The following is a 71,497-nucleotide window of genomic DNA, read 5'->3' on the forward strand; positions in this document are numbered from 1 at the left end:
TACACAAATGTTCAGAGCAGCATTATTCATAATAGAAGAGAGAAACAACCCAAATGTCCATGAACGGATGAATGGAATAAACCAAATATGGGATGGAATACACAGTGGAGTACTATTCAGCCATAAAGAGGAATGAAGCACTGATAACTTTTTTTTTAAAGATTTTCTTTATTTACTTGACAGAGAGAGCGAGTGAGCACAAGCAGGGGGAGCGGTAGAGGGAGAGGGAGAAGCAGGCTCCCCGCTGAGCAGGGAGCCAGATGCGGGGCTCAATCCCAGGACCCTGAGATCATGACCTGAGCGGAAGGCAGACACTTAATCGATTGAGCCACCCAGGCGCCCGGAAGCACTGATACATGTTACAACATGGATGGACCTTGAAAACATTATGCCAAGTGAAAGAAGCCAGATATAGGGGTGCCTGGGTGGCTCAGTCGTTAAACGTCTGCCTTCGGTTCAGGTCAGGATCTCAGAGTCCTGGGATCGAGCCCCGCATCGGGCTCCCTGCTCTGCGGGAAGCCTGCTTCTCCCTCTCCCACTCCCCCCGCTTGTGTTCCCTCTCTCGCTGTGTCTCTCTCTGTCAAATAAATAAATAAAATCTTTAAAAAAAAAAAAAAAGAAACAAAGAAAGAAGCCAGATAAAAAAACAGCATATTACATGGTCCCAAATATATGAAATCTCCAGAACAGGCCAATCTGTAGAGACAGGAAGTAAATGTAATGGTTGCCTAGGGCTGGGGGAGGGGAGAATTGGGAGTGACCACTAATGGGTATGGAGTTTCTTTTTGGGTGATGAAAATGTTCGTTAATTAGATAACTGGCAATGATTGTACAACACTGTAATGTACTAAAAACTACTGAATTGCACACTTCAAAATGGTAAATTTTATGTTATATGAATTTTATCTCAAAAAAAAAAAAAAAAAAAAGACTGCCTCAGAGGGATCAGCATCTTGAATCTCTCTAGCTAATCAGTAGAGAGAATCTGATTGGTCCAGGTAGGACCAGGTGCCCAGGCTGGGACACAGGGTCACAGGACCAAGGAGAGCTGAGGGGGATTCACCCTTTCGGGTGGGGACACAGTGTTCAGCAGAGAGGGGTATGGCCTGGGCAGTTGTCCTGAAAAATGTCTACTTTAAGTATATAAAAAAAAAAACAGCATTAAAGAGATTTTTAGGGAAAAAAACCACCCATAATTTGCTCATGTTAATTACGACAGTCTTTATTTCTGCAAATCCTTCCAGTATTTGTCCACAGGCCAACATATTTTTCTGAGTTGTAATCACTGTGTTTGTGCTGTTTATTTCCTGTTTTTTTTTCTCTTCCCATCATATCACAAACATTTCCTTCATTTCTAAAGCACCTTCATAATTATCCTTTTTAATGGCTGCATAACATTCAATTGAGTTGATGTACCATAATGTCTTAATCACTTTGCCATTTCTGGATATTTACATGGTTTCTAATTTTTTTCTATTATGTATATATCAATTACACTGCAGGAAATACTTCCGTGCATACTGATTTTTTTCTTTACTGGAGTTGCCCAAATTACTTAAAAAGACCAAATAGGATAAATTTCCCCAGGAAATGGCAAACTAACCGAAGAGCCTAGGAAGAAAAGAGACTCATCAAGTCACTGGTGCTAGCTGAGAATGCAGCCACGGTTCGGAGACCCCGTTTCCCCCCAGGGAAGCCTCTGTTCTCTCACCCCTGCTGTGTTTATGCCTCTCTCCCCTCAGATCCCTGAAGTTGTCTGTGCTATGAATATCCTAATGTAGATTTATCTCTTCATTTGGGCTGTATTCGGGTTGGTTGGTTTCTGCTGTTACACTGTACTAGGAACATCTTTAGACATGTCTCTTGGTCCTGGAATACAAGTACAAGGGTGTGTCTAGGTGACGCAGAGCCGTGAAACGATAAACATTCGGGGATGGATCGTTCTTTGGATGTGGGGCCGGGGGGGGGCTGTCCTCTGCTTTGTAGGATGGTTAGCAGCATCTCTCGCCTCTACCCACCAGATGCCCGTAGCGCCCCCCATTGCAACCATCAGATGTTTCCAAACATTGCCGCTGTCCCCTGGGGGACAAAACAGCCTTCCCACTATTGAGAACCACAGCTGTCGACTAGTGTTTCTCACACTCTGCTATGCTTTAGAATCACATGGGGGAGTTTTAAAAATATCCAGGTCCAGACTGCACCAGGTCCAATTAAATCAGAACCCGGGGGCACACTGCTAGCCCTGGTTCTCACATGGCCTGGAATCACCTGGGAGCTTTAAGAAATACTCACACCCAGGCCACACACCCAGAGGCTCCGATTTAATTGGGCTGGAGGAGGGCCCAGGCATTGGGATTTTTAAAAAGCGAAGACTTAAGTGAATCTGACATGCAGTCACATTGGAAACCACTGGGGCCAAGGCCGATGAGTGAAACTGCTGGGCTGCAGGGTCCCACGATGCTAAGTAAGGGCCAACTGTTTCCCACCACGCTTTCACACATGCCTGCCTTCCTCCCCCCATCCGTGCCTCCAACACTGAGCTCGGTGAGGGCAGGATCTGTGTCTCATTTATTCTTACATGCCTGTTGCCTAACCCAGCACCTGGCGCAGAGTAGCTGCTTAATGTAGATTTTGTGTATTTGTTGTTGAACAACTGGAAGTGGGCCATAATTTGGTTGCACTTTAAAAGCACCTTGTCATTGTAACCAACAGGCAAAGAAGCAGAATTACAGTGACTGGGGATGGAGCCTTGCACACGCTCCTCAGAGTCAAGCTAAGAAAGGTGGTCGGCATCAGTACCTTTGCCTATTTGTAGATGCTACATTCTCATGACGGGGGAACGTAGACAGCCATTAGGGCCCTCCTCGCTGTCTGAAAGGGCGCTAGGAAAGAGGAGTCACAGCTTTGATGGGCAAAGAGAAGTGAATAAAGACGGGAGGAAAGGGACCCTGCTACCATTCTGTGGTCGGCAGATTGATGCCCCCCCTAAATACGTCCAAGTCCTAATCCCTGGAACTTGTGGTCACGTTAGGTCACACGGCAAAGGGGAAGTAAGGCTGTAGGTGGGATTAAGGTTGCTGATGAGCTGACCTTGAGATGGGGAGACTGCCCTGAGTTTTCCTGGTGGAAGGGGAGGGAGGCAGGAACGTCAGAGCTGGAGAGAGCTTTGAAGGTGCTATGGAGGAAGACGGAGGAGCGGTCATAGGCCAAGGAATCGTGGGCACCTCCCGAAGCTAGAAAAATGAGAGTCTCCCCAGGAGCCTGCAGAAGGGAGGCAGCCGTGCCTATCAGCACCGGGATTTTAGTCCAGGGAGAACAGGGTTGGACTTCAGAGCTCCAGACCTCTAGACCTCTCAGAGGATGAACCCTTGTTGCCAGGGTCGCCAGGAACTTCCTGGTCATTTGTTACAGCAGCCGCAGGAAATTTACATACCTTCCAAGGTTTGCTTTGTTTGCTTCAAAAGGAAATGCAATGGGAAAAATACATTTTGTATCAAACGCTGGCCTCTATTAATAGTAAGAATCACTAATGCTTGGTATTGAACTTACTAGATGGCAGACGCTGGCCTACACGCTTCGCATAAACTCACTCATTTACTTCGCACAAAGCTCTGAGAGGTGGGCTCTATCTTTACCTGCATTGCTGAGGAGGTAAACTGAGGCACAGAGAGGTTACATAACTTGCCCAAAGTTAGGCAGGCAGTCTGGCTCCAGTGTCCACCGTGACTTACTGCCCTGCTTGTGACTGGTTACTCAAAGGTCAGTTTCTTGGCGTGACGGCTGCCCTTGGGTGTGCGGTGGGACATAACCACAGGGCACCGTGTGGAGAGGCGCAGGCTTGCGTTACTGCAGCACCAATGAGCTTCCGCATCAGGCAGGTGAGGCTCCAAGTGATGGTTCTGCCTTATGAGCTGAGACTCCACGCAAATCACCTAACTCCTCTGAGCTTTAGCTGCCCTGCTGGAAAACCGCTCAACTCTACCTTAAAGGGTGTACGTTGCAGGGACATGAGGAAAAGTATGAGAAAGCACTCAGCAAGTGGATTTCCACTTCTTGCCCCTACCTAGTTCTACCATGCAGGATAGTGGTTAAGTGGCAAAGACAGAGGATGCGGAGCCTTGGGTCCCGTGTTCAAATCCTAAGCCACCACTTGTTTACGGTAGCCCGAGGCAAGGTACTTCACTTCCCTCGCCTCCACTTCCTCATCTGTAAAATGGGTGTGGTGGCGGTCGTACTGTGTGTAATGTACTTGGCACAGCGCTGGAGACTCCAGAACTCAGCGGGCGTTAGTCCTTCTGCTTGCCTGAAGGGACGAGCAGCAGCAGGAGAAGGAGAAGGCCGGGACCCCGAGGGAAGGGCTGAGGGGGACAGGGGCAGGCACGGAGCCTGAGAACCAGGCACTTCCAAGAGCTGGTGCTTCAGCCAAGCCTGCAGGGACAGCCCCCAGCTTACACTATGGTCATGCAAAGCGGGAGACAGAAAGGGAGGAGGGGGAGGGAGAGACAGACAGACAGACAGACAGACAGGCAGACAGAGCAGCCGCCCAGCAGCGTCTCTGCTCTCGTCCTGCTTTAATTCCCTGCAATGCACACGGCAGGTCTGATGATCATGCTGCTATGGGAAAAATATCAGGTTACAAAACACTATAATACCATGCTTCTATTTTTATTTCTTAAAAAGCACTTGAAAAAAAGTTCATCAAAATGTTGATAGTAGTTATTTCTGGGTGATGAATTTTCTTTCTTTCTTTTTTTTAAAACTGTCTTTTAAATATATTTTTCAGTTGCCTGAATTTATTTTGCCTGAAATTAAAAAATATTGCAATGAGCATGCATGACTTTCAATAATAAGGAAAAGCCATATTTTCCCCCATTTCCATTTTGGATGGAAAAGAAGAACCTATATTTATCTAGTTCATAATGTGTGCATCTTTGAGAAAGCTATGTTTCATCCTTCATTAGATGGCGATTTGATGCCATGAACATTTGGAGAGCATCTACTGCATGCCAGGCTCTCGGCCCTGGTGTGACAAGGAGGAATAAAGCAAGCTCCCGCTTTCAGAGAGCTCAGAGTGGCTGGGCCACCAGTTCTGGTGTTTATCAACGTCTCAGGTTTTCTGCCTTAATAACTGTATTAAATATAATTCAATCTCTTCTTGATAATTCAGTGTTCTCACCAAGACCCGAGTTATAGTGAAATACTTTGTTGGAGATAAATTCCTGTGTCATGGCATGGTTAGCATGTTCCTGGGGTTTCTGCAGCACATGGGATCCCTTACCATAGGACTAAGTGGCCTTAGTAATCACAGTGATGATATTCACACCAGAGCCCTGACTACATGCCAGGGAGGTGCTAAGGCTTTCACGCGCTTGATCTCATGAAGAAGGGGCTTAGTTTCTCCATTTTACAGATGAGAAAACGGAGACTCGGACAGGTTATGTAATTTTGCCCGAGGTCACACAGCTGGTCAGGGGACATGCCAAGATTTGGGCCCATTCCAGCTGATTCCAAGGCATAAGACGTTCATCTCCATGCTGAACCACCTTCCCATGTGTGCAGTACGCGCCACGGGCCGCCGCCAACCATCTGTTCCCAAGACGGCGGTAAGGATAACTCATGTCCTCTTGTTGGTCCAGCATCTAGCCGATCCCCACCAAGGGCTGGGGCCCAAGTTTCTTCCCCTTGAGGCTGAGTGGGCCTTCGTGGCTGCCACCGCCACCGGGGTCGTTGCCTGGAAAGAAATGGGTAGCAATCTACACCTCTTTCTTTCCTTTCCTTTTTTCTTTTCTCTTTTTCTTTCTTTCTTTCTTTCTTTCTTTTCTTTCTTCCTTTTTCTTTCTTTCTTTTCTTTCTTTCTTTCTTTCTTTCCTCCCTCCCTCCCTCCCTTCCTCCCTCCCTTCCTCCCTCCCTCCCTTCTCTCTCTCTTTCTTTCCTCCCTCCCTCCCTTCCTTCCTTTTTTTTAAGATTTATTTATTTGAGAGAGAGAGTGCAAGCCGGGGTGGGGGGTGGGATGCAGAGAGAGAGCCTTAAGCAGACGTGGCACTGAGCGCAGAGCCCGACGCGGGGCTCGATCTCAGGACGCGAGATCACGACCTGAGCCGAAACCGTGAGTCAGACGCTTGACTGACTGCACCACCCGGGCGCCCCATCGGAACCACTTTCTAATTAAATTGTGGTGAGGATCCATGCTAAGACACCCTGCAAATATTTGTTGATTAGAGAAACAGAAGGTGCTTGAGACCTGGGATTTACTTTATGAGACTATGAAACTCAGAATTATGAAGCCTCTAATGTCAGAGTAGCAGAGAGGATTTCCACGCGGTGCCGGCTCCCGACCAGCGTCTACCTAGTGAGGCGTGTTGCCGGTGAAGCCGGGAGAGGAAAGTTGTCCCTGCATCTCCTCGCCCCCGCCCACCCCCATCCGGACACAGGCCATGATCTCTCTCTCTCTTTTTTTTTTCATTAAAGATTTTTATTTATTTATTTGAGAGAGAGAGAGAATGAGAGAGAGAACACGAGAGGGGGAAGGGGCAGAGGGAGAAGCTGACTCCCTGCTGAGCAGGGAGCCCGATGTGGGGCTCGATCCCGGGACTCCGAGATCAATGACCTGAGCTGAAAGCAGACGCTTAACCAACTGAGCCACCCAGGTGCCCCCATGATCTCTTTAAAAAGGAAGAGACACAAAGAAAAAGAAAGGAAGAGAAAAGGGAAAAAGAGGCACGGGGCAGTGCCAAGTCCAGGCCTAGGAGCGAGGAGACCCCAGGCTAGGGCCGCTGGTCTCAGGGATGCCCTTCATCTGGATGGGCTCAGGGTCCTCATCCGTATATGCACAATAATACTAGCACCTCCCTTAAGGGGTTGTTGTGGGAATTCAACGAGATGTGAGATATTAGGTGATATATAATGAAATATACAAGTGAGTTTTAGTGCCTTAAAGTACTTTACACTTCACCAAAATTTACTATGAAGAGGCATTTATTTTCTTGTTGTAAGATCGCTTGTCATACAGCTTAGAAAGCAAATATGGTAGTTGAAAACAGGGAGATTGTGAGCTGTGCCTACCTGGGTTTGAATCTCATCTTTACCGATGTAAACATAACTTGGTTGGTAAAGCTGTTGGCAGAATCTACTCAAGCTGAGCATATGCATCCCATATGACCCAGCAGTTTCCTCCTAGGTAAAAACCAAACAGAAGCGCTTACATATGTTCACCAAAAGACATATACTGGAATGTTCGTAGCAGCCCAAGTTTTAAGACCTGGGCACTACCCAAACGTCCATAATACTGGTTTTTCTATTGCTACATAACAAATTGCCACAAAATGAGTGACTTAAGCTGACACGCCTTGTATATCCCACAGTTTCTGGGAGTCAGGAATTTGGGGATGGACCTTGAGAATCTTGCAAAGCTGCAATCCAGGTGTCTGATAGGCAGAGGCCTCATTTCAAAGCTCAACTGGGAAGGGTTCCCTTCCAAGCTCATGTGGTTGTGGGCAGAATTTACATCTTTGACTGTCAAACCCAGGGCCCGAGTTTCTGGCTGGCTGTCAGCTGGAGGCCATCCCTAGTCACTGGAGGCTGCCCTAGGCCACAGGTCCTACGCTTGCCACACGGGCCTCCCCAAATGCCATTGCTTTATGAAAGCCAGCAAGGGGGAGAGTCTCCTTGCAAAGTGGCGGTCACAGTGCTCTGTGATGTAATCATGGAAGTGAATTCCATTACCCTCGCTGTATTCTATCGGCTATAATCTCATCACACACCCTGTCCACTATTGAGGGGATGGGACCACACCGAGGCACAAACACCAGGAGGGGGGCATCATGGGACCACCTTAGAGTCTGTCCACCACATCAACGGTGGGATGCCTAAGTAAGGTGTGGACTATCACACCATGAAATACTCTCCAGTAATGGGAAGGAGCAACCTCAACCCCATCGACAGCATGGGCGAGTCTCCAAACACGGTATGAAATGAAAGGAGCCAGTGGGTAAAGGGTACTGGCCGTGCAATTCCATTATATAAAGGTCAGTAATTGTCAACACCAAGCTCTGCTGTTAGAAGCCAGGATGGTGGTTCCTCGGGGGGTGGGGGCTGAGATATGAGGGGCTTGGGAGGGGGAGGAATGTTCTGTTTCTTCGTCTGGATGCTGGTTACAGGGCTGTGTCCACTTACTGAAAACTCAACACAGTAGGTTCTCTTCTCTGTACATACGTTATGCATCAGAATTTTAAAATAACTGACCCAAGAAGAAGTGGAAAACCTCAGGAGTCATGGATGACAGTGAAATGACAAGAGAGGAACTATCCCCCTTCCCTACTCCCCTGTCCTCTCCTCCCCCAAGGCACCTTGAACTCAGTTCTGCAAGTCTTCGTGGGTCATGTAATCCTTCCCCAGCTTAATGGTAGGTGGGAGTTTGCTGCTGTGTTCAAAATAAAATTTGCACTCCGAACCACGTCCTACGGGACCCTTCGTGTTCTGGCCCATCTTGTTCCATCATTTCGTCTCCTGCTACTCCCCTCTTGCTCTGAGGCCCCAGTCACAGTTGGCATCTCTCAGCCCCTCTGGTGTGCCAGGCTCTTTCCGACCTCTGGGCATTTGCACGGGCTCTCCTCATTCTTCAGCTGGCCGGCTTCCTCCCGTTGCTGCCTCTGTGAGAGCTGGATCCCCACCAACGCTCCCTCCCTCACCCTCCCACCCACCCATCCCCTTCCTTCCTCTGTCCCAGCCTTTGTTTCCATCATAGCACCCCTCACAAAGAGATACTTCTTATTTTTAATTGATTTTTGTTTCTCACCTCCCCACGATGGTGGAAGCTCCCTGGAAGCCGGGACCCCACATGCCTTGCTGTCTGTGCTACGCCAGGGTCTGCGCAGAGCCGGGCCCAGAGCAGGTGCTGGGGGGGGGGGGTGGGCAGCAGCACGTGGCCTTCTCACATCTCCCGGCTCACATGCCCTGAAACTCCGTTTCCAGATTCGGAGGCAGACGTGTAGCTCTGATCCAGTCAGCAAAGGCCAGAGGAGCTGAGCTCTGAGCCGCCTTCAGAAGGCAGTGAGAATGGATGTAGGAAGGGCTCCGGGAACACCCCCAGAACGTCCCACTGCACGCTTCTTCACCCCCCAGGCCTATGCCCGCTCCTTGCCTACCCGTTCAGGTTGGGTTTCTTTGGTGAAACCAACATTGTCTTCTCTTCCCGGGACGCAACAACGGGTGGCTGAAGTCACGTGCATGCGAACTCTTTGCCCCATGGTCTCTGCGGCGTCCGACGGGGACAGCGAGGTGCTGTCACCACGGGATGGGACTGCAGTCGGCTGAATGAAAATTTCGGACAGGCGCAGGGCCAAGAGAAACAGATCTGCTCCTTGAACTGAAATTTAATCCCAGCTGCAGGCTTTTCCAAAATGGAGTGACAAATGGCAGAAGTGAAAAGGAAAACAAGCAATCCCACCACAGTGGGCATTCTCTTTTCTTGATGACACCCCATATGCTTTCAGCTGCCAAAGCACAGGGTTGCCCCAAATGAGGGCATCAGTTTGGTCACAAATGGTGGTGCTTGGCTGCCAGAGGGATTGTTTTCAAATTGTAAACTACTGCATCACTCTCTTGCTCCAAGCTTGTCAACACCCTTGGTCGCTCAAAACAGATTTTTCCGCAGCGGTTCAGAGCTATACCATTTGGGGTTTGCAGCCGGTGTGAGTTATGTCCCAAATAACTTGGTACTTGCTGTGAAAAGTTAAAATACAGCTGTTTGCAGATGACTTAAACATTTTTTAAATTGGAAATTTCTAAGAGATATATGTATTTATCAAACAAAAAGAGCAGGGAACGCTGATCTATGGTGACAAAAGGCGGAACAGTGGTTACATCTGTGGGGGACATTGGATTCACTGGGAAGGGAGCATTCGGGGGTGTTGGAAAAGTTCTGCATTTCTTTTAAGATTTTTAAAAATGTATTTGAGAGAGAGAGCGAGAGAGAGCACACAAGCAGGGGGAGCTGCAGGCAGAGGGAGAAGCAGGCTCCCTGCTGAGCAGGGAGCCCAATGCGGGGCTTGATCCCAGGATCCCCGGATCATGATCTGAACCAAAGGCAGGTAGGTGACCGACTGAGCCGCCTAGTCGCCCCAAGTTCTGCATTTCTATCTGAGTGGATTACACAGACGCGTATCTATGTAAAAGCCATACAATTGTACCCTTAGAATGTGTGCTCTGTAGCTGGATCAAAACCACGGGTTTGAAGTTATTCACGTGTTAATCATCACATCACTCTCACTTGCCTTCCAAGAAACTTCCCGGGCGGAAGGGGGTGCGATGAGAAGAAGGTGGGGAGAAGGTAGAGTTTGTGGGTTTGGAACTGCACAAAAGCAGAGTGCCCCCTGAGGTTGTTCTGACGGTAGAAACACCACTGAGTCCCTCTGTTAAACAACTGCAACCTGGGATCTGGAGAAAGCGGGCGGCCCGGAGCCCTTTATGATGTGGCCCCTCCTTACCCCACGATGTCATCACTCCCCATCACCCCCCAGAACTGTAAAAGAATACATTTCTGTTTTAAACTGCTAACCACTAAGTTTGCGGTAATTTGTTACCGAGGACACGGGAAACTAACAGGAGGATTCTGATTATTGCTTTAATAATATTGTTATCCTGTCCCATGTCTCTTCTTTCCCTTTTTTCTGTCTGCCTTCAATAAGACACCCATATGCAAAAATCAACTCAAAATGGATTAAAGACTGGGGTGAAGAGCTGAAACTGTAATACTCCTAGAAGAAAACACAGAGAGGAAGCTTCTTGACATTGATCTTGGTGACGATTTCATGGATGTTAACACCAAAGGCCCAGGCAGCAAAAGCAAAAACAGACAAGAGGGACTACATCAAACTAAAAAGTTCCTGCCCAGCCCAGCAAACAATCTACAGAGTGGAAAGTCAACTTCTGGGATGGGAGAAAATATTTGCAAACCATATACCCAACAAGTGGTTAATATCCCCAAAATATATGAGAAACTCCTACAACTCAATAGCAAAAAACCAAATAACCTGAATTAAAAATGGTCAAAGGACTTGAATAGATATTTCTCCAAAGAAGACATACAAATGGCCAACAGATACATAAAAAGTTGCTCAACATCCTCATCATCAGGGAGATGCAAATCAAAACCACAATGAGATATCACTCCACACCTGTTAGAAGGGCTACTATCAAAAAGCCAAGAGATAGTTAAGTGTTGATGAGGATGAGGAGAAACTGGAGCCCCTCTGCACTTTTGGTGGGAATGCACACACTGTGAAAAACAGTATGGAGGTTCTTCAAAAAATTAAAAGTAGAATTACCATATGATCCAGCAATCTCACTTCTGGGTATATTTTCCCCCCAAACGAAATTGAGATCTCAAAGAGATACCTGCACTCCCATGTTCACTGCAGTGCTGTTCATAATAGCCAAGGTATGAGAATAAGCCAAATTGAGGCACATAATAGGGAAATGCTGGGTCATTGCAGGAGGAACAAAAGACCAGACTGAGTCTGACACCTGACAGAGTGTTTGCCACAATTGAGTAAACCCTCCGAAAGCTTTGTGGTTTCTCTTGTCCACATGCATGTTGCTCAAGCCCATGCCAGGCATGCGCACAAAGTTCCAGTTAGCCTGCAAATGACCGGGAATGACCCCTCCAGTGGGGGGCATGGAGGACTGCTATTAGATCTTGACCCTAGATGGGGCATCTGCAATAGAAAAATCAGACTGCCCCTGCACAGAGTAGCTAGCATAGAGCATGAGCAATGGTATGCAGAGTTCCTGGAAGTCCCCGCCCATTCCCAGAATCCCACATGAATATTCCGCCCCTTTATTATGACTGCAAAGCAGAACCCCACATCTCCCCGTGGGACTTAGATCCCTGACTGGGCCCCACTCCCCCTTCCAGTGTGTACTCTCCCTTTTGCAATAAAGCTTCTTCTGCTCTGTTTTACTCTGACTCATCCTTGAATTCTTTCTCAGTCCAAAGTCAAGAATCTGGCATCTGCTGGCGGTCGAGGTTACGGGGCTCAGGAGCCCCTCCAGTCTCTGGTATCAAAATATCCATAGACAGATGAATGAATAAAGAAAATGTGGTATATGCATACAACAGAGCATTATTCAACCTTAAAAAACGAAGGAAATCCTGCCATTTGCAACCACATGGGTGAGCCTGGAGCACATTATGCTAAGTTAAATATGCCAAACACTGAAGGACAAATACTGCATGATTCCATTTATATACAGTATCTAAAATAATGGAACTCATAGAAGCAGAAAACGCAGACTGATGGCTGCCAGGGGCTGGAGGAGAAGAGGGAATGGGAAGTTCCTTTTCAACTATACAAAGTTTCAGTTACGCAAGGCGAGTAAGTTCTGAGCTCTGCTATACCACACAGGGCCTGGAGTTAACAATTCTGTATTGTGCTCTGAATGTGTTAAGCGGTAGATCACATGTTAAGTGTTTTTATCACAAAAAATAATGAAATAAAACAAATGGGCCGCAAAACTCTTCGGAGATGACGGATACGTGTATTAACTTGATTGTGCTGATGGTTCCAGGGCGTATGGATATGTCCAAATTCATCAGTTGTATGCAGTAAATACGTACAGTTCTTTCTATATCAATTATACCTCAGTAAAGCTGAAAACAGAGGAAGATACAGATTTCTTGAGCTTGAGAATCTCCCTTTTCCTGCTGAATCCTCCTAAAGTGACAAATTTGATGTCCGCACCTCCATTTGTCCACCACCTGTCCTCCTCCATTCAGAATTCAGCCCAATTCTCCTGGGAAGGCCACGTGTATCAGACTCACTGGGACAGGCAGGAGTGGGGTGTGGGGTTGCGAGGGCTCTAACCAGGCCCCACTGCAGGCTTCCTCTTTCTAATTCCTAGGAGATGGGCATGGAGTACAAAGATCTCCACTTTTTTAAAAAAAAACCAGTACCCTGGAAGATTCTTACACACACAGAAGTTTAAGAACCACTGGCTTGGGCGCCTGGGTGGCTCAGTTGGTTAAGCGACTGCCTTCGGCTCAGGTCATGATCCTGGAGTCCCTGGATGGAGTCCCGCATCGGGCTCCCTGCTCGGGGGGGAGCCTGCTTCTCCCTCTGACCCTCCCCCCTCTCATGTGCTCTCTCTCTCTCTCATTCTCTCTGTCTCAAATAAATAAATAAATAAAATCTTTAAAAAAAAAAAAAAAAGAACCACTGGCTTGAATGCAAAATCCATCTCCTATTCAATTTTTATTTGTTCTATTAAAAAACAAAATTCAGTCACTCATCATCAGGGAAATGCAAATCAAAACCATAATGAGCTATCACCTCACACCTGTCAGAATGGCTGAAATAAAAAACACAAGAGACAGCAGTTGTCGGTGAGGATGTGGAGAAAGAGGAATCCCTGTGCACTGTTGGTGGGAATGCAAACCAGGGCAGCCACTCTGGATAACAGTATGGAGGTTCCTCAAAAAATTAAAAATAGAAGTACCATTTAATCCAGTCATCACACTACTCGATATTTATCCGAAGAATACAAAAACTAATTAGAAAGGATATTGCACCCCTCTGTTTACTTCTGCGTTATTTACAATAGCCAAGATATGGAAGCAGCCCAAATGTCCATCAGACTGATGAATGGGTAAAGAAGATGTGGTATAGATAGACAATGGAATACTACTCAGCCATCAGACAGAGTGAAATCTTGCCATTTGCAATGACATGGATGGAGCTAGAGAGTACAATGCTAAGTGAAATAAGTCAGTTAGAGAAAGACAAATACCATATGATTTCACTCATACTTGGAATTTAAAAAACAAAACAAAGAAAAAAAAAACCAGAGAGACCAAAAAACAGACTCTTAACTATAGAGAACTAATGGTTTACCAGAGGGGAGGTGGGTGGGGGATGGGTGAAATAGGTTATGGGGATTAAGAGTACACTTATCATGGGGCCCCTGGCTGGCTCAGTTGATGGAGAATGTGACTCTTGATCTCGGGGGTTGTGAGTTAGAGCCCCATGTTGGGCATAAAGATGACTTAAAAAAGAAGTACACTTGATGAGCACTGAGTATATAGAATTGTTGAATTACTATATTGTACATCTGAAACTAATTTAATACTGTATGTTGATTATACTGGAATTAAAATAAAATAAACAAAATTCAACTGCGTAAATTGAAGATCTAATGGGCTTTATTAAGCAATTCATGAATCGGGCAGCATCCTTTCTAGCAAGTAGAGAGATGCTCAGAGGAGTTTGACAAAATGGAAGGTTTTTATGGGTAAGAGGGTCAGGTAAGGAAGTGATTAGCCAAAGAAAAAGAAAAGACATCTTTTTTCGGGGAATGGACGGGTAGGATTTTTATCATGTGGATTACCTCTCCAGTGCTAAACAGGAAATTTCAGATGGACTGTTAACAAGTCATATTCCTGGGAGAGACTGAAACCATAATCCCAGTCTTGGTTTCCTGTTCTGCTGAGGATGGGGGGCAGAGAATGACCCCATTTCGGACTCGTTTCTTTCTTTTAAAACATTTAATAAATAGGGTAGCAAAATCTACAAGTTCCAGCAGAGGGAGATGTTACTACATGAAAGAAAAAGTCTTTGGCAGGAAAATGGGATTTGACAAGCCCCACTTTCCAGAGCAGGAAAATGAAGATGTTTCCTTTGGAGGATGTCCACCTGTGAATGGGTTTCTCCACCATGCACACTCTTTGAGATCTCCAATGAGAATCAAGGCACTTTGCAGAACAAATATGGCTGATTGTGTTTATGTTCTATGAATCTGGGAAACTGTCAAAGCACACGGCTGTTAAATTAGGGAGACTGTTGTTTTCAAGGAATTATTCGACACCCATTGCCAGGTCAAGGATGCGTTTGGATCTAAGTTGGTTGATTTATCAATGTCATCTTGGCACTGTTTGCAGGAAGCTGTGAATGAAGCTGTATGTCTGTTAATCCCTAAATGAAACCATGAAATTGGTGCAGAGTGGTGTTTACTCTTGGACTCGACTTGCTCTTTTGTTTCTGCATCTTTCCCAGTGAGGTTTCTCCATGGATGCAGAATTGTGCAGATGGAAATTCTGACCCCATCGGGGGAGAGAAACTGACATTTCTTAGCAGAGCTCCTGTGCATGCAATTTATACATTATGGCCTTTCTTCCTCCCCGCCACCCTGCAACATCTAGATTAGCTTCTCTTTTTTAAAGAAAGGGTAACTCTGGATCAGAGGGGCAGGAAATTTGTCCAGATCATACAGGGAGAAGTGCCCAAATCAAGATCTGAACCTTGGCCCAGCTGACCCAGTAGACAGCAAAATATCATCTCAATTTCCTGTTGCTTAAATAGGAGGAGGTTTATTACTTTTAGCCAAAAGGGCGGAGATGTGACAAAAGAAATACCATATGCATTAGCTAAAGATGGGGTCCAGCTCCCCTCAAAGCACAGCCTTGAAAGTGAGCTTGCGGAGACTGCCCTGCTAGCAGCTTCCATATCCAATCTGACCCTGGCTGGCACAATTTCTTTCTTCCTTGGGTCAGTTTTATAGTTCTTGCTCAAGCAAGGTCTCTGTGGCAGGCAGGATGATGACCCCTAAAGATGTCCGCATCCTAATCCCCAGAACCTGTGAATATGTGAGCTTATGTGGCAAAAGGGGCTTTGCAGATGTAGTTGAATTGAGGACCTTGAGATGGGGAGATTATCCAGGTGGGCCCCACTTCATCACAAGGGTCCTTGTCAAAGAGAGGCAGAAGGGGTGCCTGGGTGGCTCAGTTGGTTAAGACTCTGGCTCTTGGTTTTGGCTCTGGTCATGATCTCAGGGTCTTGAGATCAAACTCCTTGCTGGGCTCCACGCTCAGCGGGGAATCGGCTTGAGATTCTCTCCCTCTGCCCTCCCCCCGACTCGAGTTCTTGCTCTCTGTCTCTAAAATAAATAAATAAAACTTAAAAAAAAAAAAGCGAGGCAGGAGGGACAGTCAGAGAAGGAGGTGTGCTCAGGGACACAGATGACCTGTAGAAGCTAGAAAGGCAAGGAGTGATTCACCCCTGGAGCCTCTGTAAGGATCTCAGTCCTGCTGACACCCTGATTTTAGCCTCGTGAGACCCACTTTGGACTTCTGACTTCCAGTAAAACATTAACTGTGTGTTGTTTTATGCCACTTAAGGTTATGGGACTTTGTTACAGCAGCCATAGGAAACTGATTCAGTCTCCAAGCCTTTTTGCCCAAACATACCCATCAGTACGAAAGTTTGCAGAGTACAGATGCATGCACGTTATAAAGCAATTGTCTTTCTCTGATTGGCTTATTTCGCTCAGCATAATACCCTCTAGTTCCATCCATGTCATTGCAAATGGCAAGATTTCATTGTTTTGATAGCTGAGTAGTATTCCATTGTATATATGTATCTACCACATCTTCTCTATCCATTCATCTGTTGATGGACATCTGTGCTCTTTCCATAGTCTGACTATTGTGGACAGTGCAGTGAGCACTTTTATAGATGATACATTTAAAAGTGGCTTATTTTGGGGGGAAAAGTGACATAATAATGAAAACCGTCCCCCAAATGCTTTCTCCATGGCTGGAGTTTCTTTAGCAGGAGGGGAAGAATGAAGGGGGGGAAATCGGAGGGGTAGATGAACCATGAGAGACAATGGACTCTGAAAAACAAACTGAGGGTTCTAGAGGGGAGGGGGGTGGGAGGATGGGTTAGCCTGGCGATCGGTACTGAGGAGGGCACGTTCTGCATGGAGCACTGGGTGTTATGCACAAACAATGAATCATGGAACACTACATCTAAAACTAATGATGTAATGTATGGGGATTAACAAAACAATAAAAAAATTAAAAAAAAAAAAGAAAAGCAATCCCTTTTTCATCTCTTTTTGTGATAGACTGATAGGCTTATTCTCTTGAAATTATTTGCGAGGTTATATATTCCTCAGAACTACTTGTTATTATGGAAAACTTAAGCAAATTTAAATGTCATCTTTTTTTTTTTTAAAGATTCTATTTATTTATTTGTCAGAGAGAGAGAGCGAGCGAGCACAAGCAGGGGGAGCGGCGGGCAGAGAGAGAAGCAGGCTCCCTGCTGAGCAAGGAGCCTGATGTGGGGCTCGATCCCAGGACCCTGAGATCGTGACCTGAGCTGAAGGCAGACACTTAAACAACTGAGCCATGCAGGCGCCCCATCATTTTGTTTTTACACAAGTGTAATGTCTTGAAGTCCAGTGACTCTTCTCTGGCCTCTGCCACAAGGTCCTCACGCGTCCCATTGAGTCCTGGCTTTCATAGGGTCACCTGCAGCCATGACATCTAGGGGCACTAAGGTGTGCTGTACTTTGGGCTTCACTAGTTTCTCTTCCTTCCTTTCCCTCTTCCCCTTTTCTGACCTTGGGTAGAGTTGGGTTGAGCACACTCTTCTACTCATAGCACACCGGCATCCCCACGATCTCTCATTGACAATAAATACTCCCTTGTGGTCCCCATAGGTCACTCCCATTTCTCCAGTTCACCAAACAACAATTCTCATATTTAATGTGGGGTTTTCTGGGTATGTGTCCTTGGAAAATATATCCCATTGTCTTGTGTGATGTATTTGTCATGTACGTAAATGGTATTATGTTAAATCTTATTACTTTTTCCATCGAGCATCTGTTAAATCCTTTCACATTGCTGCATGTGCATCTGAACTGTTCTCTCAAATGCCTTGCCATGGTCAGCAACCCCCTATTTTCTTCCTTTCTCTTTCAGCAATGGGCATCCAGCTTGCCTGACTCCTTGCCACCACAAGAAGTAACACATAGGACAGCCTTGTACCTGTCCCTTTATAAAGCAGTGTGAGCCCTTCCTTGAAATACAGACCTGAGGGTAGCATTGTTGGCTATTGGGCACACTTGACCAAGTGCTGGTTTTCTCTTCCCCAGAGTAGCTACACCAGCTGCCCTGCCCACAGGCAGGGGGTCCCACGGTGCCCACATCCTTGCCAACACTTGGCATTATTTGGCTTTCTAATTTTGTCAGTCCAATAGGCGTAACATGCTCTCTCATTGTTTTAATTTCCAGGATTACTAATGAATTGGAACATCTTTTCAGATGCTTGTCAGCTTTTTGGGTTTCCTTTTTTATAAGTTACCTGTTGACATTTTTTGTCCATTTTCCTATCGGGATTACTCTTTCCTTCTTGCTGATTTTCAGGAGTTCTGAGGATCGTCTACAGTTGTGCTGTCCCACATGGTGGCTCCTGACCACGTGTGATTACCAAGTGCTTGAACAAAGGGAGGCGCGCTGACTAGGGTAAGATGCACTTATGATTCTGAAGGTTCCACATGACGAAGAGAAACAAGATTCTCCATAATTTTTATATTAATTGCATGTTGAAAGGATATTCTAGATATATCAGGTTAAATAAAGTATCAAACTGATTTATCTTTATGTTTTTAAATGTGGCGGTAGAAAATTTAAAATTATGTAAGGGGCTGCATTATATTTCTAGTGAAAAGTACAGCGCTGGATATCAAGCCCTTGTACATTTCAGACATTGTAAACGTCTTTTCCCGTTCTGTCCCCTTGTTATCAGCTTTATTCACGATGTCCTTTGTTTTTGAAAAAGTCTTAATTTTGATCTAGTCACGCTTATTGGTTTTGTTGCCTTGCCGTTGACCCTTTGAAATGCATTCTGAGAATTTCTTCCTCTGTCCTGGCTCACAAAGGTACAGTCCTAAGCTTCCTTCTCTCACTTGTAACTCTTCACGGGAGGCCACTTGTCTGTAAGGCTTTCTGTGGGGATCTTGTCTAGTGAGGTAGTTTTCCGTATACCATCTATTAAGCAATTTGTGGTGCTACCTTTATTGTTTGAAATTCTTACCCACGCACGTGCACACGCACGCACGCGCGTCTGAGTGTTCATGCTCCATCACTCATTCTCCTTCCACAGACGTTATTCTCACTAAAGGATATACTATTGAGAACATGTATTCCCTGGTAGAGCTTTCACTTAATGGCTCACAAAAAGTGGTCTTTTGCACATTTCTTCCCTGAAACAGAATCTAGCAAATACCATTAGTTATGACATAGTTTTTTTTTTAAATCTGTGCTCTCATCCAGTTGCATAGAAAACCTCCCACAGAACCCACTTTCTTCTAATTCCAGTTTGTCCAAACCTTCAGTGTTTTCTATGCCGTTTCCAGTGGCAATGCTGACAAAGAGATGGATTTTATATTTTGCATTTTTCTTTCTATTATTTTACCCATTTTTACGGTAGCGGGAAGAACGAGCATTTCCCCAATGGCATGTGTCTCTTCTGTCTTTCACTAAGACATCTCCAAAGAGGCTTTTCTATATAATTATATTCAGTAAGTTTATTTATTTATTTATTTATTTTTTATTTTTTTATTTTTAAAGATTTTATTTATTTATTTGAGAGAGAGAATGAGATAGAGAGAGCATGAGAGTGGGGAGGGTCAGAGGGAGAAGCAGACTCCCTGCTGAGCAGGGAGCCCGATGCGGGACTCGATCCTGGGACTCCAGGATCATGACCTGAGCCGAAGGCAGTCGCTTAACTAACTGAGCCACCCAGGCGCCCCTCAGTAAAATTTTTTTTTTTTTTAAAGGTTTTATTTATTTGACAGAGAGAGACACAGTGAGAGAGGGAACACAAGCAGGGGGAGTGGGAGAGGGAGAAGCAGGCTTCCCGTGGAGCAGGGAGGCCGATGTGGGGCTCGATCCCAGGACCCTGGGATCATGACCTGAGCCAAAGGCAGACGCTTAATGACTGAGCCACCCAGGCGCCCCTTGCCTCTGATTTCTGATCTTTGCAGATGTTCTGGAAAAAGGGAGGATGTGCCAACTCAGCAAGCTCCCGTATAGCTAATTACGCAGAGGACTGTGTGTTAGAAAACAGTGACACGGGCATTACAAGGCAGGCAGAGAACCCCAGCCTTGACGGGGTCTCAGAGATGCTGATTTGTAGCCTTATAATCAGAGGACTTGTGTCATCCTAATAGAGATTCATGCTCATGTACAGCTTCATGGCAAAACTCCTTAGAAAAAGTCTGTACGTTTCTTTTAAAATTAACATTCACCTTACCCCGCAACCAAACCTTTCCATCCCTGTTTTTACTCACGAGAACTGAAAACATGTTTACACAAAGATGTGTACACAAATGTTCTCCACAGTTTTATTCATGATGGTCCCAAACTGGAAACAACTTAAAAGTCCAGCAACAGGAGAATGAGGGTTTTTTTTTTTTTTTTAAGAAGTGATATATTCAGACGATGGAGTACCACTCAGCAATGAAAACGAATGGACTACTAACAAATAATCTGATTAAGAAATGGGCAAAGCAACCAAGAAGACATTTTCCCAAAGAAGACAGGTGAATGGGCAACTGGTACCTGAAAAGATGCTCAGTATCCCTATCACCAGGGAAACAGGAATCAAAACCACCATGATATGCCCTCACGCCCATCCAAATGGCCACCATCAGAAGAACAAGAGATAACAAGTGTTGGCGAGCATGTGGAGAAAAGGGAAACCTCTTGCGCTGTGGTGGGGAATGCAAACTGGTGTAGCCACTGTGGAAAACAGGATGGAGGTTCCTCAAAAAGTTAGAAATAGAAATACCATATGATCCAGCAATTCCACTTCTGGGTCTATATGCAAAGGAAATGAGAAGAGGATCTGGTGAGACTGGATGAGACTGGGCACGTTCAGCGTGGTATGGCCACAGACATAAAACAGGACCTTCAAAAGGTATCCACACTCCCATGTTCGCTGCAGCGTTCTTCATAATAGCCAAGACACAGAAGCAACCCAAGGGTCCATCAGCAGATGAACGGATAAAGAAGATGTGGCATATATATTACATCCAATGGACTATTATTCAGCCATGAGAATGAAGGAAATCCCACCATTTGTATGACAACACCGATAAACCATGAGGGCACTACGCTAAGTGAACTAAGTCAGAGAAAGACAAATGCTGCTCATGTCACATATGTGGAATCTAAAAAAGCCGAACTCATAGAAACACAGACTCAAAAGGCAGTTATGAGGGACTGTGGGAAAGGGGAGATGTTGGTCAAGATTATAAACGTCTAGCTCTGTGATGAATACGTTCTGGGGATCTAATGTACAGCATGGGGATTTGAGTTCCTGATCCTGTATTATATACTTGAAACCTGCTGAGAGTAAATCTTCAATGTCCTCACCACGAAAAAGAAATGGTAGGTAGTTATGTGACGCGATGCAGTTGTCAGCTGATGATACGGTCTATTACGGTTTGCAATACGTAACTGTGTTAAATCAACACGTTCTGCATTTTTTTTTTAAGTAGGTTCTACCATTGCGGGGCTTGAGCTCACCACCCTGAGATCAAGACCCCAGCCGAGATCAAGAGTCGGATGCTCAACCGACTGAGCCACCCAGGCACCCCAACACATCGTGGGTCTTACACGTACACAATGTTAAATGTCAACTGTATCTCAATAAAGCTGGGGAAGAAAGGAATGAGCTACTGATAAACACAACATGGATGGATCCCAAAGACATTTTGCTGAAAGAGGCCAGGCCCCAAAAGTACACAGTGTATGACTTCCATTATGGGGATTCCTAGAGGAATAAACGAATCTAAGGTCTAAAAATCAGGACGCGGGTTTTCCAGCCGAAGCCGGGGCCCTGGAGAAAAGGCAGCTGGGGCCAGAAACACCGGCTTCTCCCTTCCTCCCCTCCCCCCCGATCACTACCAGCGGCTCCCCCCGCTCAGACCACTCACACAGGAGCCTGGAAATCAGCCGTTGGTACCAACAACCTCACGGAGAGCCTGCCTTGCTCCTCCGCTCAGGTTGCCAGACTTAGTGACTAAAACCACAGGATGTGTAATTGAATTTGAATCCCAGATGAACAATTTTTTTTTGGGGGGGGAGGGTATGTCTCATGCAATATTTGGCACCTACTTACCCTAAAAAAAAAATCATTCGTTATCTGAAATTCAAATCTAGCTGTGCATCCTGTATTGTACCCTGAATTTTCTGGGTTACGCATGACAGAAGTCCAACACAAACTAGTTAGGCAGAAGAACAGCTCCCTCGCTGATGGTGTCAAACCTTGGAAAGGACGGGCCTCCGGGCCTGGAGCAGGAAGCCTCCCTCGGTCCCTGGCCGGCCCGTCTCAGCACCGGGCTGCGCGCTCTCACGTGGCTTTGCTCTGGGTGCCGGCCCCGCACCAGCGGGCAGCCATCCGTGGGGCGCGGGGCGCGGTCCTGGGTCACAGCCTCACAGCCGGCCTGGGGCGGAGGCGGCTGCAGGCACCCGGAGCTACGGCCTCGGAACGCGGTAGGAGCCTCCAGGAGATTCGCAGGCACGTGGAGCCCGTGGGAAGCAAGGTCCTGGATGAAGAGGCGCCGCTCTTTCCAGAGCAGGAGCAGGATTCTGGGCAGAAATCAGTTCACCAGTACCCATCACCACGCCAGCCTCTCTGAACCGAGCTGGCGTGAGTTCTCATGCGTTTTGATCAAACTACGCCAAGAGCTTGCAAGAGCTCACTGAGCCCGTGGAGGATGATGACGTCACCAGGACAGGTGCAGCGGCTGCCTCAGCCGCCCCCAGGTGCATGCCCAACCAGTCTGGCAACCCCTGACCCCTCCTTCCCGAGGCAGCTGCCTTCCTACTCCCTTCCCTCGACAAACTGTGATCAGCATCCAAGACAGGGCAATTAAGTGGTAAAAATTAGGATGTGGGCATCAGCTGTCCCTTTTAAAGATGTAACAAGGAGCCTTTCACATTTTGTAAAAAAAAAGAAAAGAAAATCGCTATTATATTAATATGCCTAACCTGATTATGGTTTCTTCAAATGTTTTTTTTTCACTTAAGATATTAACGCAGATATTTTAAACCATATCTTTGTGTATCTCCAATATTAATGAATTATCAGACACTAATTGTTCTGGGTTCTAGCCACTTCTCTAAACAGACAAAGTTTTCCATTTGCAGAATTTAAAGCATACCAGAGCAATTTGTATTCCTTAATAGCTACAAATGTGTTAGCTTGACTTGGAACCAGCAAAACCTGGGAAGCTATTATGTAAATATAGATAATGTCTCTCCAATGATGGTAATTAATACAGATCTCCAGAAAGACATTCTCTTTATGATTAGGTCTATCATGGCGATGCCTGAAAGCCTGTGGGTGGCACAAAGAACCCCCAGAACATTTCCCTCGTTCCTTAGTGGTTTCTTCCGAGTCTGAGAAAGCCTTTTCCTCCTCCAAAGCCCAGACACTAGCCAGGAGTAGACAGGCCCTCTCGCCGGCTCCACCTCCTCCTGTCTCCCTCCACCGCTCAAGACATCAAAATAGGCTGCTGTGTCTGATGGTGCGTCATCTAAGTTGTATTAAAATCAGTGTTGTTAAAAGTTGTGTTTACTCTTAATCAGGGCACAGAGTTGCCGGTTTCAGGTTTCCCTAGACAATGAGGTTCTATTTGCCATCGCAGCAAAGGCCTTCGTGATGAGCTGGTCTCATGCTTGCTTTTTCCTTTTTGGAAACTGAGGCCCAAAGAAAGGAAGTGATTCATGGGTGCAGAGAAGCAGTACATTAGGGAAGAGGACCTGGGAACCCCCCCACACACCAAATATGGACTGGTCTTTATAGTATCTACTGACTTTAGATCAACGAAACTAACATTTTTTGGGGGATTGTATATTGGGCTTCAGTTACTGGGCAAGGGATGTGGAGGATAGAGTGATGGGTAAGAAGTGGTCTTGGCCTTCAAGAAGCTTTCAATACAGTATGAGAATTAGATATGAAATTAGCAACAATGTAAGACAGAAGGGGAAAAAAAAACATAGTGCTACTTTTAAATGCCTTGTCCTCCTTGCCACAGGGCCTTTGCATATGATGTTTGCGCTGCCTGGTTCACGCTGTCCTTCCTCCTCATCCTCCTGGTCTGTCATCACTTCCCTTCCCCTGGGAGAGGTCGGAGTTCCTCTCATGCAGTCATTATACATTCAATTCCTTAACCAGACTGAAAGCTCCTTGAAGCCTCAGCTACATCTTTATTGCTAACCTTTGTACTCATCCACATACGAGTGTAAACTAGCATATTCTATGTATTTTAAAACTATAAAAGATGCCTTGGGTTTACATGTAAACAGAAGCCTCAAAACAACAGAAGGTCTGGAAGCACAGGGACTTTTCCTTCTTTGGTTTTCTTATGGCGTCACGGACACAAATCATGTATATTTAGGGTGCGCAGTGTTACGGCTTGATATGCATATACAGTGTGAAATGATGCCACAATCAAGCTAATTAACATTTATTGCCTCACAAGTTTCCTTTGTATGTGCGTGTGTGGTGAGAGCACCTAAAATCCACTCTCTTAGCAAATGTAAAGTATACAATTCTGTATTATTAACTATAGTCACTAGGCTGTGTATTAGATACCCCAGAACTTACTCATCTCGTATCTGAAAGTTTGCCTGATGACTAACCTCTCCACTCCGCACCACCCCTGAGTCCTGGTGACTTCGTTCCTCCAATACCTGTGTGTGTATTTGCACAGGCTGGGTGCTGGGGACCCAGGTGTGAGCAACACGTGACCTAGTCCCTGCCTTCATGGGGCTTCCGATCCAGAATTATAATGCAGGCCATAGGGAGGGTCTTTGATATGTAGATGGATAGGAGCTTTGCCCCATGAGGGCTTGACAGAACGTGCTGGAAGGGGTTACAGAATTTGGGAAGGCCTTTGCACCTCTTGGCTGAGTGTTGGTGCATGACACAGAAGATGCTCCTGACAGTTCATTTTCATGTGCGCACTCATCTGTCTGCTCATCCCAGATGAAAGAGAAGGCGTATTTATCAGATTTGGATGTGAGAACACAAAGAGATGGCTCTTACACTGGATGATAGAATTAAGATTTGAAAAATACTCAATAGGTTGAAAGGACGGTTGGAGAACGACTAGAGTAAATCAAATGCGGGTGAATGCTGAGAATTAGGTTATTACCCTTTCCTTCCCAATCCCCACAAATACAGGACAAAGGAGACCTAGCTTAAGAGAAATTTGTATGAAGAATCCTGGGAGGTTTAGGTACCTACAGGCCAGCAAAGTGAATGCAACCCATTGGCCATATTAAATAAGGTATTAGGGCCACATGCAGGGAGGGGACCAACCTGCGGGAGAGGCAGTTATTCTTGACTTACAAATCATACTATTGCTGAGTCCCCCCACCTTCCCCATTCTCATCGCCCCTCCCACTCCAGAGACATCTTGCTGACACCCCGACAATATTGGGGTGTTGAGAGATCCTGGGATACAGCCTGGTGGAGGGGGAGCAGTCTTGCTCCTCGGCTGTCCTCTTGAATCTCAGTTCCACTACTGTTTAGCTGAGTGACACTGGTTAAAGAAGATCACCTTTCTGAGCCCCGTTCCATGGCCTGTGAGGTGGGGCTGACAGTGTGTGAGGATTCAAGGAGGTGCTCTCCACAGAGTATCAAATAGCCTCCAAGCACCCTGAGGCCCCTTCCAGTAATTTCTAAGACTGGGTGTGATTTTATTTCTTCTTTCCTTTAAATCTAGATTTGATGAATGCTTCAAACATTCCACACAGTGAAAGCGAGGGTCTTGTTACCAATCCCAATTAGGTATTACAAAAGCCCCATAAATCTTGGTGTGAATATGTTATAGGGAAGTGAAAGTGGGAATCGTACGGCCATTGTTCTAAAGAATACAGCAATCATTCTCCTAAAGTCCTCGTGTAATTTTTTTGTCTGCTTAGCAGTGTGTGTCTATCAATAATTGGCCCGTTATCGATTCCTAAGCCCGAATAACACAGCTAATGGCTCCCGTTTTTCCAGCCAGCACGAAATCAAGAGGCCGGAGTGCGCTGACAGATGGCTATTTGCCTTATTATTTGGGGGCATGTTCATCCAAAGCGCGAATGACCTACAAAATCTGGGTGTCTCGGGCTTTTGAGAATGGGATTGAGTATTGATTTCTGTACCATTCTCTTAGTGTTTAATTACACAAGCGTGCGCTGACAACCCCATCTGACTCAGTAACAAGCTAAGCGGCTTCCCCTGCGAGCACCGCACACCTGCCACGGCTCCGTGCGGAGGGGAGCCCGGGGCTTCGGGGCAGTTTGGACTGGAATTTATAGCTCACGTTCCATTCTCTGTGTAAGACCAACTCCGTTCGAATCCTTAGTAAATAACCCTTGTTCCAGAGGATCAGGCAGGAGGAATATGGGATGGTTAATTTTATGGGGCAGCTGGGCTGGCTGTGGGGTGCCCGGATTGAACACTGTCTCTGGGATGTGTCTGTGAGGGTGTTTTGGGAGGACATTAGCATCTGAATCCGGAGACTCAGGAGACTGCCTTCCCCAGTGTGGGTGGGCATCCTCTAGTCCCTGGAGGGTCTGAGGAGAAACAAAAGGTCGAGGAAGGAAGAATTTGCCTCCTTCCCGTCTCACTGATGGAGCGGGGACTCAGCTCCTGCCTCCTTCCAGGATTTACAGCATCGGCTTCCCTGGTTCTCACACCTTTGGACTTGGACTGGCTGACACCGCCAACTTTCCTGGGGCTCCGGCTTGTGGAGGGCAGCTCATGGGGCCATAACTGCATGAGCCAATTTCTCACACTAAATCTCCACCCACCCCCACACACCTCCTACTGGTTGTGTTTCTCTGGAGAGCCCTAATACGCTACATTCCTTCCAGTGGCGCCCTCGCTCCCCTCATTTATCAGTGCACCTGTCCGGCTGATCACTGCCCACCCCACTTCGGCTCTGGAAACCCTTGGGAGAAATGGGGGAGTGGGCGGGAGCTAAGGGGGGACGAAGGTGAGAAGAGAATGGGATCGAAAGTGTGTGTGTTTGGTGGGAGGAGTCCACGCCCCTCTGAGGACCTAGGGCTTACTTAGCCTTGAGACTTGCTTTGGCCAACGGAATATGGGACCAGTCTTCACATGAGCTCGTGGGGTTTAGCTTGGCCTCTTCATGTCTCAACTTTTGCCCTGAGAAGAGCACGTCCCAGAAAGCCACTGACCCTTCAAGAATCAAAGGCCCAGGGGTGCCTGGCTTCAGTTAGAAGAGCATGGGACTCCTGATCTTGGGGTCTTGAGTTTGAGCCCATGATGAGTGTAGAGATCACTAAAAAAATTAAATAAACTTAAAAAAAAAAAAGCATAAAAGTCCCATCAGGGAGATGGGAACCAGCGCACGGCCAGAAGAGAGCCTCGCCTTGCTCGCCTGCTGATGCACGAGTGAGCAATAACCACCTGGTGTAAGTCCCCAGAGTATGGGACTGGCCACTACCCCGCATTGCTGTGGCCGAGCCTGCTTGCCCCAGGCGCTGGGGGTCGGGGGGGGGGAGGGGGGGAGGGAATGTGATGGGGATCTGCCACGAGCTTTGTCTGACATTCAGATGGTGGCTTGCTGAACACCTCCCCTCAGTCCCCCAGGCTGATTTCCCCGATAGGTAAAGACACCTCAGTGACGAGTCCTGGGTGCTCAAGGGGCCATGGTGAGCCAGCAATTGCAGTGTTGTTTGTAAAGAAGAAAACTGGATACAACCTAAATGTCCATCCAGAGAAGAAAGGATAAAACCCATGCAGTGTATTGAAATTCAGTGGCATACAAAAAACCCACGGCAAGCTGAACGGGCTGGAACCACACATAAGCACTGGGATGCATTTCACAAACAACATGGTGCCGAGAAAGCAAGCTGCGGAATGAGGCGGCGAATGATAATATTTATATAAAGATTAAAACCCCTAAACAATACCACATATTGCTTATGGATGCATAAATATGTATTAAAAGTACAGACACATCCACGTGGAGGAGAAATGGCAAGCTGACAGAAGAATCTTGGGAGCGAACAGGAAAGGGAGGGAGGCAGGTACTCGGGAGGCCTCAGCCGAGGGGGACACAGCCCACTCCTTCCAGAAGAGCAAGTCTGAACAAACGTGACACGGGGCTGAGACCCTTCGAGCTGTGTGGGGGGCACATAGGCATTCCTCATCTTGTGATCTCTTTTTGTCTGTGTGTTGGAAAGATTTCAGATCAGACTGCTTTCCAGAAAGAAACATCCACGGTGTGTGCCGTGTGTACACGAGGGAGGATAAGGGGTGGGGTGGCAGCTGGGTGGGTGAGGGAGGGCACAGGGGAGTCTGTGGCGGGTTGGAGGGAGCTGACAAATCCGGGCGTTCGATGGGGGTGCCCTGGGATCAGCACCATGGGTGAGGGAGCTCATGTGTGGCCTTGGCTGGCCCCCCCAGAGCTGTAGGGCTGTGTCGGCCCTCAGAGTTGTCTCCAGCTGGGCCAACGTGGGCCTTATTCACCGGTGTTGATGGGTCACTGAGCATGGGCCACCCGGGAAGGGTCTGAGCTCAGCTGAAGCTGACCCTGAGGGGTGATAGCTGAGCACCATGGCTGACAGCACGGCCCGCAATCAGGACAGGTCCCCGTTCAGGGGGTCTGGTTGGCCCCACAGGTTACCTGCCATCTTAGGTCATTTGGGGCAAATCCATGAAGGACTCGGCAATCTGGACTTGGTGTTCCTCCTAGGTGTCATTCTTTAGCACACATGACTGAGACGCCTAGAATTTTAAATAACATTAAAAAAATGTTTAACTTGGAAAAACTTCTAACTTACAGAAAAGTTGTAAAAACAGGACAATGAACACCCACATGCATTTGCCCCTCACCTGGATCCGTCTCTTGTCAACGTACGCCTTTAACAAATAATATCATCTTTCTGGCATTTTCTCAGGAAGCCCTCTGCCACCTCTAAGTTAGGATGAACAGGCATCATGACGCTTTCTTTATCCTCCACTCCATCAGCCCACGTCCCCTAAGAACAAGGACCTGCTCTTCCATAATCAGGTACAATATCAAGTTTAGGAAGCTCCATATTGAGTCAATACTATTATTTTGTAACAATCCATATACGTTATCCAATACTAGGCTGGGTGGCAATTTCCCCCCAAAGGAAGGATCCAATCTGGGGTCATTCATTGCCTTTCAGAGTCCTGCTAAATAGCTTCCTAAAAGAACAAGACTTTTTTGCTTTTTTGAGTTCCCCCGACATTTTCCAGATTCTAGTCATGGGGCGCCTCAGCTTGGAACGAAGCCCTTCCTTCCCAGCCAGGGCCCAGCCCAGCGTCCGGGCTCCAAGCCCCAGCCCCTTCCTCGCCCCGCTCCTGCCGTCCATCTGCACCTGCCCCGGGTGCTAACGGGGCCCTGGGGAAGGCTTCACTTGCACGGCGCCTCTCAGCGTCTTGCCGTCTTTGCCCACAGCAGGGCAGGAGAGTGAAAGCCGCATAAGGAGGGTCCTGACCTCACCAGGGTGCCCACACATCTGCACCCAAGCAGGGTTATTGGGTTTGGAGGAATATGCATCTCAGCTGAGCAGAGCCAGAGCTGGGAGGCGGGGCTTCTCAATCCCTGGGAGCGGCTCCCAGTGTTCCCAGCCCTGGGGGTGGCCCCGGCTCGCCCACGGGAACTGGGACCAAGCCCACACCCTCAGCTGGGGCCCCAGACCGCCTTCCGCCATCAACCACGCCTTTGATTTCACACATCTGTTCAGCCACAGCCTCTCCTCTCAAGCCTTCACCCAGAAGATGCTCTGATACCTGTAAGACACGCGGTCACGGACGCCGTCAGAGGGGCCTCACGGTTTTGACAAATCTGTTCACACACAACTCACTGTCCACATGTCACACGAAGCTGCAATTAAATGTCCCTTTATGAAAACCCCTATTGGTTTAAGCAACTGTCATTGGATTTGCTGTTACACGTCCCAAGCATTTCCACCTGATACCTGTTCCGACAGGCCCAGCTGTCCGGAGCCTGAGTTTCAAACCATGAAGCGGGTTCTCTCATCTGTTGGAGTCAGGTTCCAGCCCTGAAGACACCTGCTGGGGGTCAAATCCTGCCACCGCCCCTGAGTGACCTGGGACAGGTAGTGAAGCCCTCTGAACCTCTATTTCTTCATCTGCAAAACCGGGCTAATAACGTGAGAATTATCTGAGCTAGCGCAGAAAAGCACGGACAACGGCATGCTCGCCGTCCACGTCCCCACGCTGACCTGCCGGTCCTCCCAGGGACGGTCCCTACTCCCAGCCTGGCTCTCTCCCGGAGAATGAACACGGCGAGCAAAATGTAACCATTTTATTTTCTGCACCAATCAAAAAATATTAAAGTCAGCAAAAAAAAATAAATAAATAAAACGTGCTATATATACAGCTTAATGTCCTTCAAACATAGTCCTTAAAACACAGAAAGACCCTGCAACACAGAAAAAGTAAAAACAAACCCAATTTAAAAAAAGATGGGCAAAGCGTTCGCGATGGCAATTCACAAAGAACCACGAATGGCTAATAAATAAGCACCAGTAATTAACGAAATGCAAATTAAACCCACAAAGAGATGAATTTTTTTTTTAGCTATCGTTTTCAAATGATGGCATCGGGCCCCCGATACTGGTGGGTATGTGGGAAAATGTGCCTTATCCCACATGGCTGGTGGGGTTTCAAATTTATATCTTTGTAGGGCCAAACAGGCAACATCTATCATGGCTTTCCAATCATGTCGTATCTGTGAGTTTATCTTCAGGAAGTGACAGGTGTGCTTAGGAGTTTCGGGAGTGCTCAGTGCCTGCCGCCTAGAACAGTAAACACAGAGATTCAACCTCGATGTCCAACAGGAGGGGATCACTTAAATTACGGCACATCTGCCCCACCCAAGACCTCATGCCTTCGCAGAGTGGTAGAAAAAGTGTTTACTGCTATAAAAAGTGTTCACAATTTATCGTTGAAACAATAAAAAACTGTATCTACAGTAGAATCCATTTAGATAAAAATATAAAAATACCTTTAGCAAAGGAAAAACATTTAGAATAGTACCCCCTCTAAACTTTTTTCTTACAATTGTTTGTTTATTGACTTTATTTATTTATTTAGAGAGCGTGAGTGGGGGGAGGCGGGGGAGGGGCAGAAGGACAGGGCGAGAGAGCATCTCAAGCAGACTCCACACTGAGCGCAGAGCCAGACGCGGGGCTCGATCTCACAACCCCGAGATCATGACCTGAGCTGAAATCAAGAGTCGGATGCTCAACCGACTGAGACACACCCAGGTGCCCCTACACCCTCTAAACTTTAACAGTGGTTATCTTTGAATAGTAGAAGTATGGATAATTTTTATTTTCTTTTGCTATTTTATATTTTTAAATTTCTCTCTTATTTTTAACGATCATATTTATCTTTTAAAAAAGTGGGAATGAGTTGCGATTACCTTAGGGAGTAGGATTGGATAGGCATGGGTACAATACTTCTTTTTAATCTATTTCTTCAAAAAGTTGGTGATAAAGGTGGCTTCTCCAGCATCTTTGGAATCTTCTGGTCTTCTGCAAAATTAGAGAAGCATCCGGCTGTGCAGGTAGGCAGTGTGAATTCTACCGGGGGGGGGGGGGGTTGACGGACTCCTAATTAGGATCCTGACACGTGAAGCTAGGCATTCTCTATGGATGTCACTGAGAGTTTCAGCCTCTGTCCCATCCTGAATCCAACAAAAAGTGAAGTCATATCTACTTGGCAGAGTGTTCATCGCACAATAAGTTGAACGTAGCCACTGAAAATACTCATGCAAATATCTTCATTAGTAAAATCACGCAATTAACCTGAAATATGTGCTAAATGAAGCAGCCAAATTGTTGCAGCTTTTCCCACCTCTTAATTATAATTTTGGTAATCAATTTTTCTCCTGATTACCAAAAAGAAAAAAAAAGTCTTCAGCGTATGCACAGTCTGAGGATGAGCTGGAACGTGAGATAAAACCCCGAATCGTTTTAGCAAAGAAGGCCATTAACCTTTCCTGTGTTTTTGTTCATTGCAGGCATTTCCTGCTAATGCTCATTGCAGAAGATGATTGGATTTTCACAAGGGCTTTTTGGATCAAGCGTTGGCCCTTTCTGAGCTGTACGTTTTGCAAGTGCTGCTGTTATTAAGGGTTACCAGCACTTCCGTTATCATCTTCCCGGCGTTTACTTCTTAAATGGCTTTTGACTGCCATGTAAGAATTTTCCCTAAGTGAAAACTGACATTCCAGCTTCCAGCCTGAGGTATTCAGATGTCGCAAATGTCCAGTGGCCACGGGAAAAGCAGCAGGGCTTGGAAGCAGGGGGTCCTGGTGGGCACATCTCCCATGTTCTTTGGTCTCTTGTTCCAATTTACTGAGCTGTTAGGGGATTCGAAGGTGGGAAGGCCACGCAGTCTAGCATTTTACAAGGTGACCCTGGAGGAGTTGCTTAGCCTGGGGCACGGGGCTCAATTTCTAGATGTGTAAAATGAGGGAAGCTGGTGGGGACTGAGAGATGACTCGAGTCTCTAGTCCCTGTAAAGGAGAAAAGCCATTTGCCAACACTTAGGCTGACACCTTTTAACCTTCCCGTTTTAACATGTTCTCCTTGAAACAGTCTACCTCCTAAGACTAAAGAGCAATTTATCGTCTCCAGATAGAATACGACAGGTGGGTACTTATCTTTCTAGTAAGATGTTGGTTTTGACCATTTGGCATTAGAGTTCCTCCTGAGATGCAGAAATGCCTAGCGCTTAGTCATGAAGACAGAACTGGGAAGAACACATATATGATATATACAGAAGAGCTAAGAAGGCAGGGTCTGGGAGAGCAGGTTGTGCACTGCACAAGGACATCCTCTAAGGGGAGCCTGCTATTCATGGCAGAGGTACTGCAGTTTTGTGTACTTATCCTGACAGTTTTCTAGATACAAAATCTGTCCGTTGTAATGCTTTTTTGCCAGATAAAAATAAAATATCCTAAAGAAGGGGCACCTCTTTCCAAGTTGCACAAAGATATATAGGCTGCCACATGGGGAAAGCCCTCCCTGATGATGCCGCAGTTTTTGGGGAAAACAAGAAACGTGGGGAACAGAGGGGAAGATGGGATGTGTGGGTCCTTCAGAGGTGTTAACCTGAAAAGTAAAACTGCCAGTTATGTTATCAGCAACAGATAGGTTTATTGGGGAATAAAAGAGAATTGCAAGGGGCGCCTGGGTGGCTCAGTCAGTTGAGCATCTGCCTTTGGCTCAGGTCGTGATCCCGGGGTCCTGGGATCGAGCTCCTTGTCGGGCTCCCTGCTCAGCAGGAAGTCTGCTTCTCCCTCTCCCTCTGCCCCTCCCCCTGCTCATGCACATTCTCTCTCTCTTTCTCCTTCTCTCTCAAATAAATAAATAAAAATTTAAAAAAGAGAGAGAATTGCAATCTGGGACAAACAAGCTGTGGCAAAACCATCAGCAACTCTGGGTTGATACAGAGGCAAGCTTTTTAAGGAGAAAAGGGGGATGTTGGGATGGCGGTTACGAGCTAAAAGTCCACTGGAGGAAACTGGGAGTTCCAGGTGTGGTGGCTTCTCGCTGGTGAAGCTGCTGCCCAGGGAGGAGGAGAGCTCCTTCCAGGAGTAGCGTCCACCTGCAAGGTCAAGTCCCTCTCTTCAGGTTGGGTCTGCAACTGACTATGAGTAGAGTGGTAGGGCGTGAGCGCTCCCCCTGCCCACCTTCCAACTCCATTTTTGTGAGGTTTCCCATGACTAGTTTTCACAGAGGAGGCCCTCATTAGGGGGTTATGGGGAATCTGGACTTCTGCCCTGCTTCCTGTTTAGGATCTGCATAAAAATTTTAAAAAGAGAGAGAATTGCAATCTGGGACTGCATCTCGGGTGGTCCTGGATTTATCAGGGGAAGTTGGAGACGCAGTGAGATTAGAAGAGGAGGCCTGGAGAACAGGGCAGGTTCCCTACTGGGAACATGACCGAGATGCGGCCAGGATCCTGGGAGCCAGCAGGGCATAGTGCGGGGCCTGAAGCCGGCAAAGGCAGGGAGCCAGGGCGAGGCGGTGGGAGGCCCGACTGGTCAAGGGAAGGGAGCCCCATGGACAGGCTGCCCCACGGAGGTGGGCCTGGGGGAGAGGACCCAGGAGGGAGGGAACCAGAGAATGAGAACAATACCCAGCTTCCCCAGTCCCTTGGCACTGGATGTGTATACATGTGTCATGCGTGTGGTGTGTGCATGTGGTGTGTATATGTGTCGTGTGTTCGCGTGAGGGGTGGGGTGGAAGAACAGGAAGGGGGAGACGAGGGAGATTGTTAAATCAAACCCTTCTCCAATATTCAATCCCAGAAACTCACTTAAATGATTATGGGACCCTCTTATAATGGAATATTCTAGAGCCATGAAAAAAATCTATTTCTGAAAAATATTAGAGATCAATACCACTTGTAATGATAAATGCAGAAGTCTTTGATAAAATTCTATCAACCAGCATAAAACAACTCATTAGAGAAAAGTCGCCCACACCAAATAGGCTTTGTTCTTAATGTAATTTATCACTAAATAAGAGAAAATGTTTGAAAACATTAATAATTGAAGCAGAAAATTTTAGAAATGATTCAATGCCTCCTTTTCATAGACTGGAAAAACAATGTTTAAAGGGAATTTTCCCTCAACACAAAGACACTGCATTTGAAATTCAAATCCAACAGATATTTACGGATTGGCACTGGGCCAGGGCACCGGCCAGCCTCACCTAGTCCTGACAGCAATGTGCTAGGCCCTACTCTGTTTGGCCCCGCACGACCTCTTTGGCTTCATCTCCTCCCATCTTCCCCCTGCTCACTTAGCACCAGCCTCACGGACCTCCCTGCTCTCCTGGAGCATACTGGCTTCGCTTCTGCCTCAGGACCTTTGCACGCACGGTTCCCTCGGTCTAGAACATTTGCCCTTGCCCCGGTTATCCCCATGGCTGGCTCCCTCATTCCTCTGAGATCTCAGCTCAAATGTCATTGTCTCTTTAGGGACTTTCTTGAGAACTGTATGTAAAAAAACACGCAAGGTCCATCCCAACTCCCTACCAGTGCTCTCCATCTCCCCTCTAGCTTATAGCACCACCTGCACGCCGGGTACAGACTTACTTGTCTGTCTCCCACGCCAGAACGCAAGGGCCACGAGGACAGGGGTTTGTTAGCTGTTTCCCCAGGGCCCAGAACAATGCCAAGCACAGTTATTGCTCAGAGAATATTTATTGCATGAGTGAATGAGGAGGCCAAAGAGCTGCCCTGTGGGAGAGGAGGTAACATCGGCAAATTCTCCACTTCAAACCTTTTTGCTTAGGAATCCTGCTTGCTTGCACTTAAAACATGTTTTCTGAGAAGGTAAGATATGCGCCTGGGGTACAACTTGAAAGGGACACCGACCCCTAGGTCTGTAGGGAGCAAGGATGGCTGAGCGCCCCGCCCCGTGCAGGGAGCCCCGCCCCTTGCCAGGCGGACACTCCGGAGGGGGCACTCACTGCATTTCTCTGTTCCCAAGTGAGACTGAGCTTCTCCAGGACTTAGGAGTAGCTGCTGTTCCTTTCTGGGGCCTGTTATCAGTCCCCCCTCTTATCTATTCGCTTGTCAGTCTTTTTTCTTACTGATTCGTAGGAGCTGTTCTCACATTAAAGAAATCAGGCCTTTGGACATTCAAAGTCTTGGGCGTGTGTCATCAGCTGCCCATACATGTCCTAGCAGGAGATTTGCTTTCATGTCCCATCTGTCCATTTCCCTTGTGTCTTCCGAGTTTTGCGTCACACTCAGAAAAGTGTTCTTTACTCAAAGATTGTACCAAAATTCTCCCGCATCTTCTTGTGGTCCGTTTGCTTGCGTTTTGATAATGTATGTTGACATTTGGGTTAGGGGTGGGCTCGTCCCTTTGTATCCCCTGCAAGAGGATGGGAAGTTACCCTCGGGTCTTATCATGAGCCCCCGACATCTGACGCCGGGGAGACAGAAGAGAGCTGGAGCACCACATCTGTGGCTAGAAGGGGTTTCCAGCGGTCTCCCTGGGGCTGGGCCCCACTCTGGAACCCCCAAGTGACAGTTCCACTCTCAGACACAGGGCTGGAAGTGGTCCCGTGCATCTCCAGATGTTTCTGGATGTCGCATTTGATATAGAAGAATATGGGAATGTGACACCCTGTGATAGTTCTCTAGCACCCAGTATTCTGGAATTCCTATCTCACTGTGATTCAAAGAAATCAAAGTGTGAGTTAACCAGAGAGTACAGTTGAGGGCAGGAGAGCCACCAAGGTCCCTTTCTTGGAGACCTTTGCACCTTGACCTTGGCAGGATCTGTTCTGTCTGGGCTACCTCTTCACTTGCTCCTTCTTAATCTTCCAGGCCAACCTGCCTGGGAGGGAGGAGATGCTCCCGCTGTTCTGGGTGTCTCTGCCCCTCCCTCTCCCTCCCTGGGACTCCCTCCTGGCCCCACAGGATCCTCCACCTGCTGACAGCTTTCCAAGACATTAGCTCTGCCACACGCTTCCAAAGCCAGCTGCTTTGCAGTAAAGGTCTAACTTGGACGAAAGTAGGAAAAATGTATTTGGTTATTTGGTTTAAAAAAGTAATGACTTTACAGTTTTCATAAAATGATACATGCTTATGCTTAAAAAAAAAAAATGAACAATGTTTAAAATGCAAAGAATAAGGCCAAAGGAAAAAAATGCCCTCATACCCTCCTCTCCAAATCAGTACCATGGTTAGCATCTGGTTTCTGTGATATGAATGAAAACCAGTAACACGCTTTGCTGAAAACACATACGCACACACAATTGGGAGAAACAAGTTCCCCATTCCTTCAAAGTTAAGAAAAAAAGATTATGAAAATCATAGAAGCTGAAGTCACTGACTTTCTCTTAGGTTCCATGTTTTAACTTTCAAGGGTATTTATTGACTCTGTGGCATAAAAAATGAGAAAATTGGCCCATTTATTTTTTCTTCTTACCTCCCTCCCTGCCTGCCCCAGGAACTCATTTTAAAAAGGAAAAAACTATGTTTTATGGTAGTTGATTAACAAATGCGTACGCCACGGAAATCTGCAACACTTAACTATTGGCTGAATTAAAAATATTGAAAATCTGGGGAGTAAAGCCAATTAGATAACTACAATTGTGACACCTGAATTAATTCATGTTTTGTCTTCTCAACTCCGTCTTAAAGCTGAAATCCGACACGAAGACATGAGCACAGTTCAATGGCTTTGAAGATTTTTTGCCTTCTGGTTTTGCCTCAGGAGCGAGAACTTAATACAAGTGGAAAATTAAGATTTCTGTTGTACACGTTAAAGATAAACTAAAGCACTCCACAGAGGCCAAATCACTGTCAGTGTTCCCACACAGCCCTTTTTTATCTGTGGTTGACAGCAGAAGAAATATCGACCCTACTAATAACTAAGATAACCAGTTTGAGCATAATTTCCTGAAATGTATTAGCGGACAGTTTAGTTTTTAAGGCAGTCTGGGCACCTGCACCTGAAATCTGGGTGTTCCTCTATACTCCACAGAGAAGACAAAGTAAGTTGGTCTGATCTGATGGTGAGATTATGTCTGATCACATTTCCCTTTCGAAGCACACAGTCTCTGAAATCAACCATTAAAGAGATCGTGGCTGTTGTCACTTGGTCCTCCTCCTCTGAGAAGTGAATCCATCCAATAGAATAAAAGGGCTGCATCCCTCACATTTCTCTCCACTCATCCATTCATTCGTCCACTGGTTGTTTCTTTTGTTCATGGACTCACTCATGCATTCAGCAAATATTTATTGGACATTCACTAGTGTCAGTCCCGGTACAAGGCAGGACAGAAACAATGGCAGATGTATCAGTTAGTGTTTGCTGAGTAACAACAAATCACCCCGATACTTAGTATTAACACTTAGTTTGAAACAACAGTGATGTTTCATTACTTATGATTCGGTGGGTCAGCTGGGAAGTCTTCTGCTGGTCTTACCAGGACATGTGGCTAGAGGGTCAGCTGGGCCAGAAGTCCCAATATGGCCTCACTCACATACACGGTGGTTGGAGCTGGGTGTTGGTGGTGCTCAGCTCTCCTCCAGGCTGAGGTTCGGTCAGACCAGCTTCCTTAGAGGACAGCATTCCACAGGAAGGAAAGTGGAAAGTACAAGGGCTCTCAGGCTTAGCCCCAGAGATGGTGGAATATCCCTTCTGTAGCATTTATTGGTCAAAGCAAGTCATGGGGCCAGTCCAGATTCAAGAGGAGGGGAGCTAGGACCCCATCTCTAGATGGAAGGAGTGACAAAATCCCATTGCCCAGGGACCTGTACCGGGATCAGAGGAATCTGAGGTCATGGTTTGCAATTCACCATAATGAAGAAGATGGATGGGGCCCCGCCCTCATGGAGCTTAGTGTCTAATAATAACACTTAGCAACAACAGCTCCCATTTGTTGAATTCTTAAAATAGAATGTGCCAGGCAGTGTTCTACATGCTTGACAGTATTAAGATATATGATCCTCACAACAACCTCACCACGTACTAGTATGAGCCCCATTTTTCACATCAATAAACAGAAACACAGAGAGGTTATGTAACTCCCGGTGTCTAGAAGAGCTAGGTATTAAATAAATGAAACACAAAAGTCTAGGTGGTCCATACGCAAGCCTACTTATGTTATTTTCTGCAGGTTAGGAGTATTTCTTAGTTTAACATCATTAACGACGCGATCATAGTATCATCTCAGCTATGCAGAGGACGAAGGAGGGTGGTACATGGTGCCATCAGGGCACCCCATCACAGGGTGACTTGTCCCATCCTGGGGGTTGATATGGCTTCTCCAAGGAAGGGACATTTAGACTCCCATCTAAAGGATAAAAGACCTACTCAGGCAAGGAGAGGGGGTGGGGAGGAAAGGTTCCATAAGCACAGCCACTGAGAGGCTTGGGAATCACCACTGTGGACTCTGCAGTGAAATCTAGAGCAAGTAAATAAAGTCACCATGCTGGACAGCAACGGGAGAGGGAGGACCTGATGTGGGACACCAAGGGATAGTCACCCTGTCTTAGGAAAATCACTCACAGATTTTGAAAATAAGTTGTATATTTGAATACTCCATGAACAAAATTCAAAAGGCAGATGCCAAATGGGAGAGAATATTAGCCTTGTATGTTACTCACTGAGCGCCCCCTGGAGTCTACGGTCACAGAGCCTTTCCAAGCATGTGCCTAAAGAGACACCCGTACAAAAAACTACTTTGGGGGCAGGCTGTGCTCTAACGTGAGTCCAGCTTGATTCATTTCTCACCACATTTTCCTCCTCCACAGCATGTCTTGATAATCATCATCAGTATTGATTGGTCCAAATCATTCTTTTTGAATGCACGTACATGATCGTTTATTTTTTTAAAGATTTATTTATTTATTTATTTGAGAAAAAGAGAGTGTATGAGAGGGGGGAGGGTCGATGTCGGGCTCGATCCCAGGACCCTGGGATCAGGACCTGAGCCAAAGGCAGACGCTTAACGACTGAGCCACCCAGGTGCCCATGACTGTTTATTGAAATTGTTCGGTTTTAGGTTGTTTCTAATTTTCTCCTATTCCAACCAATGCTACCAGGCACCTCTTTGTTCTTCTCTTTGCATGTGGGTAAGTTTTCTCTACTGTGACAACCGTTGCATTCTGAACATTTTATCTTTTTAAAATGATTTTATTTATTTATTAGAGAGAGAGAGCGAGCAGGGGAATGAGCAGAGGGAGAGGGACAAGCAGACTCCACCTTGAGCATGGAGCCTGATGCGGGGCTCCATCCCATGACCCTGAGATCACGACCTGAACCGAAACCAAGAGTCAGACGCTTTAACTGACTGAGCCACACACGCCCCCTGAACATTTTCCCAAGGACTGCCACCACACCTCCCCATAAGGCTGTAGTGATTCGCATCTCACCGACCTTTTATGAGAGTACTCACTCCTTTGCCAATACGAGATATCATCCATCACTTAAATATTTAACAACCTGAAAGGCAAAGAAAACCCAACAACAGCAACAACAACAAAAAAAAACCCCAACAAAAAACCCAGCGAAAGGGTTTGATCCTGATAGATCGTCGTTCAGTTAGTTTGAATGTGAATTGTCCTAATTTCCAGGGCAGTCTTATCAATTTTAAAGTGGCCATGTTTATGAGACATTATTTCACATTTCAGGAGTAATTTGCTTTGGGAAATTGCCCAGTTTTCTTTAAAAGTTTGTGGATAAATTGAGGGTTAAATTGCCTCCAAATGAAGTTGAAGGTTTGTAGCAATGTGTATGGCTCTGAAGGATATCAAAGAACAGCTCAGAGCAATTTCAAAGTACTTATAAGGCTAGAGCATATATGAACAGGGAATCCATGATTTGTCTAGGGCTTAGTCATTATAGAATTCCTTTTGGGGTAATAACACAAATTGGCAGGCCACCTTTCCTTCTGTGCAGAGTAAATGTGATAATGCTCTATTCCTTGTATTCATCAAGATAGGAAGGTGATATCCCCGTTGATAAATGCAGACTTTATTATTTCTGAAGTTGTTTATGGAAAGAATGAGTCAGCAGGAAAAGCAGATGTGAAACCACATGAAATCTGAACTGGGCTTTTGACCAGAGCTGCTTTAATAAAAGCCATTATGTTTTACTTTATACCTAGACATTTCTATTTTAAATTTAATCAAGTTGAAATCTTAAGCGGCATAATTTTATTAAATTCCAATGGAATTGATTGAATGCAAGTTTTTGTTTTTTTTTTTTAAAATTACTCCAAATTGGGCTGAACTGATTCTAAGTGCTCAGCACTGGAACACTGGGTGAAGTCATTGGTGGGGATAGAAAATAACCCCGGGAAATGGGGTCATTAATCTTGGGGAATTTCATATTATGTTACTAATAGAGAATGCAGACGTCCCTCTGAATGCAGAATAGTGTTTCCTGTGGTGGTTTTGGGGTGTGATCAGTAGGATGGTGAATTTGAGAAAATAACCATGTAATATTTAATCCATACAAAGAAGTTATCTCTTGCACCAGGCTATCCCACCCACCAAAAATCCTATTGATTTGACTTCTCTAACATACATCCGACTCCCCTCAGTTCTCTAGAATTCTACTGCTGGTCTAGGGCAATCTCTTGTCTGGACCACTGGTAGAGCCTCCAAGGGGTCTTCCAGCATCCAGTCCAGCTCTGGGTGCTGGATGTCGTTTGCTGTCAATCTGGCAACAATATCCCTCCTTGCTAAGAATATCTAAGAACTCAATAACCCCAGTAACCCCATCTCCAACCCAGGGGTAGATTTTGGTTAATCTAAGCCAATTAGGGTAGCCCCATTTTCCTTGCAGTGAATGGTCTGGAGTAAGTACATCATTCTGTTCTGGTCAATGGGCTAAGAAGAATTCTGCCAGGACCTTTTGGGAAGAGTTCCTTCATTCCTAAAAAGAATTACTGGAGGTGTTGATATTATTTCCTTTGGCTAGTATTGTACCTGGATGTGATGCCTGGAAGGAGGGTCCCCAGCCTGCCACCAGCCCAAGGATGAGGCCAGCATACTGGGGGAGGATGGGGCCAGAGCCCATGAAATTAGGAAACTGGTCTGGAGCCCAGACATGCCAGGCCAAGTTGGCTCTACCTTCATGCTCCATGAAAAGGGAGATGGAATTTTCCTTCTCCTTAAAACCAGCTGGAGTCTGGGATTTCTATTACTTGTAGGAGAGCACCCCATGCCCATGTTTTCCCCACGCCCATGTTTTCCCCATGTGGGGACAGGTTATAAAAACCACAAATCCTAATATGTACTTCTCAGCTTAAAATCTCTCAATGGCAATAAGGGAAGCAGCAGAAAGAGACATTAAGAAAATAATCCCATTTACAATTGCACCAAAAATAACAAAATACAGAGGAATGAACTAGAACAAATGATCCTAAAATTTGTATGGAATCACAAAAGACCCCAAATAGCCAAAGAAATCTTGAAAAAGAAGAACAAAACTGGAGGTATCACAATCCCAGATTTCAAGATATACTACCAAGCTACAGTTATCAAGACAGTCTGGTACTGGTGCAAAAACAGACACATATATCAATGGAACAGAACAGAAAGCCCAGAAACAAACCCATGATTATATGGTCGATTAATCTTTGATGAAGAAGCAAAGAATATGCAGTGGGAAAAAGACAGTCTCTTTAACAAATGGTGTTGGGAAAACTAGACAGTAACATGTAGAAGAATGAAACTGGACCACTTTCTTCACCATATACAAAAATGAACCCCAAATGGATTAAAGACCTAAATGTGATGCCTGAAACCATAAAAATCCTGGAGGAGAGCACAAGCAGTAATTTCTCTGACTTCAGCGGTAGCAACTTGTTTCTAGATTGGTACCCTGAGGCAAGGGGAACAAAAGCAAAAATGAACTATTGGCACTTCATCAAAATAAAAAGCTTCTGCACAGCGAAGGAAACAGTCAATAAAACTAAAAGACAACCTACTAAATGGGAGAAGGTATTTGCCAATGACATATCCGATAAAGGGTTAGTATCCAAAATCTATAAAGAACTTATACAACTCAACATCAAAAAACCCCCCCAAATAATCCAATTAAAAAATGGGCAGAAGACATGAATAGACATTACTCCAAAGAAGACATCCAGATGGCCAATGGACACATGAAAAGATGCTCAACATCACTCATCATCAGGGAAATGCAAATCAAAACCACGATGAGATATCACCTCACACCAGTCAGAATGGCTAAAATTAATTCAGGAAACAACAGATGTTGGCGAGGATGTGGAGAAAGGGGAACCCTCTTACACTATTGTTGGGAATGTAAACCAGTGCAGTCACTCTGGAAACAGTATGGAGGTTCCTCAAAAATTAAAAATAGAAGTACCACGTGATCCAGTAATTCCACTACTGGGTATATATACGAAGAATACAGAAACACTAACTTGGAAGAATACATGCACCTCAATGTTTATTGCAGCATTATCTACAATAGCCAAACTATGGAAGCAGCCCAAGTGTCCATCAACAGATGAATGGATAAAGAAGAGGTGGTATACAAAAGATTGGGATCATTCCCTGCATATTTTCAGACCACAGTGCTTTGAAACTAGAACTCAATCACAAGAAGAAAGTCGGAAAGAACTCAAATACATGGAGGCTAAAGAGCATCCTACTAAAGAATGAATAGGTCAACCAGGAAATTAAAGAAGAATTAAAAAAATTCATGGAAACCAATGAAAATGAAAACACAACTGTTCAAAATCTTTGGGATGCAGCAAAGGCAGTCCTAAGAGGAAAGTATATAGCAATACAAGCCTTTCTCAAGAAACAAGAAAGGTCTCAAATATACAACCTAACCCTATACCTAAAGGAGCTAGAGAAAAAACAGCAAATAAAGCCTAAACCCAGCAGGAGAAGAGAAATCATAAAGATCAGAGCAGAAATCAATGAAATAGAAACCAAAAGAACAGTAGAACAGATCAACAAAACTAGGAGCTGGTTCTTTGAAAGAATTAACAACATTGATAAACCCCTGGCCAGACTTATCAAAAAGAAAAGAGAAATGACCCAAATCAACAAAATCATGAACGAAAGAAGAGAGATCACACCAACACCAAAGAAATACAAACAATTATAAGAACATATTATGAGCAACTATATGCCAGCCAATTAGATAACCTGGAAGAAATGGACGCATTCCTAGAGATGTATCAACTACCAAAACTGAACCAGGAAGAAATAGAAAACCTGAACAGACCTATAACCACTAAGGAAATTGAAGCAGTCATCAAAAATCTCCCAACAAACAAAAGCCCAGGGCCAGATGGCTTCCCAGGGGAATTCTACCAAACATTTAAATAAGAATTAATGCCTATTCTTCTGAAACTGTTCCAAAAAATAGAAATGGAAGGAAAACTTCCAAACTCGTTTTATGAGGCCACCATTACCTTGATCCCAAAACCAGACAAAGACCCCATCAAAAAGGAGAATTACAGACCAATATCCTTGATGAACATGGATGCAAAAATTCTCACCAAAATACTAGCCAATAGGATCCAACAGTACATTAAAAGGATTATTCACCACGACCAAGTGGGATTTATCCCTGGGCTGCAAGGTTGGTTCAACATCCGCAAATCAATCAACATGATACAATACATTAACAAGAGAAAGAACAAGAATCATATGATCCTCTCAATAGATGCAGAAAAAGCATTTGACAAAGTACAGCATCCTTTCTTGATCAAAACTCTTCAAAGTATAGGGATAGAGGGTACATACCTCAATATCATAAAAGCCATCTATGAAAAACCTACAGTGAATATAATTCTCAATGGGAAAAAACTGAGAGCTTTCCCCCTAAGGTCAGGAACGTGGCAGGGATGTCCACTATCACCACTGCTATTCAACACAGTATTGGAAGTCCTAGCCACAGCAATCAGACAACAAAAAGAAATAAAAGGCATCCAAATCAGCAAAGAAGAAGTCAAACTCTCACTGTTTGCAGATGATATGATGCTTTATGTGGAAAACTCAAAAGACTCCACCCCAAAACTGCTAGAACTCATACAGGGATTCAGTAAAGTGGCAGGATAGAAAATCAATCCACAGAAATCAGTGGCATTCCTATACACCAACAACAAGACAGAAGAAAGAGAAATTAAGGAGTCGATCCCACTTACAATTGCACCCAAAACCGTAAGATACCTAGGAATAAATCTAACCAAAGAGGCAAAGGATCTGTACTCAGAAAACTATAAAATACTCATGAAACAAACTGAGGAAGACACAAAGAAATGGAAAAATGTTCCATGCTCATGGATTGGAAGAACAAATACTGTGAAGATGTCAATGCTACCTAGAGCAATCTACACATTCAATGCAATCCCCATCAAAATACCATCCACATTTTTCAAAGAAATGGAACAAATAATCCTAAAATTTGTATGGAACCAGAAAAGACCCCAAATAGCCAGAGGAATGTTGAAAAAGAAAAGCAAAGCTGGTGTCATCACAATTCTGGACTTCAAGCTCTATTACAAAGCTGTCATCATCAAGACAGTACGGTACTGGCACAAAAACAGACACACAGATCAATGCAACAGAACAGAGAGCCCAGAAATGGACCCTCAACTCTATGGTCAACTAATCTTTGACAAAGTAGGAAAGAATGTCCAATGGAAAAAAGACAGTCTCTTCAACAAATGGTGTTGGGAAAATTGGACAGCCACATGCAGAAGAATGAAACTGGACCATTTCCTTACACCACACACAAAAATAGACTCAAATGGTTGAAAGACCTAAATGTGAGACAGGAGTCCATCAAAATCCTAAAGGAGAACACAGGCAGCAACCTCTTTGACCTCAGCCGCAGCAACTTCTTCCCAGAAACATCGCCAAAGGCAAGGGAAGCAAGGGCAAAAATGAACTATTGGGACTTCATCAAGATAAAAAGCTTTTACACAGCAAAAGAAACAGTCAACAAAACCAAAAGACAACCGACAGAATGGGAGATATTTGCAAATGACATACCAGATAAAGGGCTAGTATCCAAAATCTATAGAGAACTTATCAAAATCAACACCCAAAGAACAAATAATCTAATCAAGAAATGGGCAGAAGAGATCAACAGACATTTTTCCAAAGAAGACATCCAAATGGCCAAGAGACACATGAAAAAGTGCTCAACATCGCTCGGCATCAGGGAAATCCAAATCAAAACCTCAAGGAGATACCCCCTCACACCAGTCAGAATGGCTAAAATTAACAAATCAGGAAATGACAGATGTTGGCGGGGATGCGGAGAAAGGGGAACCCTCCTACACTGTTGGTGGGAATGCAAGCTGGTGCAACCACTCTGGAAAACAGTATGGAGGTTCCTCAAAAAGTTGAAAATAGAGCTACCATACGATCCAGCAATTGCACTACTGGGTATTTACCCCAAAGATACAAATGTAGGGATCTGAAGGGGTATGTGCACCCTGATTATAGCAGCAATGTCCACAATAGCCAAACTGTGGCAAAAGCCAAGATGTCCATCGACAGATGAATGGACATACATCTTCTTTAAGATGTGGTATATATATATACAATGGAATATTATGCAGCCAGCAAAAGGAATGAGATCTTGCCATTTGCAACGACGTGGATGGAACTGGAGGGTGTTATGCTGAGTGAAATAAGTCAATCAAAGAAAGACATGTATCATATGACCTCACTGATATGAGGAATTCTTAATCTCAGGAAACAAACTGAGGGTTGCTGGAGTGGTGGAGGTGGGAGGGATGGGGTGGCTGGGTGATAGACATTGGGGAGGGTATGTGCTATGGTGAGCGCTGTGAATTGTGCAAGACTGTTGAATCTCAGATCTGTACCTCTGAAACAAATAATGTAATACATGTTAAGAAAAAAAAAAGAAGGTAGCAGGAGGGGAAGAATGAAGGGGGGGAAATCGGAGGGGTAGACGAACCATGAGAGATGATGGACTCTGAAAAACAAACTGAGGGTTCTAGAGGGGAGGGGGGTGGGAGGATGGGTTAGCCTGGTGATGGGTATTGAGGAGGGCACGTTCTGCATGGAGCACTGGGTGTTATGCACAAACAATGAATCATGGAACACTACATCTAAAACTAATGATGTAATGTATGAGGATTAACATAACAATAAAAACATTAAAAAAACTAATGATGTTATGTATGGTGATTTACATAACAATAAAAAATAAAAAAAACAAAAAAAAAGAAGAAGAGGTGGTATATATACACAATGGAATATTACTCAGCCATACAAAAGAATGAAATCTTGCCATTTGCAACAACATGGCTGGACTAGAGAGTATAATGCTAAGTGAACAGCCCACGGCAAGCTTGGCCTCAGTGCAGAAGCAGCAATGGATTTCAGGAGCTGGGGCTGTGGCGCGGTCACCCACCCTGCAGGTGGAGATCCGCAGGACAGCTCCTCAATGCCACCAAGGCCAAAGGGAGAAGCCACGTGTCCGCGCTCCTTCGACGGTCCAGCCGAGGTCCTAGCCAACCACCAGGTGATGCCTCCAGGCTCCGTGCCTTCATTCCAGAGGCCCGGGCCATCAAGACACATTCTTTCCACTGTGCTCTGTCCAAATTCCCCACCCACAGAATCTGGGAGCACTAAAATAATGGTCCTGTTAAGCCACGAGGTTTTGCGGTGATATGTCACACAGCTCTGTAAACTGGAATGCTGCCTGCCCTCGCTGCCGGGAGGCCCACCGGTCCCTTTATAATAAACTCCCCTCTCTTGCTTATGTGGTCCTAGCACCTTCTGTGATATCCACCCTGAAGTGTCTCACTGAGGACTCCACCTGGCCTGTGGGTTAAGAAGGTGCTGGAGGCTCTCGGGAGAGGCTCTGGAAAGAACAAGCTGCCTTTGACAGCCTCAATATCTAGAGAACCACAGGGAGCTTTCCCAAGCCTGGGCTCAGCCCTCCTGGACCCAGGCCACAGGCGTTGCCCCTTGGGTAAAGGCAATTTGTAATTCATCCTCAACCCTGAAAATGCATCCGTTTGAAGGGACTGGACCACTGCAGTAGAAAGCAGGGGAGGAGCGGCTCAGCGCCCAGGGGAGGGGCGTGACACCGGGGCCATGAGAGGTGGCTTCCCACCTGGGCAGGAACGCTCAGCATCTTCTGAGCAACACAAATTGAAATGGTGAGACCAATCCTTTGACACAAAGAAGCTCTGGTAAGAACTCAGAGCTACTTTCTGCTTCTATCAAGAAACGGAAGCACGATTTTACGCAAACAAGATCTGCTGATCTCTAATGCATTCTGGACTGTTTGTTCACCACCTTTCAGAAAATTAGAATTTCTGTTTAAACAAAAGATTTTCTTCTCATAATCTATTTATGGCTGACATTGCAAAAGTCATCTCATAACGCAAATCAGAGAGCGAGAAGTAGAGAGTGAGGGGAAAGGGCAGGAGGGGTGCCAAGGGGTGCCGAGGGTCACCGAGGTGGGAAGGAGCAATTATTGGCTTTTTAGTCGTCGACCTCATTCTAGCATGTCCCCAGGGGAGGAAGGAGACAGGGCAGGAGGGAGGAGGGAGGGAGGAGGGAGTGAGGAGGGGCTGCTGTGGGAACTTACTCGGTATCCATCCCTGCTGTCCTTCCTTACACCATGTGGATTTCATTCCAGCACCTATCCTGTCCTCAAAGCAGTCACCCCCCCAGGAGAAGCTGCTCCTACCTCTGGCTCCAGGATGTGTCCGCATCATCCAAGGGCATCAAAAGACAGTAGACTGTGGAGGTAAACTGTGCAGCCAGACGGCTTGGGCTAGAATCCCAGCTTTTCCACTTACAAGCTGTGCAACCTTGACCAAGTAACTCAACCTCTCTGGGCCAGTTTCCTCATCCGTAAAATGTGGCTAGGAATTACACCCATCTTATAGTGCTGTAAGAGGACTGAGTTAGTATTTTAAAGTGCTTACGAGGCTGGCTGGCACGGAGCATTTTGTTAAATGAATAAACTCAATTTCATGCTCTTTACCAGTATTTTGTTGAAGAATGAGGAATGGATATGTGACTGTCTCCGGGCAAATATGCATGAGCAGGAACTGCCCCTCCTCCCCTGCCCCAGATTTCTTGTTATGTGAGAAACACACAGCACGTCTGCTAGAGCACCGAGGGGGTCGCTGCTCCTCACCATGGAAGCCTTCCGGACTTACTTCACTTGAAGTGACTCAGGTAACAGCTGGCGAGGGGTTCACAGCGGTGATCCTGCATACTTGGGAACTCTTGTGACACCAGAAAACAAAACCTGCCACTTCCTTCCAAATGCAGTGACATTCCACGAATGCTAACTGTGACTTAATAAAGGTGGCATAATGACAGACTTTGTAGATCTTTATATAAACACGGGCTGGGCTTTGCGATTTCCTGTCTGTATTCTGGGGTCAATACCATTTTCTTCCAGGTCTCCACCAGGCTTATATGTTCTGACAGGCTTGTAGGCACTATGCCCTGGACCACTGATGCCTCCTGAATAAATATGGTTCAGTGTTCAGTGCCCAACAGACTTCCCACAACGTAGCAATGTGGCTGCTGAGCCCCCCCAGAGCCTTCGTCCTCCCTATCAATGGCTCTCTTGCAGAAACAGAGCCCATCTTCCCAGCCTGGAATCAGCAGGTGACAAAGCGTTCTGCTTGGCCAGTCTTGGCTGCATGGCCACCTTTGGACCGGGGCTGTTCAGGGGGGAGGGAAAGGTCACTGTTTCATGTGACCTACGTAGGTCAGGACAGAACATTGCCAGAGTCACAGGGGACACCAGCAGCCAAGGGGATTTTTCGGCAGTGATTACATTAGTCAGGCTCTCACGCGATAATTCTAACTTACTGACTGCCTGACATACACGAAATAGATTCACATACCTGCCCGCACGCGCACACCTGCTCCCACGCGCACACCTGCCCCCACGTGCACACCTGCCCGCACGCGCACACCTGCTCCCACGCGCACACCTGCCCGCACGCGCACACCTGCTCCCACGCGCACACCTGCTCCCACGCGCACACCTGCCCGTACGCGCACACCTGCCCCCACGCGCACACCTGCCCGCACGCGCACACCTGCCCCCACGCGCACACCTGCCCCCACGCGCACACCTGCTCCCACGCGCACACCTGCCCGCACGCGCACACCTGCCCGCACTGCACACACCTGCTCGCAGCATCCAGGGCGTGGGTCAGCAGCTCAGCTCGCAGGCGGACGCCTTCCGGGGAGGGGACGCAGGCAGCACGCCCCGGGTTCCTCCTGCCCAGAAGCAGAGCGGGTTCAGGCCTTTCCACGCACCACGCTCGCCCCCTTCCCATTGGCCAGAGCAAGTCACATGGCCCAGGCCACGCGGAGAGCGTGCGAAGGACGCACCCACCCTGAGTCCCGGGTTGGCGGTGGGGCTGACCCTGACCGCGTCCCACGGGAGTGAAGACCGGCCTGCCACGGGGTGGACTGCCGTGCCTGGTGTCCGTGACCTCGGCCTGTCTTTCCGGCGTGCCGCTGCCCTCCTCTTGGCCAGGCTGCGGCGGAGCCGGGGGGAACTGACCGCAGGCGCCTTTAAAATATGGATTTCTTGGTCATTTCAGGGACCTGGTACTAACACCTTGTTAGCTTCCCTCTCCCTGCCAATCACTGCGGCTCAGTTACCGTGGGAAAGCAGCAGGAAAGGTGGGGGGATACGGGTCATCGTGCAAGTTGGGGAATTAAGAACAAAGAAAAATGGATTCTAGAAGTAATACATGAACATGCCCATTATCCAACAATAGAGACGTGTGCAAATCAAAGACATGGATGCGCCCCTCACCCTTCTCTCCCTGACTCCCTGTGGGGGGAAACTGTGATCCCCGCCCGCCTTCGCCTCCTTGCTGTCCCGAGTGTGCCTTCCTCCAGAATCCAGCGTCCAAGCAGTCTAGAAGCTTCGGGCCTGCGGGTTGTTAGAATTTCTTCCCTTCCCCCAGGCTGCCAGTTGCCTCCCTGGAGCTTCTGGAATTACACAGAGTTGGAGGTTTCTAGGGATGTGCCAGGATCTCTTTTTTTAGTAGATGTGCTGCCGAAGCGAGCACTGTGCCAGGATCTCTTGTACGAAGATGCAGGCTGGCCGGCTGTGTCCCGGGACGGCAGTCACGCCATGCCGTGGGCTCTCCCTTCCACAGAAGGCCAAACTCCCCTTCCTTCTTGTTGCTGCGGACCGGCCAGGAGCCGGTGTGTTTCCCACCCCGTAGTAGTCCAGCGCACAGCACCCTCTTTCCTATGCTTATGCCCCCAGTAGGTAACACTGGTTGTGGAGGGGCAGTCGGGGGTGGGGATGGCCCAGGTCCTTAACCGAGGACTGAGTATTAGGTCTCTGCCTCAATGGGGTAGGATCATTAAAACAGTCACCACATGAGATGTTCTGGATGCGTCCACCCTCTGCCCTGTTACAGAGAACGTGGCAGGGTCCACGCAGTGGCCTGAGCTATGAAGCTGGGGAAGCAGCTGATTGGAGAAGAGGAGAGAAACATCCCACGGCCGCGAGGGGCAGACACACCTGGATAGAAATCTCAGCTCCGCCACCTGCTACTTGTGTGGCTGCACTGTGTGTCCTTCAAGCGCGGGGACTGCGGCAGCCAAGTGCCACACACTGGGGGCCTTACAACAGACACATGTCCTGTCATATTCTGGAGGCAGACGTCTGAAATCAGGCCGTCGGCAGGCCCACGCTCCCTCTGGAGCCTCCAAGGGAGAATCCTTCCCTGCTTCTTCTAGCTTCTGGTGGCTTCGGGCAATCGCTGGCGTCCCTAGGCTTGTGGCAGAACCCCTCGGATCTCTGCCTCCACTGTCACATGGCCGTCCCCGGGGTGCTCTGTGTCTGTTCGTTTCCTTCCCGTTACGACCCCAGGCATTGGATGAGGGCCCCCCCCAAGCCAGTCTGACCTCACCTTAACTTGGTCACATCCGCAGACTATTTCCTAATAAGGCCACACTTGCAGGAGCTGGGGGGTTAGGACTTCAACATACGGTTTTGGGGAACACCGTTCTACCCACTCTAGTGGCCTTCCTGCATCCCCCAGCTTGTCACCTGAGCAGACACCAGCCTGCCATCTGACGGCACCTCTCTGCCTGAGAGCTTCTCCGTGCCACTGGAACCATGTTGCCACCAGAGCAACTGCCTCGGACCCACCCCCTCCGCCTTCAAACAACGGCTGACAGCAGTCTTTATATAAATACCCCAGCCCCTTAGCCCCTGGGGGTGAGTCTGGGGTTGTGCCCAGGCCCCAGGTGCTCAGGTGGTAGCTGTTTTGACAAGCTGCCCTTGACGGTCCCACCCTCCAGTTCCCCAGTGTTTCTTGCACCTCTCACAGACTTACACTTGCTTCTGGAAGAACCCCCAGATGAGGCAATAACAGGCACTCAGTTGTCCTCTCCCCGGGCAGGCAGGCAGGTGGCGGCACGGATGGGTAGGGTCAACAAAGCAAGCAGCTTCCGGAGGGAGCAAAGCGGCCTCTGTTACCACCTCTGGCTGCAGAAACGAGAAGGTGGGAAGATGTGAGAACAGGAGAGCCACGTTGGACTAACTGGCTGTGTGCTTTGGGGCGGGCCACTTACCCTTTCTGTGCCTCCATCCCCTTTAGAATGGTGATGGGGGGACCCGATGACCCGTAGAATCTTTTGTGCCTTTGGGACTCTGGAAGCCTATAACCTCTTCTCCCCACCCCGACTTTCAACAATTTCTTTGTCTGGTTCATCTATTTATTCTAACATTTTTTATTTATTAATGTTTTTTTTTTGAGGCAGAGAAGAAGTGGAAACTGGGGTTTGTCTCTGAGGGGCAGGCTCATGTTTTTTGTATGGGTTCAGGAAAACACGACATGAGAACACAGTGGGAAGTTTTATTGAGAAACAAAATGTTTTTATTTATCCTATTTGGAACTGGCATTTGCTCATATTTGGCAATAAGATAAAGTGGGAGGTGGGTTGACTTAGGGTCAGATGATCTCGGCTGAATGTCAGCTCTACCTCTAACTCTGTGATGGTGGGCAAGTTTATTCATTCATTCATTCATTCATTCATTCATTCAAGAAATACATATTTGTGGGTGTTGCCAGGCCATGTCCAGGATTTTGGAGAGTCAATGGAGAGCAACATGATGGGTTCCTGCCCTCTTGGTGCTTCCAGACTAGTCAGGGAGAAAGACATTAATCAGATAACAACCTGGATATACATTTACACCACAAGAGAAGCTCTGAAAGGTAGGAAAGCAATACACAAGAATACTGGCAAGGTCTGCAAGATTCGAAAAGGTCTTCCTGATGATGTGATGTTGAGCTGAGATGTAAGTATGCATAGGTGTCCACTAAGTACAGAGTGGAGGGGAAGAATAGCATTTCCAGCAAAAGAAACAGCACATGCAAAGGCCCTTGGGTGGAGGGAGCCAGCTTGTCCTAGAAACAGCCCTGGGAGTAATATTTACTCATCTGTTTAGAAACAGAAGAGTCCATCAAAATGCCTAGCTCTCTAGGTCATTGTGAGTATCAAATGAAATACTGTACAGAAAAGTGCCTATCAAGGACTTCCTCTTTTCAATGTTGGAAAAGCCAGCAGGGCTCTGAGGTTCCGGGATTTGGGTTCTAGGTCCCAGGAAAGCGAATACTCTCTGCTCCCTCTGTTGCAGGTGGATCAACGTGCCTTTTGCTGTAATCTGTTGATTATTCTAGTCTCACCCTGAAGGGCAATGGTTGGTATTACTACTTGGGTCTTTGCTTTCGTTTTGAGAACTGGGAATTAACTATTCAGGCTCCCTGACATACCTTCTTGTCAAGCAGGGTCCCTTGAGTTTGGGGACTTCCCCTGTCCTGGGGCCTTAGTTGCATAAAGCTGCCCTCTGCTGGCCACAGCCCGAGGTCTGGGGTGGCTCTGAGACATGGGCAGGATTCTATGCAACAGAGTATAACTCTGTTTCAATTTGCAGGTTGTGGGGAGGGGGCCTCCACTCACACGGGATGGTCAGAATCTCTCCCTTCCCTCCTCTCTCCTTCCCCTCACCCACTAAATGGGCACCTAAGGCCCCCCCCCGCCCAAGCTCTGCACATCCTCGATCTTACTGTGGTCTGCACGACGCCTCCCAGCAGATGTTGCTATCCTGTTTCCAGAAACCAGGCAGGAGCTTAGGCAGTTGAGTGACTTTCTCAGGTTCCTGGGCAGGGAAACTAGGTCAGCCTCCTGGGGGTGTGACCTGTGCACAGGGTTTGCCCTCAGAACCACCCTCCCCCCTTTTGGTTTCATACTTTGTTGTCACCATCTTGAAATTCTTAATAGCTTTTGAACAAAGGAGCTCGCATTTCGTTTTGCAAGAGGCCCCGCAAATGATGCAGCCAGCCTGGCTGTTAGAATAAGAGCTTCAAATCAGAGCTGCTCACTCCAAACCCAGAGCCCTAGCGCCGCCCCCAGGGCTGTTTCTAAAACACACATCTGGCATTTCCCAGTTTGGCCCCCAACATGGCTCTCCGTTACCTATGGGGGGAAGCAGCTTATTTGCTAACGCAGGCATTCTAGGTTTAAATTGAAGTGTAGCTGATGTACAATACTCTATCTTAGCTTCAGGCGGACGCATAGTGACTCGACAGTTATGCATCACAAAGTGATCACCATGCTGCATCTAGCTAGCATCTGTAACCACGCCAAGCAGCTACATATTAACTACATTCCCTGTGCTGTATATTGTATGCCCGGGGACTTATTTTATAACTGGATGTTTGTACCTTGTGATCCCTTTGCTCCCCTCCTCTCTGGCAACCACCAGATTGTTCTCTGTATCTAAGAGTTTTGTTTGTTCTGTTCTTTTAGATTCCACACACAAGTGAAATCATGCAGTATTTGCCTCCCTTGTCAGACTTACTTCACTTAGCATTATAGCCTCTACTAGGTCCATCCATGTTTCCGCAAATGGCAAGATTCCATTCTTTTTTATGGCTAATACTCCAGTGTGTGTGTGTGTACACACACACACACACAAAGATGTGGTCTTTTTTTTTTTTTTTTTTTTTAAGATTTTATGTATTTGAAAAAGAGAGAGCATGAGAGCAGGGTGAGGGGCAGAGGGAGAAGCAGACTCCCCATCGAGCAGGGAGTTCGATGTGGGGCTCAATCCTGGAACTCTGGGATCATGACCTGGGCCAAAGGCAGAAGCTTAACCAACTGAGCCACCCAGGCGCCCGTCTGTCTATCTATCTATCATCTATCTATCTCTTCTTTATTCATTCATCCACTGATGGACGGTAAACACCTGGAGGAGGGAAGGTTGGGGAAGAACACTGAGGCTTTGGCAATAAGCCCAGAACAATAAAGGCAGCATCTCTGCGGGTGGGGCCCCAGTACTGTTGTGTGTAAAAGTTTTCCAAGTGGTTCTAATGAGTGGCCAGGCTGGAGCCCCATTGGTGGAGGGCCTGGCATAGTTCCTGGCACTCAGTGGGTGTTTAATAAATGCCCTCTAACTTTTTAGAGCCATGAGTTGACTAGAGGGCTCAGGCTAAAATGAGTCTTGAACGAGAACAGACTCATCTGGGGTTTCAGGTGTGTCAGAAGAGGAGCTCAGAGTTTATCAGGCAAAGGGGGTGTAGTTTACCAATGACCTGGGGTTGGCTGGAGAGGGGCTTCTTCAGTGGGGGAGGAGAGGGAAAAAGTGGGAAAGACTTGCAAATGAGGTGCATCTTCCCACATTGAATATTTGGTTCACTCTTTGCATAGAAATAGCACCCAGTTCTGTCCTGGCAACTTCTCTCCCCCATTCATAATTCCAGCATTTTGATGAGCGGGTTAATTCCAACTCTGGTCTTAGCAGAAGGCATATGACCCAGGCTTGGCCAGTTGGATCATTCTGCCTTTCTCAGCTACTGTCAGTGGTTGAGGGATGGGCATGTACCCTAAGCCAGACTACTGAGATATGACCCCAGGATGTTTGTGGGAACCCTGACCCAGAGAAGCTCTTTCCTGAGGGGGTTCAATGCAATCTGGAACTGCTGGTGGTCATTTAACCATGGTGGCAAGGGCCAACACAGAGGACAGCAGAACTGACTGCTGGCTATGGACTCCTGATGAGTGTATTTGAGCACTTGGATTCAGCCATGCCTGAATCTACACCCAAACTCCTTCTTACAGGACTCAACAAATGCCTTTACTTGCACCAGTGAGTTGAAGTAGATTATGGGTCACTTAAAGCTAAAAGCATGCTGACACTAGGAATGTAAATATCCTGGACATGCTTCCTAATTCCCAACTCACCCTACAGAGATTCGTGCAGAGCTGATCATCCAGTCCAGAGTGAGGGGACATATATGCTCAAGTGGTATACGGTTTCCAATTCTCAGGTAGCCAGCATCCTGAGGATCTTTCTCCCCCATTAGAGCAACTGTAGATCTTTGAGACAAACTAGTCGGGGTCCATTTGTTCTCTGACCACAGATTTCCAGTAACTCACATATAGCCGAGTATCAAATGTTTGCTGAGCATCTGCTTTCTGCCAGGCACTGTGTGGGGCACAGAGATTGCAAAGATGATTATGTTTCCAGGTCAACCCAGAAAAGCCAATGCAGTCAGTCATTTTTAGAACTGTAGACTGCAGGGTATGGGAACATTCTTTGTATTTATTATTTTTTACTTAAATAGTCTCAAGAAAATTTAAACCTGCACACTTTAAAAAACAGGTAGTAGGCAGTCACATTTTACTATACTAGTCATGAAGTGAAGCTGATGCAAAGAACACACGTGTGCAAATCTCTATTGATTTGGGGAGCTGACGTTATTGGGAGAGACAGGTGGATAATTCCACGGGGACTCTGATGACAATGCTAGAGCCTCTTTAAGGCTCTAGATGGTGATAACACAGGTTCTTTTGAGGACAGGTTCCTTTCAAGATATTGGCACATCTCAGTGGGTGCCTAGAACCTTCCTCTCCTGCAGCCTCTTGCTGATCCGGGCCACACCACATTCTCAGAGTTCTGCCAAAGGATGGGCTTTGTCCAGACCGAAAGAGAGCAAAAGCCAGGGTAAATCCATCAACTCCCTGTTTAGAGCAATACTTAGTATCAGAAATTCAACTTGAAGCCTGAAATGCAGGCCAGGAAGGTGGTCAGGAGGGCAGCGAGCAAAGCATCGTGGAAGGTGAACAGAATCGAGAGCAGCGTGTGTGTGTGTGTGCGTGCGTGTGTGTGTGCGTGCGTGTGTGTGTGCGTGCGTGCGCGCGCAGTGCTCGCCTTTCTTTGCTCTGCAAAAGGCTCTGTTTCGGAGACACCATCTATACAGCCACTTCGGGGAAATTCACATTGGATATTAGCAGGTTGCAAGTTCTGAGAAGTCCTGTTTGGAAAAAATCTGTGCGCACTGCTCAGGGTAATGTTTCCCCACCTTACTTAGCCACTGAACACTTTTTTTTTTTTTTGAGTAGCAGTTTTTGTTTTAATCCACTCTTTAGAAAACACCTGCTTCGTTATTACACGGTCTCCTGTTCCTAACTGTTAGGAGGTTATCCCTTACACAGAAGGAATGAGGGCTGGTGGTATGTGTGTTCATTCACTGCATACGTGGGACCTCTCAGGCTGCTCTGTGATCGGGGTGCCAACAAGTTCGACAAGGCAGTTCGAGCTTAGAGGAAATCCCGATGTGATCTGGTTTGCCTACTCAGAAGTGGAGCTGCTTAGTTTGTTCTACAGAGTTCCAGCCGGTGTTCTTGTGGGCCCTTTGCCTACTGTTTACATACCTGCCCCCACCAGGACTTCTGCCAGGAGCCAAAGGGGACTGGAAGATGAATCAAAGTCCCAAGACGCCCCCAGCATCTCTCAGACAGGGGGAGACAGACACATGGCAAAGAACTTGAGGACAATGTGGTGTTAAAATAAAGCTGTGTTGGAAATACCTAGGGGATCACAAGAGAATGAGGCACCCTCTCTTGGTGAGAATGAGGGTAGTTTCGTCTTAAAGGGATAGAGGACTTGGGTCTTAACGGTTGAAGAGGAGGTTACCAGGCAGATATTGGTTGAGGACACATTCCAGGGGCAACGAACAGGGAAATGTGTTGGTGGGAGGTGGACAAGTTCCGATTCCAATCCCAACATGGGGATTTTTCCACACCAAGCAATTCTCTGACATCAGCTGGGTGTCCCGCAGTTCAACTCAATTCTGACCCGAGCTACGCGGAGATAGGACGGCGTCAGATCTCACAGGTGAGGGCTCAGTCCTGCAAGTCCGCCCTCCAAGCCAACTGCCAAGTCCATTGTTAGCTGTGCTTGTGGCCTGCCCGCTACAAATCAGAGCCTCCCCAGCCCCCCTCATTGTTCGCTTAATTTGCTAGAGCAGCTCACAGAGCTCAGAGAAACATTTTACTTACCTGTTAACAGCCAAGTGGAAAAGATGCACAGAGCGAGGTATGGGGAGAGGGCATGGAGCTTCCAAGCCCACTCCCCCACTCTTCCAGAACCTCTGCACGTTCACCAGCCCGGCTTCATTAGTGAGGGATGATTGATTAAATCCTTGGCCCCTGGGAGGGATTTAACCTCTAGCCCTTCTTCCCTCTCCGGAAGGCTAGGGGTGGGACAGAAAATTGCAGCCCTCCAATCTCTTGGCTGTTTCCTCTGGCAACCAGCTTGCGCGCTTAGGTGCTTTCTAGAAGTCACCGCCTTAACCTAAACTCAGGTGTGGCTGAAAGGGGTTTGTTATGCATAACAAGACACCGTGCACAGAGGAGGGGCTCGCCGGAGAAATTCTTTCAGCTTTGCTGTTTGTTTGAAGATTTTCATAATAAAGTGTTGGGGAGGATGAATTCTTAATCCAAATTTATTATTTCCCTCTTTTGCAATGCTCAGTTATTCTGAAGCTTCTCTCTGATTATTAAACTTGCCAGAACCACAGCAATTACTTCCTGCAAACAAGTTGTCAGAAGCCTTAAATGAATTTTAGACCTAATTTAATTCCCAATTTACTTGCTTATGAAAAAAAATCTTAATTTCTCCAAAGCAAATCAACCCTTGATATTCCAGTTACAGATTCTTTTAGAAAGCCGCTGTAAAAGGCAAACTAAGCCAGTCACCCAGAGATGGTTTGGACATGCTCCTGAGGATGGGGAGAAGAAGGGGGGGTTAGAACTTTGGAGACAGATGGCAGATCCCAAGCAGAGATCAAGGTGAGCCTGAGAGTGTGCCTGGTTAAAGGGGAGCATTTGTGCTCTGCTCTGGAAGCAGGGACCCACTGGGCCCCGGCGATGGCTGGGTGGAGACGTGGAACGCCAAGGAAATGCAGGCGAGCGACTTGATGCTCTGGTCACTTTCCAAAACGTCAACTCGCTAAGCAAACCAGCAGGTAGGAGTCGGATAAACACGCTCCTGTGTTGGATGTGGGCAATACGAAGAAGCATCGCAAATGCTTCCAAGACTCCAACAAACATAACGTGTATGGAGGTGCCCCCAGGGGGCCCCCAGCCCATAACATCACACCTCCCTCCCTGAGAAGTGCCCGCCAGCCTGACTGAGCCAGGGGCAGGCCCCCAGCCACACTGGGGCAATGAGAGCCTCTCTCTTTACACTTCCAGGTTGGTGGCCCCAGGGATGGGGGGTTTGGGGAAACTGAGGTTGAAGATATGTTGAGGTCTGAATCCCCAGAACCAGTGAGTGTGACCTTGTTGGGAAGTAGGGTCTTGGCAGATAAAATTGTTAAGATGAGATCATAATGGGGCAATGTGGTCCCTGATCCAAGGACTGGTGTCTTCATAAGAGGCTGTTCATGTGTACGCAGACACACGGGGAGAGTATCACGTAAGGAGGCAGAGACACAGGAAGGAGAGGCCACGGACGATGGGGCAGAGACTGGAGTGAAGCAGCCACAAACCAAGGGACCGCAGGATGGCTGGCTTCTGTCTCACCCCCACGCCGGCCTCCTCAGGGCCACAAGAGGCCCCGTGCTCTGAGCGCCGTCTGAGTTCAGGCCAGGGAAAGGCAGGAGAGCCTGTGCTGGCCGCATCCGTCCCTTTTGCCAGGAACGCAAAACCCTCCCCGGAGCCACTGGGCAGGTTTGCTGTGACTTCTCATGGGGAACGGCATCAACTGGCCCCATCCAGCGGCCAGGGAAGCTGAAGGAGTGCCGCTTTAGCTCTCCTCGGTGCTGGAGACAGTTCCTGAGACCCACAGAAGCCATGGCCACACCCAGGGAGCGGGGAAATGTGCCCTCCGCAGGCCAGGGGCGCTGGGCCAAGTGTCAGCGGGACTCGTTCCTTTTTCGAGGCTGGGAGGGAGATTCTGTCTGCTGCCTTTCTCCTGGCTTCCGGTGATGGCTGGCCATGCTTGGCACTCCTGGCCACGGAGACCCATCACTCCAGGCTCAGCCTTGGTTGCCACACGCTGCCGTCTCTGTGGCCATCTCGGTGTCTCTTCTGGAAGGGACCCCAGTCATTGGATCTGAGCCCATCGTAATCCAGCCTGGCCTCGCCTTTACCGGGCGACATCTGCAGAGACTTTCCAGAAGGTCACTTTCACAGCTACCGGGGGTTAATGTGGACATACCTTCTGGCGGGACACAACCCATAACAGAGGTGGACAGAGAGAAAGGGCTTGGGAGTGGTGCTGGGCTGGGCCCCGGCGACGTGATGCTTGGGGATCTGGGCCAGGGTGAGGGAGGAGCCAAAGGAGCACCACGCGGCTGGCCGGGCCGGGCCGAGTGAAACTACTGCTAAAGCATCCCCGGGGCTGCCACCCTCTGGACTTCTCATCTTATGAGGGCCTTAAATATCCCTACTGTTTAAGCCATCTTAGTCGCTGCCTGCAACTGAAGCCATTCTAATGCCTTTTCTTACCGAAATAAAATATTTGACCATCAATACTTGAACTTGGAGCCTTCATTTTGGGATTAAGTGTTAAATGCTTTCCTTTCTACCAATAAGAAGGAAAAAGTCAGGCGTTAGTTACTTCCTTTAGGATAGCTAACTCAAAAGATAAACGAGAAACTTACTCTTTTTACAAAATGGCAAACGTGAGTTCTTTTTAAGGACCCAAAACCATCCTTGAAAACCTCCAAAAGTCCTTTTAAAATGTAATTTCACAAATCTCTTTTTTGTTATTAGTAAAATCTTGTTACTTTCACAAGCTCAACTGTATCTCAATACATTGACGTTTGATAGAATTATCAACTCACAGGCTCACCTGTTGCGGGAATAGAAAAAAACCGTGTTCAGACCGAAAGCGTGCACTTTCACGAAAATAAAGGTAAATGACCAATAAATTACTACTTTTTAATAAATAATCTCCTTATTGGATAACTTCTCCTGCTAGTGAAATATTTACCATGCTCTCTAAAACCTTTTTAATCAGCTGAAACGCTCAGGAAGCTTTAAATGTTTGGGTATCCTTTTGTGGCTTAAGAGTTGAAATGATTTTTTATTGAAGTACATTTTAATAAGAAGCAAATTGATTTAAAGTGATTCAAGCTTTCATGGTGTGAGGGCTCTTCACGCTCAGCTCTGTGGGCTGGAGGGCCCTCTGCTCATTTCGCTGGGCTGCAAGGTCACGCTCTGCCCGGTGCCCGCATGTTCTGCAGAAATTAAGAATCAATTCCTTGTAAATTACCTTAGGACCGACCCAGGCCGGAGCGCCGCAGCTCAAGATCATCCTCCGTGCTTTCTCTGTGCTATGTTTTCCTGCATAGGAAATAACACAGAAAAACAATAAGCTGGGGTACTGATGGACCATGTGGATCCCCAGGCCCCTGCCCTGTGCATAGTGGATCCCGATTTACAGAAGAGGAGGCCAGGAATCTGCAATGCCCAGGGGCTTTACTGTTGACTAGTCTGACCCCCAAAGCCGAAGCTGACACCTTAAGGCCCTGGTTCTCACACTTGAATGAGATCAGAACCCCTTGGAGGGTGTGTGAAAACTCGGGCCACCCGGCCCCACCCCCAGGGTCTCGGATTCAGTGGGGCTGGGCAGGGCCTGGGAAACTGCATTTCTAACAAGCTCCCGGGGGATGCTGATGCTACTAGCCTGGGGACCCCATTTTAAGAACCCCAGAACCAACTATGGAAAATGAGTATCAGTAGAACGCAGAAGAATGAATATTGTTAGCACTTTCGTGACCAGAGCAGATGCCATTGCAAATCTTTCAGAAGGACCAAGACCCAATACGGGGTCCTCTGAAGAAGTGATAAAACCCAGAAGAGAACAGGTGTTAGTTTCTAAGGAAGAATATGCTTAACATTTCAACGGTGTTAAATGTGGCATCGAGCAGGTAAGCTAGCACATCAGTTTAGTTTCCAAGAGTTCTTGCCCAGTTTATTACATTACTTAGTACAAAAGAGATTCTTTAGCTATGAGCTTACCGAACAGGAACTTGTTAAAACATTACTAGTGAATTTTTCCCCCAGAATTGATCCAGAACTCAGATGAGCTTGAATAAACCTGAGAAATTTCTGGCAGGGTCCGTGGCGAAGTACATTTTCTCAGTCAGTGATTCCAGAAACACCGGCTCAGCTGCACCAGAGAGGTCCCACAGGGTCTGCCCTCTGTGGCCGGGAAGACAAAGCTGGGTGACAGATCCTCGTTAAGGCTCATCTGCCTTGAGGAAGTGAGACTGACCCACTGAAAGAATCTTACTGCCTTTCCTTTTGATAATGCCGGCAAAATGTATGTGTCATGTGATCAACCTCTCAGAGAAAGGGTTCTGGTAGAAGGTCTGTCCAGTGATGGGGGCTCACGGACCCCAGCACACCTGTGGCCATCATAAACCTTCTTTTCGGAAGGCTGCTAGCAAGACGGCGTGATTTTGACAGCTCGTTTCAGAAGAGTCTGTCTCTTTAAGATTCTTGCTTCTGGCCCGGTGAACACGGGTCCTGACTGAGGAACATGTGAGTTGGGTACACACCAGAGACTGATTTCTCTGTAGGACATGATTTTGCAGTTCTTCCAGCTACGCAGTGTGTGCGCCAGGCCGGTCCTGGGCTCCTGTGGCCTGAAGAATTGGGGCCCATCCTTGACCTCGATAGGATTTTGCAGCAGGATCAGTCAGGTGGCCGCCTTCTATTTCCGAGAGAGGGTATCATTAAAAGGAACAACCATAATATTTAAATTACCAGAAATGGCTCTTCTGATGAACCTGCAGCCCATCAGAATTAACTGGGGTTTCTTCTGCATCACACGCCTTTAATTTTAAGACATTTAATATTTCAAGTTTCTTTCTGGAAATACTCACTGGATTTTGATGACAATTTCTAAGGACCTGTCAGAGGTAAGAGGGAGTGGAACAACAGCAATGGTTTAGGAATGGATTACTCGAGGGCTGATGAGAAGGAGAAAATCTCCCGCTGGAAAACCTGTGATAATGTCAACAACCTTCGAGTGCCCCCAAGGTGGTTTCTGAGGAGCCCGGATACTGCGGGCAGGGCAGTGACGTAAGCCTGAAGTTGAATCGGGAAGCACGACGTGAGCTGTCAGGGACCAGAAATCTTTCTGATGGTCTTGAAGCAAAAGTGAATCGAACCGAACGCCACGTAACCTGTACGAGCCTCAGCTCTCAGGTCGGCGTGGCGGCTGGGCAGACAGAAGCTTGGCAGAGTTCTGCCCATCTGATCTGCTCAGGGAGTTACGTCACCCGATGAGCAGCACTAGACAGACCTCCTCGAATGCAGCTCTCGACCATGATGCACAGGTGAGCTGAGCACGAGGCCCGGGGCCGGGTCGACCTGCAGGGACTCTGACAGCGTGGGTCTGGGTGCTGCTGGTCGTGGGGTCTGAAGTGCTCCCCAGGTGGCTCTGCTGCGCAGCCGACGTCCAGAGCAAGCGAATTCCTCATTCAATCACCTCCAGTGTTACAATTTATAATCTGGAAGCTACATCTGAGAGGTCGGTAACACACCGTAGGCTGTCCACCCGACAGGATTCTGGTAGAATCCTGGCTCTGTTCTTTATCTCCTCTAAGGAACCAGGAACTATTAGAAGGGGCCTCATCGGGGCTCACGTTGGACCACGAATGGGTCAAGCTGGGGTTTCTCCCCCTTGCCATTGCTGACCTGTGGAGCTGGCTAATTCTTGGTGGTGGGGGCTGTCCTACGTACATGTTGGAGGATGCAGAGCAGCATCCTGGTCTCCACCCACCAGATGCCAGTCACAGCCCCGATCCCCAAGTCGTGAGAACCAAAAGATGAGAATCACAGAGCTCAGCCTATCACTCAGGGCCTGGTGCCTTGCCAAAGATGGTTTCAGACACAGGCATTTAGGGATGGGCAGTGCGGTAGGAACACCTTTGGGGAAACATTTTTTTTCAATCTTAAAAAGACACGGAGAAAGGTGTTCTCTTTCTGTGGGTTGCACCAGGACGGTATAAATCTGGGTCCTGGATGGTCTTGCGGAGGTGTGGAATTCACGCTCCCCAGAGCGGCCCTCCCTGCGGATTTGTCGCCCTGCGAGGCCATACCAGCCCCTTTGGCTTACGAGGCTGTGCTTTCTGTTATATGCAGTGAAGTGCTTCCAAACACCTGATCCTGAACTCGGGCTATTCTTAATTCTGGGCAACGATACTGTTCCTCTTTGGAAGGTAGACATTTTGCTGCTGTCCAATATGAGCAATTGGTCAAAATGTATCCACAAAGTGGGAAACTATAAACATACCATAAAGATTACCACCAGGAAGCAGGGAGCAGCCTCGAGACATTTATGTATGCGGTCTATAAACATGCTTTGGCCTTGCTCAAGGAGAGAGCTACACAGCATTACATTTCACCAACAGTGGCCAGGGACCCACGGAAGCAGATGTTCTGTATCTATTAGCTATAAATCTAATCCGAGGCAGGTGTCTGAAGAACTTCCAGGCACCTCTCTTGGTGTGAGGGCAAAACATTAGAATTGATTCTTTTCTAAGAGTCAACCTGACTTGTAGAAACAAACTCCCTTCCTATTTCCAAAGTGATTTGTGGGGCGAGGAGTTCAATCATAATCGCTCTGGTTTTTGTTTCTGGGCAGTGACTCACGGCCCCCCTCCCCCCATTTCCATTCATTGAAAAAGAGTTTTAAAGAAGCTGCAGCTAAAAGCAGACACTTACCTTCATAAATGATGGCCGAAGATTCCAGGTGATCGCGGCGTGGGTACCTTCTTAAGACTTCTGTACTCATCTGTGCGTGTGTGTGTTTTTTTTTTTAACAAAGTGACCTGATAAGATGGTAAGGAAATGGGTCATTGTGGGAGGGGCTCTTTCTTCCCCCCACCCCCTCAGGAGGGTCTCAGGGAGAATTTCTGTGCATGAGAAGTGATGAGGTGGGAGCAAGGAGACGACTGTGAGAAGCAGGAGTTAGTATTCCCTGGGATTCTGTCAAGGCAAATATTTGAAACACTCACCTGGACTTGAGTTGTTCTCAACTTGTCCAGGAGAAAACAAAAAGTTGCCAGTCCAGGAGTACAGGTTTTCTCCGAGCCCTGCATAGTTTTAATCCTGAATAAAAATTCACGCCAAGCATGTTTAGTATTTAAGTTGGGTGATGTTTAATTGAAAACACAAAATCAGCCTTTAGAAAACTGAATTTCAAGATCCACGGAGGTAGTGGGTCGGTGATTCCCAGAGCGTGCATGGACATACGTACTTGGAGGCAGATGAAGCCCAGCTGTGAGTGTGGGCTCGGCCACTGGGGCCAGCTGTAGGGGGGTCCAGTGTCACCGCCGTCAGCTGTGTGACCTCACGGCCACTCACCCATGGGTTCTTCTGTTTAAACAGAGACTGATGAGATTAAAAACCTAACTCAGAATTGTCTTGAGGATTAAGACAAATAATGTAAACAAAATGCTCAGCCCAGCGCAGTGGTTTCTAACAAACACTTTCAGAAAGTGCTAGCTAGACTGTCAATTGTTGCCAGTTAATTTTCAGGGTTAGATCTGACAACAGATGGTGCCAATTCCTCCACTTAAACTGATTAATATAAGCTACCGAATCAAAAACAAAAAGAGGAACAATTTAATTCTTAGAGGGAATCTTCAATGTACAAACAGGATGTTAAAAAAGTTCATTTTGCATGGATTGTTTGGAGGACTCTGTTCCCTTAGCAGCAATGTTGCAAGTGCAGTTAGGATCCCAACAACTCACGAAGACAAATTAACCTTTAATTACCCAAAATACGGGACATATATTCTGATAAGGTCATACATGATGGCACTTCACTAGAAATGAAACAGAAAATAAAAATTGATGAGATTAAAGTGTTTTAAAATCCTGTGGCTTGAAGGAAAGCGCTAGGCCCAGGGAGGAAGCTGATGAGGGGCCTCCGGGTTTGGGAGGTGAGGGCATTCAATTGAACCGAAGCGTTTTGCTTAGTGCAAGCCCCCTCCATGCTTGTTATATTCATCACTCCTCAGTAGGATCTTCATGATCTTTAAGTGGACACAAACCAGTTGGAGTGTAAGAGAGGTAACACACTGCCCTGCAGAGACTGCTCCCGGAACTGGAAAGGGTCCATGCTGCTCCTTGCAAACACGCGCCTCCAAGCCCGCAGGAGGGGGTGTCAGCCACAGAGGAAGCGGCGCAAGGAGGGGCCCATGGCCCCAGGCGTGGCCCCGGGCTGTGGCCCCAAGGCGGAGACAAGCCAGGGGGCTGTGGCAGCAAGCACCTGCTCCCAGGGGCGCGTGGGGCGACGGGGCTGAGCGAGCATCTGAGGTTCTCGCTTCCACGGTGAGGAAAGCCATCCTTTTGTACAAATGTGACGGCTTTACCAGGGTCCCAAAGCTATTTTATATCAGGCTAAGTAAGGCTTTGCCCGGAGGCTTGGCCAACAGGTCGAGTACTTGGCAAGGCAGGCAGTTATAAACTGAATCCAAAGCTATTTATTGGATTACTTTAACCGCTATCTCCCCCTGTGTATTTTACAGCACGCTAGTTCAATGAAATGTTAATTAGGTGCTAAGTGTAAAAAAAGATCCTTGGTCAAATAACTTGGAAACTGGCAGGTGAGAAAGTTAAATCACATTACTCTGCTCTGGGACCTCGGAGCCTTTAATATGCTAATTTGCACTGTGAATTTTCATGAAGTGAATCTAGTAGGAGGCAAGTTTGCTAAACCCAAGTGACCATAAACCCTTCTTTGCTAGTGTTTCTCCAAGGACAAGTGTCCTGGGGAATGTACTTGGAAAAGGCCTGCCTCAGGGATGTGGGTAAGCCCAGCTCTCCTCAGAGGGCAGTCTGCCCCCGGCTCTGGCGCTCCCTGGCCCCCCTCTCCCACAGCACAGCCCCGCCCACACCCCCCTTCCCACGCGCGGCCTCCGGCTCTGTGGACCTAATCCTTCCAGAGGTTTTAGCCCATCATCTAAAATGGTGTGTCCATTTAAATCCGAAAACGTGGAAAACCAAACAAATCATCGTGGACACAAAGGACGCGTCGATAGCAGGATTTCAGGCACCTTTATTCATGGCAGATATTTCTGGTCAGGGGAGCTTGCCTCTGAAATCTTTCCCTTACTTAACGACAACTCCTACCTACATCCGGACAGCAAGTGGCCGTGTCCCCGCCACGTGCCAGGTCCTCGCTGGCTCGAGAGCCTCCTGCATGCAGGGTTCCTCTGCTGGGCGGCGCCTGGCAGCGACCTACTGGCCCGCCAGAGAAGTTTCTGCAGCAGGGTGGTTAACAGTGCTTAATCCTCATATCTCAGAAGAAACTTACTTTGTGTTACTTACGTCACCTATAACTAGGACACATGATTTCTTCATCATATTACCTATTTGCAATACAAACACGACTGGTGATAGAGGAAACTTCAAAACACTCACACTGTGTTCGCTCATTCAGGGCTTCCTTCTAAGAAGCACTGTCCCCTTCCTCAACTTTTCCCATTTTCTGTGGACAAAGTCCCTTCACTGGGGCAATCACATGGGTCTCCCGCAGTCAGTCCTGGCCTCCAGGCTTAGCACTCTGGGCACCGCTTTTTTGAGTGGCAAGAGTATTATTATCCCTATCTTCTATAATCAATAACAAAACCGTGATTCTGTAAGAATTTAGGTAAGAAATAGTTGAAAGAAATCAGTCTTAAAAACTTGAGCCGATTACAAGTCATTTATCATTTTCTAGCCAAGCAACCGGCACAGACTTCACACGGGTCTGTCTTCCTGTTCTGTTCCTTTTCCCAAAGCGGTAGCTCCCAGACAAGACGGCGAACTGGGCTGTAAAATCCTGCCAGATTTTCTATGGTGACGATCGTAGATGAACAGCACAGGGGCCTACTCAAGTATCCAAATCTCATGCAAAACTCTAACTAATGAGTGCCTCGGTCGGTACCTTAGGCGGCTGTGTCCCTTTGCGAACCGAACCATTCTCGCACGTGGAGTGGCAGGGCTTACTCGTCAGTGCTTCGGCCTCTGGCCTCAGAGACTTAACACAGGATACTGCGGGTCAATGCTGAGTTTTGACAACCGGGTAGCGCCAGAGATTTCCGAATCAACAATTTTTAAATGTTGTTTACCCATGTGAAATGTACCACCAAACATGCTATTTGGTGTTGGCTCAACACTCCGTGCTGAGAATTAAAGAACCCTCAACTTGCCACATGTCTTCCTTCACAAGATCTACTTATAACGGAAGGGTCTACCGGATGCCTAATAAAAAATTACACAGCAACGTTCATCAAACAGCAACTACTACAAAAGGAATGATAGAAAACAACAACTTCACAAAAATACACTAGAAAAGGTGACAATTTTATGCAGGAACCGCCGAAGTTTTAGTGTTTAATATTTAACAGCACGACTGACCAAGGTCCAAGATGTGGAGTTTCCATGTTCAAGAGACGGGGGGAGAATCACTCTACAGACTATATAGTACGTGGTAAGAAGAACGCACACTTTAGGGTCGAAAACCTGTCTACACACAGCAGTCGCTTCAGAAAGCCATTCGGTCTTCTCTCAGCTTGTGAAAGTGGTGTTCCGGACTTCAGGGGGGGAATTAGTCACCTGCTGGAAAAGAAAAACCATCGACACGTTATGCTCCTACAGGGACAGAGCACACGGACACACAGCACTGTCAAATAGTACAAGTCCTTTCGAAGCCTCTAGTCGACTAGACGTCCTCTCTCTGCGCGATGCCCCAGCAAAGATACCGCAACCGATTTAACTGGAAATCTTTATTTAAAAACTTCTGAATCCATTCCCAGCTCTTCTTCCTCTGGATCAGCCCTGTCACTCGGAAAGTCTTCATCCTGCGGTCCTCCATAGGACGTGCTCATTCACTGGATGAGACTTTTGACCTCCATGTGGCATGAGACCCAGAGAAGCAGGACATTTTCCAAATCATCGCTCTATCGGAATAACGAGGACAGCCCACACATAACAAGTGTGTGATTGACTCACACAGTGAAATCAACCTGATCTCCTGGTTAAAATAACAGCAAATTTCAAAGTCTTTTAGCTCCCAAGTCTCTCTCTTCTTTCACAGCTACTTCTAATGTGGTCCAGCCAGGACACGCCCAAAACATTTAAAAAAGGAATCTGGTGCTTCTTACTGTATATTCTGCTTGGTCCTCTAGTTACCTAAAAATTCTCAGTAAACTTTATTTTCATAGGGAATTAAAATGCTAGGGGCGCCTGGGTGGCTCAGTCGGTTAACTGTCTGCCTTCGGCTGGGGTCATGGGATCAGTCCCGCATTGGGCTCCCTGCTCGGTGGGGAGCCTGCTTCTCTCTCTGCCTCTGCCCCTCCCCTGCTTGTGTTCTCTGTCAAATAGGTACATAAAATCTTAAAAAAAAATATAAAAAATACTAAAAATGGGATCAGAGAAAGGGGAGTTTCAAAATGATTTTTGGGTTGCAGCGAGGTAACCACCATACTCCTGAAAAGCCTTATTTTTTTTATTTCTTATTAAGATTTTATTTATTTATTTGACAGAGAGAAACACAGGGAGAGAGGGAACACAAGCAGGGGGAGTCGGAGAGGGAGAAGCAGGCTTCCCGCAGAGCAGGGAGCCGGATGTGGGGCTCGATCCCAGGACCCTGGGACCACGACCCGAGCCAAAGGCAGATGCCTTAACGACTGAGCCACCCAGGCGCCCCCTGAAAAGGCTTATTATAAGGAAGAAACCCACTATGGGGAGACTAAGGCAGCCAACTGCATCTTGCTGTCTTGCTACGGGGCTATTGTTTATCATCCATCATTCCTCAGATATCTGGAACTGTGTAGTGGAAATTAATTAATTAACTTTTAGAAAGATTTTATTTATTAGAGAGAGAGAGAGGGCAGAGGGAGAGGGAGAAGCAGGCTCCCCACGAAGCAGGGAGACCCATGCGGGGCTGAGATCACGACCTGAGCTGAGATCATGACCTGAGCAGAAGGAAGACGCTTAACCGAATGAGCCAACCATAGTGAAAATTTAAATCAACTCTAGGGTGAAGGCTTACTGTGGCCTAACCCAGTTCACTCAAGTCATAATCAGGTGTTGTCCTGGCATTTATCTAGTGGAGGGCGTGTTCCCAAGAGAACCCTTAGAATTCAAGGCATTTATGAAGTTGAAGGTGGCAATGTGGGGTTTGGGTTACCAAAAAAAAAAAAAAAAAAAAAAAAATCTGCCAGCAGTTAAGAATTTGCAGGCCAACAAAATACATTTCTTGGTATTCGTCTGCAATGATATAAACTCAGTGATTACCTAATGTTAACCAATACTAAGGATACAGGTCTAATTAATAAAAACCAGGAAAATGAGATGCTTGCTAGGATCACGGCTGGGAACTGATCGAGAGAGAAAGCCTGGCCACATCCAAGTTACAGTGACGCACACCTCCTGAGACTGTCACCTCCCTCACCTTCAACTCTTTGGTGTGGCCGGGATCTTGTTTTCACCCTCCAGCTCTTCCACCCCAGCCTGTGTCATGAGGTCTGCAATGTTTTTCTCCAGGTCGTCAATGCGACTGCTCATGTCATCAAGTGGTGAAGTTAAAGGCCACACACACCAGCGCCTCCCACCTCTCCTCCTTTCCCTCCGGGGCCCTGCACACTCTGGCCTCAAACACAACTGTCTCCGTGAAACTGGTTTTCCTATGAGTAGGGTGAAATTCTGGGGGTTACCAGGAGTCTGGGGCAAGGATCACACGCCAGCCCTGCCCTTTCCTAGTCCGGGGACCTGGGCAAGTTCGCCCACCTTTCTAAGCTGCTGTGTGTGCCTCCGCTAAAGGAAGGTAACACTACAACTTCTTCATCAGGCTGTGGTGAGGCCCAGAGCAGAGATCCCCTAAATGCTTAGCTCACAGTCCACACTCATACTAGACATTACTGTTGGTAAAGCGGAAGTGTCTGGAGGCCAGGGGTCCAGTCCAGCGGTATCCCCAGCTCTCGGCACTGCACCGCTCAGGAAGGCTCCATCCAAGCTCAGTTAAAAAAAAAATAACAACAAAATAAAAAATGTGGTAAATGACTGCCGGCAGCTGGCCTGCAAACCACACATTTACCAACACCGCTCCCCGGACCCTAGGAGCCAAGGGCCCACAGAGGCTGACCACACATACAAAGGATATTTCTTCCAATGATCTGGTCGGACATGGTCTGAAATTTATCTTGCATCTGTTGCAGGAGTGTCTGCACCTGAGAAACAGGAAGACCACCTCGCGCTCACCCTGGGACACCTGCCTGGGGTCGGGACGGGGGTCCCGGTCCCGTTCCTCCGAGGCCTCTGGGCGGCTCTGCAGCCTTCAGCAGGGACTGTCCCCCCTCCCACACACCCGCCCCCGGGTTTCGGTTCTCCCGCCCGCCCCCATGACACCGACTGGGTGGCGAGACCCCTTTCCGTCGCGGCTGCCGCGATTCACAGTTCGCTAGGTCTTTCGCGGAGGCCTCGGGGTGTGAGGAGTGCGGGGAGCGCTGGGGGGGGGGTGCGCGGGGTGGGGGCGGCGGCTCAGGTCAGGCGAGTGGGGCTGGTGGGGTGCAGGCTGGGCCTGGGGGCCTCGGCCGGTGAAGCCGCTGGAAACCCGGCCTCCAGAGACTCGGCCCTTCCCGGCCGCTGACAGGGCGCCTCGGCCCGGGGGTCCCGCGACCTAGGGCCCGGCAGGCGTCCCTTACCACCGAGGTGAGATCCTGCACGGTCTTGGGGTCAGTCTCGGCCATCTCCCCGGTTCCCAGCTTGGCGGCGAAGTCTCAACCGTCACC

At 47.3% G+C, this 71,497-nt stretch overlaps 1 protein-coding gene and 1 long non-coding RNA gene across 4 annotated transcripts in view; both read right to left on the minus strand.

The window, feature by feature from the left end:
• Positions 1–1,196: 1,196 nt before the first annotated feature.
• Positions 1,197–11,515, minus strand: LOC144380286 (uncharacterized). Of its 2 annotated transcripts, XR_013444326.1 has the most exons (3): positions 11,395–11,515; positions 7,063–9,720; positions 1,197–5,731 (listed from the first exon to the last, which is right to left on the minus strand). It is a non-coding gene; the product is annotated as an uncharacterized LOC144380286 (long non-coding RNA). The 2 variants fall into 2 exon arrangements; XR_013444325.1 differs by lacking the exon at positions 1,197–5,731 and having other exon boundaries at positions 6,958–9,720.
• A 55,245-nt stretch (positions 11,516–66,760) lies between these two features.
• HSBP1 (heat shock factor binding protein 1) overlaps positions 66,761–71,497 on the minus strand; it is a 4,808-nt gene continuing 71 nt past the window's right edge. Inside the window, exons 1-4 of one of the 2 annotated variants that reach the window (XM_036104944.2) lie at positions 71,411–71,497; positions 70,870–70,936; positions 70,162–70,282; positions 66,761–68,321 (exon numbers count right to left, since the gene is read on the minus strand). The exon at positions 71,411–71,497 is cut by the window's right edge and continues 71 nt beyond it. In XM_036104944.2, the coding sequence (XP_035960837.1) occupies positions 70,164–70,282; positions 70,870–70,936; positions 71,411–71,455 (231 nt within the window). In that variant the 5' untranslated portion in view covers positions 71,456–71,497 and the 3' untranslated portion in view covers positions 66,761–68,321; positions 70,162–70,163. Of the gene's footprint in view, positions 68,325–70,161; positions 70,283–70,869; positions 70,937–71,410 lie in introns of both variants that reach the window. The other variant, XM_036104943.2, reaches the window with a different exon arrangement.

Source organism: Halichoerus grypus, chromosome 15 (genome assembly GCF_964656455.1).
Source record: "Halichoerus grypus chromosome 15, mHalGry1.hap1.1, whole genome shotgun sequence".
Classification (NCBI taxonomy): Eukaryota; Metazoa; Chordata; class Mammalia; order Carnivora; family Phocidae; genus Halichoerus; species Halichoerus grypus.